Raw genomic sequence first — 60,948 nt, forward strand, 5'->3', positions numbered from 1 at the left:
TACATATGGACAGAAATTGAGGCTTATGGCCGCGATATTTAAAGCATTATACAATTATACAATATAGAGCATTATACAATGTTTCCTTTCTCCATACAAGTGCGCCGTAGCGTCACTGCACTATCTCCTCAGTCTTATTATAATCGATAGTTAGCAACCAGTCACAAATAACTCGCTTTGCCTGTGAAACAGGGAGGTCCTTGATGTAACAGTGTTTTAGTATTGAATTGTACACTGATGTTTTTCCATAGCTGCCAAATCTCTTTGCAAATTTAGTTTTAGTAGGGGGTTTTTTTAGTATGAAAGTGCGCTTTTTTAGCATTTCTCTGTGCAATTCCGAGCCGATCAAGTTTTTATGGGTAAGTATACATGTTCGGAGTATAAAGAGCTGTCGAATGTTCAAGACCCGGGCTTCTTTGTATAATTGAGACGTGGGGAAGAGAAAGGGTTTTCTAAGCATGACTTTTAGTACAGATCTTTGAGCCCGTTCTGCTACTATGAGCGCGGTTTTTGCTGCGTTGCCCCAGATACTAACGCAGTAGCTAGCCACGGATTGACAAATAGCTGTGTAGACCATTTTCAGGACTCTCCGGTCTGCTGCGTTTCTAACTCGTTTTATTATAGCGATTGTTTTTCTTAACCGTTTTGACAGGCCTTCAATATGTAGTTTAAAGTTTAGATTTTCATCCAGCATAATTCCAAGGTATTTTATCACGTTGCACCGCGCGATAGCATCACAGTTGCATACTCGTGATTCAGAGAGAGGGTACCCACATTTATGTATTTTAACTTGTAGATCCTCTGGGGGTTTAGATGCAGCAGTTTTATGAAAGCAGACGTGATTTGTTTTCTTATGGTTAAGAGTCAATAAGTTACTCTCCAGCCAGGTGTAAATCGACAGCATTCCCAGCTCAGCCGCACGGGACGTCTCCTTCCACGTGTCACCTGTGAACAGAACAGCAGTGTCGTCGGCGTAACATATCACCTGTGCGCCTTGGAGTCCCACATCATGTATGTCATTTATATAAATATTGAAAAGGGTCGGACCCAGCAAGCTGCCCTGAGGGACGCCGAAGCGCACCGGCAAGGGGTCACTTGTATTGGAATCAACCTTAACCAGCTGGCTACGATTTCTGAGGTAACTTCTGAACCAGTCCAAAGAAACGCCTCTTACGCCAAATTGTTCCAGCTTGCTCAGAAGTATTTTTGACGACACCGTATCGAACGCTTTGGCCAAATCCAAAAAAACTCCAATGCAATATCGATTCTTATCTAGATTGTCAGAGATCAGCTCCGTCAAAAGTGCAACTGCGTCTTCGGTGGATCGGTTGGACCTAAAGCCAAGCTGTCTGGGCGATAACAAGTCATGCGCTTCGATAAATTTTGCCAGACGTACGTTAACTGTCTTCTCGAGAAGTTTCGAGAATGTGCTTAATAGCGAAATGGGCCTGTAGTTTGCAGGGACATCTTTGGGGCCATCCTTATAGATTGGCGTGACTGAGGCCACTTTCCAGAGTTTGGGAAAGCAGCCAGTGGTTAAACTAAGGTTAAAAATGTATGTTAACGGATCACATAATATGTGTTTGAAGCGCTGAATAAAGCTAGGACCCACCCCGTCCAGGCCAGGGGCACTGTCTGATTTCAGTTGCGTTATAAATTTAAGGATTTCAAGTCGGTCAGTAGGTTCCAGAAAGAGGGAGTGCGGTGGACTGTTCTTTAGTTTTACATTCAGCGCAAGACTTTCCTCTGACACATTCAGGCGATGCAGGATATTATTAGCAAGATTTTGGCCAACCGTTGAGAAGTAGTTATTCGCTATGCTAAGGGAGTTTCTTGTGTTATCTGCTATAGTCAACAGTTCAGCGGCTGAGTTTCCTTTAGATTTGATATTACAAAATCTTTTAAGTGTTTTCCATAACTCTTTGGAGTTTTTACAGTGCGTCTGAATCTGATCGCTCTCATACTGAGTTTTTAATTTTCGTAAGAGGTTGTTATAGTAGTTCCGGTACCGGATGTAGATAAGTTTAGCAAGTTCATCATTCGGGTTTTGACTTGATTTAGCGTGTAGTCTGTCACGGTGGCGGGCACACCTCACCAGTCCCGGCGTCATCCACGGTTGTATCGTACGTTTTGATCTGCTTACTTTTAAGGTGCTCTCATTTGTCTTGATAGTTTTATCTATAACGCCCATAAACAGCTCTACCGCGTCATCTACGTCGGGCAGTGAAGTGACTTTATTCCAGTCATATGTGGTTAGGTCAGCCTCTATCCCTTCATAGTCGATGACTTTACGAGTTCTGCAAACAGGTCTACGTGGCTTTTCATTGATAGCAAGACCCATAATGGCAATTTTGTGGTCGGTGATGTCAGAGTCACAAACCATTGCGACAGCTGAAAGTTTTGATTTTACAAAAATATGGTCCAGGCAGGCCTTCAGACGTGTGGGCTTACTGATAGCCGGTTCAAGGCCGTGTTCTGCATTTAGGCACAGGTATGCCATAGAGTCTGGTTCGGAGATGTCGATGTTGATGTCACCTGCGACTATTAAGTTACTTCTTTGTTTATAAGATTGTAAAATATTGTCTAACGAGTTTATGAAGTTATCCGTGTTCCGAAAGGAGGGAGATCGGTAAATTCCAATAACGGTAGCAGTATTAGGAATATCAATAATTAAACTGCATGCTTCGGCTAGACTTGGCTCAGAAACCGTGGCAGTCCACTCACTTTTGATGTAGACCACCACTCCACCATTTTGATTGATGTTGATCTTTGTGTAGAAAGAATTATATCCCGGGATTTCGTTTATCGTCGTGGAATCACTAAGTCTGCACTCTGTAAGAATGATAATGTCCAGTTTTAATTTTAATCTATGTAGAAATACAAGAAACAGGTCAAGGTTTTTACTGATACTTCTTATATTGAGAGTCAGAACCCTAAAGTTGAATTTATGTGACAGTATTAGAGAGCATGACTCCGGATCTTGAACTTCTAGGCACTTAATTTCGTTAATTAAATCGAGATCATTGTTTAAAGCTAAATCCCCCATTTAGCAGTGTTACATTTAAAATTCAGAGTTACAAGCGCAATAATTTTTTTGATTACGTTAAGAACTGTATATATATTAAAGTTTACACAGGGCACTGTAATCGATAGCAGAATTATTGTGATCAGATTATTTATAATTAAAGTTGAGCACACAGCTATTTGCAGGGTAATGGATAATAGTTTTGGGAGCGAGTAATTCGAGTTAGGATTTTTATATTTACCGTAATTATTTGTATCAAATGTGAGTTGGGCAAATGTCGTATTCGAGTTGAAGTGTGACCGGTTTTCTGTCTTATGAATTTTTTTGGATAACTTAAAGCTAAGTAACAGCATTATACAGGAGATTGTTTTCAATGGCGAAGTGTATATTAAAACAAAGGTAACCATAATACAATGGAGTGGAAAATTAGCAGTACCTATTATCATATAATTCACAGTAATACTTGTTAATACAATATTTTTATGGCACTCATATTTATGGCAAGGAGTACATGCACTTAACATTACAAAATTATGGAAAGATTTATAATTGCAGCGCAAGAGGAAATAGCTTACCATAATTAAGGCCTTCAAGAGATACAACCCTATTTTAATTAGTACCGTAGCGTTAGGAGCAAGTAAGTTCGCTGGCTGGGTTTGTGGCAGCGCGGGGGTCCTCCGCGGGGCGACGCTGCTGGCTCAGTTTTTCGAGTAGTGCCTCTGATGTCACATGTGTCACTGAGCTGGTGTCCGTGCGACGCATGAATATATTGCCATTTGATGTCCAAGTATATTTAAATCGGAGCTCGGCGCCGAGTTTCCTGGCTTTGCTGAAGAGAATGCGGTTTGGTTTGCTGAGGTGTTCGTTCAGGTAGACTCGAGTAGCCGGCCCTGGGATCTCGAGTTCAGCAGAAGTCAGACCTCGTCGAACTCTTGATGCTTTTAGTAGCTGATCTCGGGGTGCACGGCGTATAAAGGTAAGGACCACGGGGCGCGCCCGCTGCTGGTCCCCATCGCGCCGGGCCCCCACTCTCTTGACATCGTCCACCTCTAGGGGGTCCAAGTGCATGCCTAGCTTGTTCGAGATGACATGGACTATTTGCCGAAGGTCTTCTGATTTGGATTCCGGTAGACCGGAGATTTCTACATCCTTTAGGAGTTGACGCTGGTCCTTGGCTGCAATGATATCTCGCAGCTCGGCCACTTCAGCTCGTAGGTTCACTACTTCTGTTTTAATTCTTGCGGTTTCCTTTTGCTGTTCTTTTAAAGATGATAGTTCTTCCCTAAAATTTGAGAGGTCCGCAGAGAAATGGTTTACGGACTTCGTGAATTCTGACATTTGATTTTTCATTGAGGTGAAAGTGTCACTAAGTTCCTTAATAGCTGCCGTAAAGGCGGTCATAGCCTCTGTGGGGATTGACAAATTCGCTAACTGTCTGGCCGATGTTAAAAAGTCACTTTCTGGTTCTTCCTCGGGTTCTGAGTTCTTTGCTCTTAGGGGGGTGCTATCAGATTTGATATTTCTTGCTTTTGACTTGCATGTGGGGCAGAGAAACTGTTTATTTAATCTTAGGTTCCTGTTCTCCTCCCGTGTTAAGTTGGGAAGGCAAAGTGTGTGAGTATACACACTACATTTGTGGCATTGAACGCTGTCCGAGTTCGTGCACGGTTCACTACACCCGCTACAATCCATTTTTATATTTATAGTATGCACCAAAGTATCTCTAGACGATTGGCACTCTGTCACTGTCACTGTGACGTTTGACAGGCGCTGTTTGAGTCACTGTTCTAATCGTGTGAACGAGCCACTAAGTTGCCGACACTGAGCGCGCCCTCTATGGAATACCTAAGGCGGTAATGCGTCAACGTCAATGAACGGCGTGGGTTAAAGGTTATCTTTCGAAGATTAAATGTTAATTTGTATTGTTTATACACTGTTATGGCTCGAGAACACGGCACTGACACTGTACGAAAGGTTTTTGGTGATAGTTTTAAATATAAGATCTTGGTCCGGAGGGAATTTCGCTCTAGTCACTGGCTTAATTTTGTAGGTTTTTAGACTAAACACTGGATAGAACGCGCAGAAAACGTTTGTGCGCTTGATTTGGAGTAATATTAGTCAAAACACACTATTTCCACTAGTCCGCGAACAACAAACACATTTTAACTCATTTTTAATTACGACACGACATTTTTCTCGATGTTGGTATGGCGAGCGCCATCTGGCGAAAAAAAGATAAAATTATAAATTCAATATACGCGATATAATCCGTTTTCATAGTTTTATTTCAATATTCTCTAGTTTATTCTAATATTCCCGCTGTATTGACTCTGTGTGCCAGGTCGAGTACTAATGAAGCTGCCATAGCAGATTGGCGTTCGGTTGAACCCACTTAGAGCGAGCGAATTAGCTGCCGCTTCAAAGAAATTGTATAGACTCTCGAAAAAAACAGTGCAAAGTGCATCAGAGTAAAACGAGTTTTTAATTTGTTAAATATGATGCAATCAATTGCAGTATATTTCAATACTTGCAAACACAAAAGACGAATTGTATATTTATTATAACTCTTAAAGGGAAAACCAGTAGAAATTTTAAAGTATCTAATTTAAACTGTTGTGACACATACTAACATTAAATAATTTCACGGTTTAGACTCACTTGTTTTAGTCACTCAATACACAATACGATACGCAACACACACGCGGTGTGAGTACGCAATACACGGTCGTCGTGAACGCTGCTTGCACTATTAGTGCTTGAGAAAGGAGACCTAGGCTCTCCGAAACATGTCGCGCGAGTGACTAAAACAAGTGAGTCTAAACCGTGAAATTATTTAGTTTTACAGTATCATTGAAATATCAAAAATATTCCAAATTTTTCATAGATGTCTAAGGTGCCTACCAAAATATATAACCTATCTATCGTAATACAATATCATTGTTGGAGACAAAACAAATTCCTCTTAGCCTTTGTTTCGAAGTAGATTAGTGAGTCTCCCCTTAAGCTCATACAGGGTGGATTCTCTAATTGGGTCAGTGAGGGCAGCTACCAAATCCCGTGCTGCTATGCTACGCCAAAATGGTCTTAGAAGACCTTCCCTCAATTTCAAATTAATGAAGATTGGCGTTTACAGATTTTGGAAAAAACATACATGATGCGAGAAAAAGGTAATTTTTGACAAACTTTTTTTTTATGCCAATCGATCCCATTACTATCCAGAATCAAAAGCTTGTATGAGCACCAAAAAAATTAACGGCTAGAAAAGCCACAAATCGAAAAAAAACTTTTTCATACAATTTGTATGAAAATGAAAACTTTCTTCTTTTCACATGCTATGTTTATGCCAATCGATTCCATTCCTATCCAGTATCAATAGTTTCACTACTTTAGGTAATGTACTAAAAAGTACAAATTAAAGAAAAGTTTTGCATAAGTACATTCATTATGGAGAAAAAGTGAATTTTTATTCACATTTTCTATCTCGCCCATCAGTCCTACAGTATATAATGTCTTCATACAGTATTATGGTCCTTAAACGTAACAGTTAGGACTGATTGGCGAGATAGAAAAATGTGTATAAAGGAAAAAGTTAACTGATACTGGTCTACTGGATAGGAATGAAATCGATTGGCATAAAAAATGGCATGTGAAATTAAGTTTTCATTTTCATACAAATTGTATGGAAAAAGTTTTCCTCATTTTGTGGCTTTCTTGCCGTAATTTTTTTTTGGTCCCATACAAGCTTTTGTTCCTGAATAGTAATGGGATCGATTGGCATTATAAAAAAGTTTGTCAAAAATGACCTATTTCTCGCACCCTGTATGTTTTCTCCAAAATCTGTAAACGCCAATCCTCATTAATTTGAAATCGAGGGAAGGCCTTCTAAAACCGTTTTCGTGTAGCAGCACGGGATCTGGTAGCTGCCCTGATAAAAATATGAAAATCCACCCTGTATATTACACATTTGACCGCGCTTTGTGGATCCTTTTAATCTCATGCTTTAGCGGCTTATTTTATTATAAAAGACAAGGGTTTTTCGATACGTATTTTGACGGTAACAGAAAGTTAAATTATGTACGTAGGTTGAGCATACCTATTTATAGAACAGTTTGTAATAATAGGGTAGAGTGAAGTCCGGATTCGTCCTGGGGTTACGAAGTTGGAATCTCGACACAATACGAATTTTAACTATTTTGTGGTGAGCATTCCGACTAAATAAACCGTCTAGTGACCTTCACCAACGAGGAGTTTTGGCCGTAGGGTGTCAAATTCCGGGTTGCGCGGCCGGCGCCTTTGATTTTGTTATGATATGACCTTGACACGACTCGTAGTTCATTTCACGGCCACCAGTCAACGTGAGCGATCGTCGAGGTCGTATCATAACAAGATCAAAATATTAAGTCCCCGGCAAGCTCGGTTCTCCATACAATGCAACTATTGCGAGGATTTGAGAGTCCTATTACTGTCATAGTAAAACATAACACACCATATATTTCTCACATCCTACGCAATCTAAATAGGTAGGTAGATACAGTGGTACTACGTAAACGAAATTAATAACTAGCTTAAATCTAAAATAGGCCCTTGAGGCATTGTACCAAGGATGCTGGCGGCATTTCCCCGCTGTATCGCAATGCTGATACGTTGTGCGAGGAAGCCGCCAGCTCTTCGGTCACCAGTTACGTCAACCAGACGCTTCGCGATTTCTGCAAACAACTTATGCGCGCTGGGACCCCATGGACCTAGAGTTTCAACTCCAACTTCGGGGACACGGAACGCGGTCGTAAAAAGGTAGGTAGATACTTATCAACTATATTATCACGTCTTTGTGTAACATTTCAGCAACCGGAAAACTATTTTGTCAGTTATTTCGCAGCCTTATGAGAGGAACAGTTAATTTAATGCTTTCAACTTCCTAAAGCAACTTTCCATGCTCCTGCTTCAAGACATTGAAAAGCAGCTGCTAGTTTTGCCGCCAACATAATAAGATCTACTTGATCCCCTCCCATGCTTCTCTCCTAGGTGTTTCAAGAGTCGGTTAATGCATATTCGGGGGTCTTCGTAAAATGGACCAGATTTAAAGGTACTATCAGGTCGGGGACACGGAACGCGGTCGTAAAAAGGCAATTTTGCATAAAATTCGAGCGAACTGCATTTCATGGCTATTGCTTATTGGTAGTTTTCCAATATATTACAACTAATTGCGTATCGAAATAGCTTTTATGTCAATGATATACGCAATTACCTTATGGTTCAATGATGCGCTTAGCATTCTCGGTAAATAAATGTGTAAGATGTATGCCAGTGCTGCTTTCAAGCTTATGTGCTCCTATTTTAAAGAAAATGTTTTAAACGTCAAAAGGTCGTTTTCTTTTAAAATCGTCGGCATTTGTCTTCAGTTCTGCGTTGAAATGTTAGCTGATATTTTCCTACATTTATCATGTAAAGCGGATTAACCACTCATAAACGAATCCCGTCGGCTCGAGGGTTGTCACCTCATTTTTTATGTAGATTGACTTGAGGAAGTTTTAATAACGGTAGCTTAGAGCGTTAACTAACTTAGCAGTTCGGGCATCCATGTTTAAATTTACCGAGGAACTTCCTCACTTTTTTTATTTCACCGCCTCTTTTTACTGGTGGAGTAATTTTACAATATCTTATTATGTTTTAATTAAATTGGTGATAACTAACTTTAGTCAGCATTAATAGTAGCGGATAAAGCAACGCGCCAAAAGTATCTGCCACCCTAGAATACTTTTCCAAATAGAGATATTACCTATCATAGATTAGTATATGTTACCTATCTCTAAAGGGGCCCACTGACTATCAGTCCGCCGGACGATATCGGCCTGTCAGTTGTTCGGAACTGTCAAATTTTTGTTCTAACTGACAGGCCGATATCATCCGGCGGACTGATAGTCAGTGACCCCCTTAACATTTCGCGTTCAAAAGATAGATAGATAGATAAATTATTTATTGCCACAACAAGGGTTTTTTTTAAAGTATCTGTAACTGTCAAATTGTTCTACGTTAAGAGAAATACCTACTTCTTATATATACCTACTCATTTTGTTATTAGAGAAAAGACTTGATGCTGACTGTGCCTGTGGTGAAATGTGTTTGCAAAATGCAAACGGGAAGTTAATTTCTATGTTCCCATGCGCAAAATAAACTAGATTTGCAAATCGAATTTGTACAAACTGACAAATTGATGGATCTAATCATTTATTAAAACCATTCCGGGAACTATTCCATATCCGAATAAATTGCTGAAAACACATGACAAATAAGTGAAATAATTAATGAATTCGCTGACAGCCCTCGTGAATCCGGAATGTTCCCGAACATGGGATCGGCTTGCCTTATAAGTTATTCAACCACTATTTACTGTAACTGAAAAGCTGATCTTTCTACCTCCTGACGTTTGCGAGTTGACATCAAAGTTAATCAGGGGTAATGTGCGTTAGTTTGTCTTTCTATACGAATATTATGGTCGCACTTGTATGTGCCTGCGTTATAAGATCAGTGGAACGTATTCATATTGATTAGATTAGATTTGACGTATACATTTGCTATTCGTAGCAAACGTCTGAACTCGCACTTAACACTAATCAATGTGTAAACAGACTAACGAAGTGGGCCAATTGAATTGATGACTCCTCCCTTTTTTTAAAGTCGGTAAAAATTTGTATTTGTGACACTAATGCGATCCAGTCGTGAACCACACTGTGCGGTGTAAATTTGTAACGAAGTGCCATCATTTTTACTTTTTTTAAATGCCTTAATACCTACTAGTGTCCTGAAAGAGTGTAAAAACTATTACAGTAAAAAAATATTGATAATCAAAAATATTGATTTTATCTCGTATATTTCTTGCTTAAAATGTCTATCATACTGTCGCTGGTCTGCCGTCGAATGGTAGAACGCTGCAAGTCAGAAAAATTTATTAGTTTAAACCCACCGGCCTTTGTAAAACCTATATATTTATGAACTTATTATGTTGAAATTTAATCAATGTATACCTAATAGGGCATTTTATATAGCAGTCTAAAGAAAGTTTTATAAATTATTGTATTAGTTATAAAGTGTGTTGTCAATAGGATCCTACAAAAGTTGCATCGTTTTGGTCATTAGGTTAGGTATATATAACTCATAAACTGATTCATTGTGAAGTTGCAGCGTTTTACCATTTAACGGCAGTGGTCTCATATTCCATATGGTCCTTTGTAAAGTAATAGAATATTTACCGACTAGTATTTTAATGCGTTTTTTGTATGAAATATTAAATTTAGTTTACCCCTTGTCTATCCTTCTGTTTGTTAATAATAAATACAATTATGTTTTTTTTTTTTTCTTGATGGACTTGAGGGCGGTGTTGCCCGTAGCCAATGTCACGTAAAAGGGTAGGAACAAAATAAATGCTCTTAGAGCACGACGCTGTTCGGTGGTTGTTGTAGTTGTCTCGTAAAACCGATAGCTGGATTTTACGAGAAGCACGTGGACTACCGGCCGTTGACTCCAAAATGGTGGTTAAACACGCTTTGAGATTAATTCTCCATCCACTGCACACTACCACATTAGATTATTGTATAATAAAGCTATCGATATTACACTTTAAACAATATTAATGAGCAAAAAAGAAAGGAATTAATCACGAGGCTACTATCAAGATGGCGTTCGAACCGGATGTCCCTACAATTATGTTAATAATGTTGCTGAGGAATAATATATTCGTGTTAAGAATAATGACTAAATAATGAGAGTAGAAAAGAACCTTACAAATTAATTCATGATTATTAAAATAGGTACAACTTTCTCTCGAGCTCCGCAAATAAATTTCTTATCAGAAATTCAAAGGCAAAAGCAAAATCTTTATCTAAATGCATGGGTCAACAGTCAAAAGGAAAGTTCATCTCACGTTCAGTCTCGCCAAGGAATTCGAAATAAGCAAAGTCCTGCGCCCGCGTAAGTTTTCAATACAACATAAAATAGTGAAAAGCTTACTAGTATTTTTTTAGAACCCTCTCCTCTTTGAAGTCTTCAGGTTTTCAAATTGTATGTACTTATTTGCCACAATATTTATACTACTTTGGAAATTTAAAAAAATGGTTTTTGTAGGAAATTGTATTTATAATAAGCACCTAAATACTTCGACATTGATCCCATTGTAATAGGGTCTAATTTGATTCACACTGCACCAGTGTTACTACTCACTACTGCAGTATTGCACTACAATGTTGAAAGAAATGTCAAAAATCAGGGCAGTAATGCAGTCAGGAGTAATGTTATGCTCCAATACTGCTCCAACAATGTTGCCGACTTTATTATTGCAAGAATCCTCAAATTTACATCATACAAATTTCTCGTTAAAAGTACCTTTTTGATGTTTTTTGCAGCAATGCAGATCACAATATTAATAACAACGATCTCGAAAAGTTCGTCGAAATCATTTTTTTATTACATAAAACGAGTTACTCCAAGAACAAATTAAATTATTTTCTATGAAAATATTTTAATTTGTTTTTTCACAAATATTTATTAATATTTCAGTTTAAAGTATAAAACGAGTTCTTTTTGGGGGGTTGAAAAGTTGTAGATGTTATTATATCCTAATAAGGAATCATTTGGCTATAGTTTTAAACTAAGCTTTTTGCTGAAGCCAACTACCGGGTGTTTTTGAAGCTGTTTGCCCAAACACACCTTTGACAAATCTAGAGACACGTACGGTAAATCTATTTGCGTAAACTACATAAATCAATAAATTACTTACGCCCGAAAGGCTTCGTATATCGCGAACCCAATATCTTCAAGTCTCTAGGGACACCCTTCCGATTCAATTTACTTCACAACCAATAACGAATAAGCACTGAATTTCATATGAACAAACATTAATCAGACATGGTTGATTGTGCACACTTAATTAGACTAATTAAATAAAAATTAACTAATACTTATTCTTATCATTATAGCTGCAGAGCTTCACACGAAATTTAATTCACATCGTACCAATATGTAAGCGTTAGCGCAATGATTGCCGAGGTATGATATTAAATCTCATTTTTAAAACTCGCAGCATGATAAATTTAGATATGCGCAATGACGTGCCAAAACGGTTGTGAACTAGGATGACAATAATGATTTGTACGAAAGAGTTACCATTTTTTTCCAAAATAATTGTAAATATTTTAAGTTGGTCGGATGCTAAATGTGGTTAAAAGATACGTGCATGTTTTATGAAACAGATGCCTCGCTTAAAATCGTTTATCGGCGGAATAAAATTTGTTAGTTCAAATGGAATTAATACCAGCGGAATTCGATTTTTTACGAGAGCTCGTTATTACAGTCGCCATCAGATATATCGGAGCGGCCGAGGTGCTCAAAAATATCTGAACACGCACTCTAACGCCTTGACAATAGAGGCGTGTTCAGATATTTGTGAGCACCTTGGCCGCTCCGATATATCTGATGGCGACTGTACATGTGGTCATGCAGCGAGCACGGATTGCGCGCGCACTCAAACAACCTTGTGCTGTGTTGGCTGTCAACTTTTTTTTCTTGTTCGGGAGTCCGGCTGAGTTAACTTTAGAGGGGGCCACTGACTATCAGTCCACCGAACGATATCGGCCTATCAGTTACAACAAAAATTTGACCGATATCGTCCGGCGGACTGATAGTCAGTGGGCCCCTTTACAGATTTTACAGTGGCGAAGTGTGAAGGTAGGTACAAATTGATTACAACGTAACGTATGACCCTGAAATTTGTATGCTTAGAAACATACTTGTCATACGCAACGAAACGCATGACAAGTATGTTTCTAAGCATACAAATTTTAGGGTCCAGATTTCATAATGCATTGCATACGTTGCGTTGAGTACTTGCGTGGGCTCAGTTTGTCCCTCCCTTAAGTACCTAATTAAATTATTAGAATTACCAGTTAGCTTAAGTAATACCTTCCTCATCATCATCATCATAATGTCAGCCGATAGACGTCCACTGCTGGACATAGGCCTCCCCCAAGGCTCGCCACTCCGACCGATCCTGTGCCGCTCGCAACCACCGAATTCCCGAGACCTTCACCAGGTCGTCGCTCCATCTCCTCGTCGTCTCGTCTTCCTATCTCAATCTAATTCGAGTAACGATTTACTTACAAATGAAGTCACCCACACTCGAACGCCGCTGAACATTAAATCAACCTACGTTCTGTAAATTCGCTACCAACTACAACTGTAACCGTCCGTTACAGTTTACGCTTCAATTTGTACTGGTTAATGGTTAATTGCAATTAACGTTCGGCCAACACTGCTCGCTACGCAATCGCAAGTTCAACGCGTATTAACAGCATTTATTTTCTTACTAAGTATACAACAAAAAAAACGTTAGAACTATCAATTCTTGTAATGTTTAGTTTTAGTTTATAATACTTATAATATTGTCAAACCTATTTTTTTAATTTTTTTTCGCACCTTTGTATGAAAGAGCGAATAACCTCCTAACACAAGTTTCAAACTTAAAAAGAGGATTCGACACCCAGGATAAACCTTGTTAAAAAATAAACGAATTTTGAATTTTTGACAACGTAATATACGATGGAGGGATTTGATTATGGATGGTATAGAAAGGATCGCAATCTTTATGGCAGAATTGTTGTAAAAGTGACCGCGTTAAGCTTTAAATAATAGTTCCTAATCTCTCCGGTGGCGCTAGTTAGGCTCTGGGACATGAGTATAACATGAACCATATAAGGCAACAAATAACCCGACCAAATTACGTAGGTTGTTTTTGGTAGTATTTCGGTGTATGGTGGCGCCGCCTAATTATTGTTTTTTGATGGACACTTTTCATACATAGAGATTTGGCTCCTTTATACAGTTTCCATGGATTTGATGTCTAAACTATGTCATTATGACCCATTAAAAGCAATGTATGAACTGGTACAGAAATCTTTTTCCTTAACTAGCGTTTAAAGGCTTGTAAGTAAATACTTATCGCTTAAAGTTTCATTACAATATTTCCTTGCTAAAGTTGTTAAAGTTAACGCGATGCGGGCCGTTAAATATCCGAATAAATGCCTAGTTATAGGCTCAAAGGCTCTTTGAAGCCCGTTCTAGGTGTTTATATAATCGCGCGGGTGCACAGCCAAGAGCGGAAGCGTTGGCACCTTCAAACAATTAAGACCAATTTTGGCAAAGGATCAAACAGCATTTGATCAAATATACGGATGTGTAGTCACAGAATGTTTTTTTAATTAGGAGCTACATCGTGTCAAGTTTATATGGAGTTTTAAACAGTGCATGTATTGTATTAGTATAGTTTCATATGTTCTAAGGTTCATGAATAGTTTGAGTAAATTCTTATTCTTCTTTTAGCTCTTCAAAATTGTTCTAGGGAACGAATGTTCATTTATTTAGGATGTCCTGTTGAACTGAACCTAATTGGTGGAAATAAAGATGTGTTTTTGTAGAATAGGTAATTATTTTTAAATAAGCATACATTAATCTTAGCAAAGATAGATATAACTCAGTAATAGATGGATACAGTCTAAGGAAAAAACGTGCCTCGAAAATCACGAAAATTTGTTTCTCGATCAGATGGCGCCACTACCTTTGGCCTACTCTCGTATAGAGGGCGCTGACGGTTTCGTTTGTTATTTAACAATTTTAACGCATATCAGTGAAAGAACGTGGGTCGAAATCATAAAAATAATTAATGCAAATAAAAAATCATTTATCCATATTTAAATATATTTTATCGTATTTTTATAAATCTTCATTTTTAGTTTTAAAGTGTGTCGATAGATGGCAGTGAATTTACTGTGGTTACAAAATTTACTATGACAGTACCGCTCTATCTTATTATATCCTCTTTAATCTTAGTAATTTACTTGAAACATTTATCTTTTTACTGAAAGTATCTAACCATTCACTAATAGGTTAACCAAATAACATGCTTAAGTCCTGTATATGGAACAGTTAGACTGTGACAGATACCTACCTACTTTAGATAGCGAATTCTTCAGATTCTTTTGAAGCATTGTTTTATCAGCAACTATACTGTACAGCATCAAGCTAACGAAACTTCAGTGTAAATTTCATTCGACAGCGTGACGAGCGTTCGCATTTGCGTTATATCTGCGACAACATTACCATCCTCACCACTTAGATGGTTGGCAGTCCTCAACTGTGCGTTTCTCTAGAAACTTCCTGCCTCGCACAGCTAAACTGTGGAATGAACTGTCGCCTGCGGTATTTCCGGACCGATATGACCTTCAAACCTTCAAGAAAAGAGCGTACTCCCATCTTAAAGGCCGGCAACGCACTTACAACCCCTCTGGTGTTGCGGGTGTCCATGGGCGGCGGTAATCGCTTACCATCAGGTGATCCGTCTGCTCGTTTGCCTCCTATTTCATTAAAAAAAACTATTTTTGTATGGGATTTTGAACAGCGCACCAAGCGGGACGTTTGGGAAACTCACAATCCCATACAAAATGACACAACGCAAACGCCGTCACGTCACGCTATCTGATACAGAATTCATTACTCTAATATAATAATAGCATTTAATCTCTTAAGTTAAAGTTAAAAGCAATTTGAAGAAGATAGATAGATAGATAAGATAGATAAACCATTTATTTGATTCGATTAAGATGAATCAATCCTAGTATTTGGATCCCAAGGCTATCCGAAAATAGTATATTTGTCCGTAGTGGTCACAATCAAAATATAATTGAATTTGCTCAGTAAATGACATACAAACACCACCAATTGCGTTTGTTCCTTTCGGATTAAGCGGTGGCGAACGAAAATATTTGTAGAGGTAATTGAGAACTGTAGATACCTATTGCGATGTGTACGTAGGCGCTCAAATTAAAAAGATTAAATAACCTGTAGATTTATTTAAAAATAAATAAGGTTTTTTCACTGATTATCTTCGTGAAGATTTTTTACATCAAACCTAAAACATTCAAGTTTTTCACGCGTTTTTACTTTCGATCTACAGCCTAACTGCATTAAATAACATAAACTGAAACAGATCATATATTAAAGAAAAAGTGACGAAGCCCACCAGTGGTGAAAGCCGGATTCGAATTTAGCAATCCGGGCTAACGCCTTGAACCCCTAGGCCACCCCGCCGCGGCGGAACTCGTCCCAATTTCTCGACTATATGCCATCTTATTAAGACTAGGCGTCTTTGACCAACTCTAATAATTTGATTTGTTCCCAAAGTTGTTAAATAACAATTAAAATTTATTTATAACGATTTAGTTGCAACTGTTGTTTTTATTACATCGTTGACTGTAAATGAGGGCTATCGTTTTTTTGCTCACCAGTTGGCGCCTCTGTTTTTTTTTTTATCCTATCTGGCTTTTACTCCCGGCGCCTCTGTTGATGGTGGTCCAAAAGACTAAAGAACAGCTGTCAGTCATTGAAGTGACAAGTGACATTTGACATTTCGAACTATGGAAAAGACCACAATCTACACTAGCGCCCCTAGCGGCGAATTTATACGCGTTAGCCCTCATTGGAAGCACCTCGATAATAATATAACAGTGACAACAGACGCAGTGACGTAACGTAACAGTACAATGATAACAGGAAGTCCTCGTGAAACTTACCTAGCTAGGGGGGCGTTCAAATATTACGTAACGCAATTTGGGGAGAGGGGGGGGGTGTCTTGTAAAACGTTACGATGCGTTACAGAGGTAAGTGGGGGGGAGGGGGGGTTGGAACAAGGCGTTACGTAACAATGTATTTTTTTTAATTAAATAAAATACTTAATCACGCCTATTTCCCGGAGTGGCAGGCAGAGACCACGGATTTCCACTCGCTACGATCTTGACATACCTCTTTCGCATAACATTTCTCATACACGCTCGGTCATTTCTTATATGATTATTCTTTGCTGAACATTATTGTGACTTACAGGTAAAAATAGTCACTACGATGTTACCTAACTTTTAGGTAGGGGGAGGGGGTACACAAAAACGTTACGGCGCGTTACACGGGGGGGACAAAAATCTTCGAAAATTGCGTTACGTAATATTTAAACGCTCCCTAGCTACAACCACCGCAAGTTATTCTTGCTAATTAACAACTGCACACAGCGAACAATGTTTAGAGAAGCGAATAAACTCACTAGAGACTTTGACAAGGGACCAAGGATCAAATCTTGTTAACAAATTGTAAATTACTTAATTATTTCGTTTATTTGAGGCAACGGTTCGAGATTGAAGTTATGTTTTGACAACTTGGCTGAATAATTCGGTCTTTATAGGACTTGAGCAATTAATAAAGTATTTATTTGATTATTGTTTCAATTTAATTCGCAGTCAGCGTTTAAGTTTAATAAGTAATTACTAGATAACTAAGTTAACGAACTTGTTAAAACAGTATGGGCAGTCGACTGCGAAACGGAGTACTTAACCACTTGTATAGAAACTTTTGCGAGGGTGCATCCCGTAATCTTCTCCTGACTTAATATAGTATAACTTAACTTTATATTTAAGTAAGATTGTGGACTGCAAAATAAACTATAAGATCATTACGCAAATAACTTTCGTTTCATTTTGTATGCAAACAAAATTAACAGTTCAAAAGACTCTCATTTACCAGCGGGTCACCACGAACCCTCAGCTCATTTTTTATGTAGATTGCGGCGAAGAAAAGTTTTACAATATCAGTCTGCGACGCGCGAGGTCCTGTCAGGGCCTTCGGGACCTACGCTGTATTAAATTCGGCTATTTTCTTCTGTCTGCCGCCATTCGAACACTTCACAGGCTGCTTAAGTGCCACGAGGACCTTTTTACGAGGGCGAATAGAACGAAACGCTCGGAAAATATTAAAACGGTTACGTATGAATCTGTAACGCTGATGGCGCACTCGAGTGATCAAACATTGTTTAAACTGTGCAAATTCGCAAATGGAAAAGAAAGAAGTGGAATCTTTAAATGTACTCGGCTTAAATAAATCTCGGCTCTCTTGTGTGGTGAAAGGAACATTTTTGAAACAGATTTTGTGAAAGTAGAGATAGAGATAGTGAAACAAATTTCAAACTGAATTAATCAAATCAAAAAATATGTTATTTTAAAGTTATTTTTTATAATGTTGTTAAATGACCTCGTCAAACAATACCTACTCGAATTAAGTAACCAAACACGTCAGACGAATTGATGTGATCTGCGAAAAAAACTACAATAGCTATTTATAGTATATTTTTTTACTAATCGAAGGACTGATATTTTGATTCCATCAAGAAGCAAAATTTGGGTTAATACAAACCTCTAAAATCTATACACAAATAGTGACTACTTTGTAAAAAACTCGTACCTTGTTCAGTCAATCAAAAGAAAAATGTGGTAACTATGTATACAGAGTTAATAATTGGGATGCATACAGAGTTAATGCGTTTCAATTTTGAGTAGCAGTGTGAGATATGAGGTTTTTTCAAAGTAGTGACGATATGTTTATTTTACCCAAAATGTAAACATACCCATTACCTATACAGGATGATTCTTAAGATGTGAGCAGGATCAACCCTACGCATTCAGTAGTAGATAAATGACCTACTGTATCGTACCAGCATTAGTGATATTAAAGTTTTTTTTGTTGAAAACAAAGTTTCAAATTATTTACGACATACATGGTGACCCTGCAATTAGAATACTTCCGTCAAATACCGATACTACTTGCTTTATCCGTGACAATTCTCAAATTGCATGTAACTAGTCGGGTTACTTTTGAAAAATTGTATCTCACTAGGTAACAATTTACTTTCTTCATAATCAGTGCTGCTGTCATAACGGTTAAAGAGGTTTTATCTTCATTAATTAGCAGACATATAGATTTTTCTAGCACGAACGAGGCAACGTTAGTGACTCCCTTCCGAGATTTAGTTCATCGATATCTTATAACTGTCATAATAATGTTATATAAACATTATTTGACCTGTTTGGTAATAAATTAATAAGAAAAACGAAATTATCACAGTTTATTCATACAATACTACATACTTCATACTTAAAAAAAACCTCCATGACACACAAACACCAAGATGGTTTTCCAAATCGCAATCACCAAAAAAACCATCCCATAGGTTTTCTTACATGATTCTCGAAGTACTTAAACTGCCAATTTTTTTCTATAATTTTGCTGGGTGTAAAACTTCTTTGCCTTTATGAAAAAGTCCGCATAAATTGAATAAAAGAAATACAAAATCCACTGATGTAATAGGTGCATGGCACTTATCGATAATAGGATTGTCGATGTTTTTATTTTGTCAAGCACTAACAACATGACATTCGTGCTAGAAAAATCTCTGTCTGTTAATTAGGTGTTGTAGGCTGACCAATTAAACTTTTACTTAACAAAAAGTAAAAAAAAGCAAGAAAAAGGTGTGATGAACGTCCATTAACATATACACAGAGTGTATGGTTGGTCGTGCTCGCGTCTCGTGAATCCTCCTATATATAGACAAAATTTTCTCTACTGAGCTCGTTCACTTACCTGTACTAACAATGGCATTCTGTTAAACAAAAGCCATTATTTCTTTTGTATGCGCGCGTGACCATTGTACCTGAGTGCGTGGCCATTGTGTGTGAGCCTATTTTTTATAAGGCTTCTACACGCCCACATCAAGCATAAATACCTCCCGTCTGCTGAGGAAAGTTATAGTAATATGAACATTTCAGCTAAACAATGTTCCTTCGCATTTTACATCGAGAATGTAAGGGAATATATTCCTGAAGACTGTTCAGGCATGCATAGAACTGGCAAGAACGTAGATTCACACACAAACAGCCGACGTTATTATTTTATTATACAAATGATGAAAAATATGCTAACCAAAGATAGCAAAGCTCGTTTTGATTCCACCAAAGGTTTAAAGTCGCTTCTATGTAAATAAATATAAACAACGGAGTTATGGTACGGAACGAAATGTCAGCGATTTTTATGCATGTTTCATTTTAAATGGAATAAACGAAGTGAAAAGGAGAAAAAACATCTCGAAAGCAAATTACAGGAAGCGAACGAAACTAAAATGCGGGACGGCTCGCTCTGGCTTGAACCAAATAGAGATAAGTAGACATAGAGAGCTCACTCCATACATCAGTTTTGTTACCAAAACGACTATTATTATCAGTACTGTTACTCGACACTAGATGCCACTTGTGTCGCGACTGATGAAAACTGTATTACTCAACAATTTACAACTAATATTATAAGCAGAAGGAGTTGAAAATAGAGTTCCGCTTAATCCGGTTATAATATTAGCTGAAAATCATTGAGCATTATACTTTCCGTTCGTCGCGACATCTATTGTCGAGTAGCAGTAATGATAATTCCGCTACTTGACGCTAGATGTCGACTACGAAAATAGTAGTTGTTTTAAAACTAACAAGGGACTTAACCGCGTACAAGCTTATTTCAAGAAGATGTTGATACAATTCATCGCCAGTCTGCCTGTGACCACGAACGTAACATCACGTTCGAAACGTCAGGCCATAAATAAACGTAAGTTTGTACGCGATTAAGTCCCGTGTTGGTTTTAAAATTATGAGTGAAAATCGTGTTAGTTTAAATCAGTATATAGTAGTCGTTTTGGTAACAAAACTCATGTATGGAGTGAGCACTCTGTCTACCTAATTCTCTTTGCTTGAGCTATACAATATTTGCATCCAAACGAGGCCAGCTACAATAAGATGGAAATGCAAAACGCGCTGCAGAGTAATACATATTGTCCTCTCACGCTTATAGAAGAGGGCTTTTTATTAAAAAGAAAAGCTCGTTATATGTAAGTGTTATGGGAATTAGCCAGTATAATGGCTGTTCCATTATATTTTTTGTAACGTTTTGGTTTGTTTTCACGGTTTGATTAGATTTTTAATTTCTCTGCGTTTTCGACCCGCGTCCTACACGTACCTCGTAGTAAATAGAGTTAGATCAAGAATATTCTGCAGAGATTTTGACAGAACACGCAGTGCAGCGGCGTAATCACGCTCGCATTTTTATCACTTGTCATGTCATGCGTCACTTTCGCCCTTACATACTTGTTAGAACATGACAGGCATGATGACAGATGATAAAAAACCGACCATCCCTACAGGTGTTATTTTAAACCTCAAACATCTATGAAATTATGACGTATAAATAACACTAGCTCTGCGTGTGCTGTCAAAATCTCTGCTGACTTTCCTTGGTCTAACTCTAGGTACAATTAACTTTTGACTCTTTGACAACTTGGGAGTCAGGAGGTTAGAGTAATGTCGGCATCTAAATTCTAAGAAAAAAACGATGTTAATTATTATAGCGAAACTAACTTTCTTAAACAAAGATTTTCGAAAAATAAGTAGATAATATGTACAACGTAAGTACATTAAATACGCTTCAAATGTTTTTGTTATATGCGAACTTGCTGTTAGCTGTGGTTGCGAACAAATGTACTTCTCAGTAGAACCAACGTAAGGTGACCTCCAGATTCATAACAACTGTATGCAATTGAAGAACGCACTTATACTAGTCCGTCTGAACCTTCAAATTGCGCGTACTCGGTTAGTTTATTAGAATCGTGTACGTTGAGCGTTGAGCTTTTGTTCTGCCACGAGCATGTTGGTAATTAAATTGCGAAATGGCCTAATAATTAATCTCGGATTCTCTCAAATGCTGTGAAGATATACAGGAGAGATTATTTAACAAACACATTATAGGAATTAATGGGACGTGATCTCTCATTATCGTGATGGAGTATCTTAATACTTAGGGTTTTTTATATTGCAAACTGTGCGATAATCACAAATCTTGGTGTCATCAAATAAGATGTCAATAAGTGTCTATAAAAATATATAAAATGGAGCCCATTTACTCTTGGTTTAGATAGATCTATAGATATATAATAGAGAACTTCTTATAGTAAGCGTGTTATTAGGGTTCCGTACCCAAAGGGTAAAACAGGGACCCTATTACTAAGACTCCACGGTCCGTTTGTCTGTCTGTCTGTGACCAGGCTGTATCTCATGAACCGTGATAGCTAGACAGTTGAAATTCTCACAGATGATGTATTTCTGTTGCCGCTATAAGAACAAATACAATTAAATTAATATTAAACTGGGGCTCCAATACAACAAAACGTGATTTTTTTGCCATTTTTGCGTAATGGTATGGAACCCTTCGCGGGCGAGTCCGACTCGCACTTGGCCGGTTTTTAAGTTACATGTCCCCAGGTCGAAGACTGCTTTTGCAACATATATATAATAAAGTACCGAAAAATGTAACCTTGAAACCCCCCTCTCCCCACCGACTCAAAGGGCTACGGCCGGGGACTTTTGATATGTTCACCTCAAACAAAGTTACCGAGTCAAAAATTGTGTTCCAAGCATTTCCCTCTATACCTTCTTGTTGCTTGGCCTAATATTAAGAACTGTACCGCTAGTAAAGCTAAAATAATAGTTACTTCTTGAATAAAAAATCTTAGTTATAATGAAACAGAACAACTAATGAAGACAAATGGTTGGTAAAATCAATGGTTTAACTTCTCGGTAGGCTTTTAATAACGGAAAAACCTTCAATTTCGCTCAGTCATATAACACACACTTAAACTCACACACACACCACAAACACACCTCAAACAATTGCTGTCTACAATAGTTAATAAATAGTATTAATTAATGTAAACTTTATACTCTACCTAAATTGAGATTGTTTCTGTTTAGATTAAGCCTGTTATTCTTATTAAAAATATTATTTAGTAAACCAAAACTTCAGCGTAGGATGTAATTCAAAATAGTCTTATTTTTAAACCTGACTACAAGACAGGCATAGCCTAGTGTGGCAGTCATAGGTTAAGAAAAACTTGTATACCTATCCTTTTTGGCCAATAAACTATTTTTTTATGTTTTTTTACGAAACACAGACGACGGGAGCAAAATAATATGTCACATTTTTACGTATGATACTCTATCACTTTTATTGATATTAAAGATCGAGATTGCGTAAAGTTATGCGATATTACACGGGGCTAAAACAACGCCGAATTCTGAACGCCACTTGCTCATCGTGTATAACCTTTTTATTTCACCGCCTTAGCAATAATTTGATAAAATCTCTTGAATATGGGGCTCGTTGTCAACCCGCCAGGCTGGCCGGTCGCCAGGCGGTACACGCGGCTTTTTATACACGCACGAACTCGCTGTGGTATACTCCGTTTTAATTTAGCCATTTTGGCACGTCCCTGCGGAACTGCGGATCATTTGTATTAGAAATACGGATAATATGATCCGAGAGGCGACGACGACTAAATTACTCTCCTCCCCGAGGGGAGTTGGTCGTTTGCGTTATTATGAGTCGTCTCGAAAGCCTCTAGTTGTTCCCCTCCGTAAACATAAATCGGCGTATTTTGGAAAAATAATAGGGATGTTGACAATTTTTTAGAATAGTTTTCATTTTATAGATAGACACGTAATTATTACAAAAAAAAATGAAAAATTTGTATTCATTCATTTTAAATAAAAAATCGGGTTTAATTAGTTTAGTGTTTAAATTTCGCGCCTAAACGCTCCAAGCTGTCGCGTGATCTTGATGACGTCACGATGTGATAAATAAATAAACTGCTGTCAAACTGTCAGTCATAGCGTAGATCAAAAGTTGTATTATCTATTTTTTCTCTCTTTCTAAAATAATTATATTACGTAAATAGCTAAAATAATGAATAACATGTTTTACAAGTGTTATGCAGTGCCTATGTGTAAAAGAACAACAATCAAGACACAAAGTAGGTTAGACACAATATTCGCCTTTTGATTAAAATAGTACATTTCATGGCGAGTGCGAAGTGTGTCATTACTTACGAGTCACGAGATGTCTTTTATAAGCCGTAGGAGAATATGAACGACGTTTTTTAATTCATTTGCGAAAAAAATCAAAATATAACAAATATTTGTTACATGAGTATTAAACTTAGAGCTACGAATTTTACCTTGAACTTGAATGATATTGTTAATTAAACACCATACATATCACGTTCAGCGATAATAAATACATTGCAAAAATTTATCACAATAATTTCTTCATTAATAACTCGTTCTTTCACTGATGATGTGTTAAAATTGTTAAATAACAAACGAAACCGTCAACGCCATCTAGCCGAGAATAGGCCAAAGGTGTAGGCGCAATCTATTCGAGAATGAAATTTTCTTGATTTCCGAGGCACGTTCTTTCCTTAGACTGTATTCATCGTATACGGAGTTACATGGTCTTTGCTATTACTCTGTGCATACACATTACTTTTATCACCAATTCGCCCTGTCGTTTTATTTGCCCTCGTGATGTTATATTGTTTGTTTAGATGTTTAGATGTGTGTGTGTCATTGTGTGTGTGTTTTGTGTGTTCTTACAGCATAATTATAACGAAATTTTTTAATATAGCCTATTATAATTATTTAAACTTTTACTAAACTTCTTCCTCGCATTATCCCGGCATTTGCCACTGCTCATGGGAGCCTGGGGTCCGCTTGACAACTAATCTCAAGAATTGACCTATATCAAACTAGTGCCTACCTATAAACTAGGTTTTGCGAAAGCGACTGCCATCTGACTTTCCAAACCAGAGGGGAAACTAGGCCTTATTGGGATTAGACCGGTTTCCTCACGATGTTTTGCTTCACCAAAAATTTGTACTAAACTATGTAAAAAAATAAAATGTCAAATAAAAAATGAAACCAAATACTTGATAGGTATCTTATGTGTACTACCTACATATTGGGATACAGCCTGACGCAACTAGGTAAATATTTTGTTTTATTACATAAAGCCAATGTCATTAGGTACTTACGCTACGCCCTCGGACATTAATAAAATGGTTAACATTTGTATATTCACACCTTAAGTCGGATTTAGATGACTTTTAATACTTAATGTTTGTATCTATGTAATGTCTCTATCGTGTACTCTTGCCTAAGTGTTTAAAATCAAGATATTTCTAGCTCAAAATAGACGAAACATTTACAGTTGTATCGATTCTCGATGGAAAAAGTTGACAAAACCCGCGTTACCCGCGTAGCTGCTACACTGCTACGTGCGCAACGTCGAAACTCGTAGCAGATACTCGTATTACTCGCTACGTGGAAACTGTCCCAGACGTCCCAGTGCAGTGGCAGGCGGTCTGTGAGAAACGAGTAGTGATAAGAGAGTTTTTCTTTCTCACGGCCCGAATCGAACTTTAAGATACGTCTAATATTAGGTATCTAGAAACGATATACTTAGATTAGATGTGTGACAGACTCTTTCTCGTTTCTAACTTGACCGTGACGTCATTGTGGAAGTTACGTTTTAGGGTTCCGTACCCAAAGGGTAAAAACGGGACAATATTACTAAGACTCCGCTGTCTGTATGTCTGTCTGTCCGTCTGTCACCAGGCTGTATCTCATGAACCATGATAGCTAGACAGTTGAAATTTTCACAGATGATGTATATAATCTGCTGCCGCTATAACACGAAAGACTAAAAACAGAATAAAATAAATATCCACTTAAATATTTATGGGCATATTTGTTGTATGAACAACAAACGCGATTTTTTTGCCGTATTTTGCGTAATAGTACGGAACCCTTCGAGCGCGAGTCCGTCTCGCACTTGGCCAGTTTTTTGTTAAGAAACATCACTATTGACACTGACATATCTAATCCATATCGTTTCTAGACCTAATATTTGACGTATCCTAAGGTTCGAATCGGTCCGTCAAACAAGTTTTTTTCTTTATCAAATCATCATTCACCGCTCAGCTACGGTTGTAGCGCTATTTCATAGCCGATTTCCAGGTATCTAGCGGAAATGCCTCGTAGAGGAAAAACGACAACGTATCTTGATTAGTGCTGAATGGGTTAAAACAATACTGTGTCGCCATTCTGAAGACTAGCGATTAATAGCCGCTCCGTGCTCGCTAATTATCGTTAGAAAATATTAGTGGCTAATACATTGATATTCTGATTGAAAAAAATATATCATACCAATTCTATTTTAATGACAGTTTGTCTTTCTCACATCAATAGGGTATTTGAAGGGTATTTGATTGTATTTAATAGTTATTTACGTTACAAGTGCGGAAAAGAGGAAATTCGAAACGAGTGGCGATAAATTAAAACACGACCACACGAAACAGGGAGTGTATTAATTCGACACGAGTTGCAAATTACCTATTCGCACGTGTATCGTACAACGTTTTACAGTACATATGGCCCTTTAAACTTTCGACATATGCACGAAAAGTGCTCTTTACGCACTAGTGCCAGAAAGTAGCACCATATGTACTGTAAAATAAATTAATTTATACCTGGCATGAAATATAGCACCAGAAGATTAATAGAGAAACGTAGACAGCAGTTATTTTTAAACAGAATTCCTATTTTAAAGAGTAGGTAACTTGACCGTGACGTCATTGTGTAATGTTTCATATAAATTATAAAAGGTGGTGAGTTGACCGTGACGTCATTGTGTAATGTTCCATATAAATTATAAAAGGTGGTGAGTTGACCGTGACGTCATTGTGTAATGTTCCATATAAATTATAAAAGGTGGTGAGTTGACCGTGACGTCATTGTGTAATGTTCCATATAAATTATAAAAGGTGGTGAGTTGACCGTGACGTCATTGTGTAATGTTCCATATAAATTATAAAAGGTGGTGAGTTGACCGTGACGTCATTGTGTAATGTTTCATATAAATTATAAAAGGTGGATAGTGACGTGGCGTCATTGTGTAATGTTCCTTATAAATTAGAAAAGGTGGTGAGTTGACCGTGACGTGATTGTGTAATGTTTCATATAAATTCCATGGTAGCAAAACGTTTTGACAGTTCGGAAAAAAAACCGATTTGACTAGTAGTTAAATACCCTATTTACCTTTTCAATGTGACGCATTCTAAGACGGCGGGCGAAAATTGGTTCCTATAGATTATTCACTAGTCCACCTCATTACTGTTAAGCTGCGTCTTACGTCGAACAACTCGCAAACGCGAAGCGAAGCGGCGCGGCGGGCCCACGGCGTTCGCGTTCGCAACGGGATCGACCACGTGACACTTCTATAGGTATCAAAGGATTGATTCACCCCGCGCCGCGCGCCGCAACGCTTCGCTTCGCGTTCGTGTGTTGTTCGCCTACGTAGTGCGCTGCGTTAGGATTAGCTAATACACAGTTAATGCCCTTTGAACCCAAATTCAATATGCTTGTGTTGGGATTCGTTTGTAGGTGGGCATAAATTAACATGATAACTCGTTTATTTTCAGTAAATTTCAGTTTTAGGTCAGGAGAACTCTTTCAGTTTACTTTTTACGAAATAGGAAACATTTTTTAAAGGAACTGTATTTTTTTGTTATTAATTAACGTAGCTGTTCCGATCCTAAAATGTTTTATACCTAAATATTTTTATATTTTATACACTTCAGAAGGCTAAATATAAAAATAAGTATTAGAACCGAAAATTTTAAAACATTGGAGATATTAAATGGACGACTTTACAAAAGATAGTAGGAGTTATGGTTTCAATGTTTGCTCCTATTACCCCACTGTGTATAGAATTCTGTATTTTGTATATTTCAATTAATTACTACTTACACACCGATAAACATTAAACATAAAAAAATATGTTAACAATGACAGAGGACACAACGCATTATTCACGCGTAAAATCAGTTTTAAATTTACCTCCCAAGGTTTCGAGGACGGCGTTGTCCCCTTGGTCTCGGAGAAGACTGACTAAAGTTGACATCAACATCTTCTAGACGCGCGAGTTTTTCGAACTACCCGCACTTGGTCTTGTTTATTAACTTAAAACCTCCTCCGTCCTCGAAACGTCGGGAGGTAAATTTAAAACTTATTTTACGCGATTAAGTCTCGTCGTTGTGAATAATAATGAGTAAAAATCGTGAAAGTTTTAATCAGTATAAAAAATATGATAATATGTAAGAGAATAACATACGTACCTACCTACCTATGTTAAAACCATCTGTCATTTATAAAAATGCATAAAATGAGATATCTCAAGCGACCACAAAATAATAAAAATACACACACATACACATTTATAAAATATAAATATACCGCTATAAATATTTTACACTAAATTACTTAAAGCTATTTTGTATTTTATGGTCGACCATAAATTCTTACTGCTCGACTCGCAGGTCCTTCAAAACAGCCAAGCGTAACATTTTTTATATGTTCACAATTTAACGATTCCTATTTTATCGTTTCTTGTAACTTATGATGACGTTGAATCTTTCATCCGATGCATTGTTACTTTTCAATTGGTGATGCTTTCTGTAGAAAACGAAGTCTCGGACATCTCGGGCCGGACCATTAATTTATTGTCGTAGTGATTTATATTTAATTAGGTACTTACCAACTTTTCAGACTGTATCTGCAAGATGGCTACTAGAGCCTACTCACTCAGAGAAAGCAGCTTCCGAACGAGCTCGAAGATCAACCATAGTTACATCATTATTTACAAACCACTTACACTAGCACTGTAACAAGAAAGTGGTGAAAAAGTAGAGCGCCTGAATCTCTGGCGATTACGAAGACATCGAGCAAAATTAAGTCACAAGAATGTAGCCGCCGATATGATATTCTGAATTAACAATCAAGTAACATAATCATCATCATCATGTCAGCCGATAGACGTCCACTGCTGGACATAGGCCTCCCCCAAGGCTCGCCACTCCGACCGATCCTGTGCCGCTCGCAACCACCGAATTCCCTCGACCTTCACCAGGTCGTCGCTCCATCTCGTTGGAGGCCTACCTGCAGTTCGTCTTCCGGTACGCGGACGCCACTCCAGAACCTTCCGGCCCCACCGGCCATCGGTTCTGCGAGCAATGTGCCCCGCCCACTGCCACTTAAGGTTTGCAATTCTGCGAGCTATGTCGGTAACCCTAGTTCTACTGCGGATATCATCATTTCTGACTCTATAACGCGGAGAAACCCCGAGCATAGCTCTCTCCATTGCCCTTTGCGTGACCTTGAGCCTTCTTATGAGGCCCATTGTTAGCACCCACGTCTCAGATCCGTATGTCATCACTGGCAACACACACTGGTCAAAGACTTTTGACTTAAGTAACATAATACAGGATGGGAAAATAAGAAATACACACTGTATTTTTTTTATTTTACTCTATGGAATATGGAATATATTTTAAGGCCAATTATGTAAATTTACTAGACTTATATTGACCGGGATATAGACCGTGATTAACTTTTGTATTCATTTTGAGTTTTTTTTTTTTTATGTGATGTTCAGCAAACGAGCAGACGAGCCGCCTGATGGAATAGTTGTTTTTGTTTTTGCATGTAACTGCGTCGAAATATCGGGGGCTCAAAAACAATACAAAAGGTAATCACGGTATATATCCCCGTCAATATAAGTCTAGTGAAACTAACCGTGAATCATTCAAGGCTCTTATGTAAATTTAGCTTAGTGTTTTAGATTTTTTAATTTAATTTGCGGTTTCATTTCACTGATCAAGATGATAGATCAACAACGTGAACGTGACAAATGCTCCCTCTTTTTGACCAATTATTCTCGTTCAAAATCTACATAAAAATTGCTTTCTATCATAATATTCCCAGCAAACACGAGGACGTATCAGAGTTCCCGTGGGAGGCATCTCGTCTGTTGATTAATCCGATGAGTTATTCGCCGCCTTAAATATAATAATTTTACGGTGTTGTTAAAACCTCGCTATAAAAGTGAAATATCCCTGTGCCAGCTACAGGTTGAATACGAACAGAATATTAAGTTACTTTGAAATAAATACTTTCACTTTTAATTGACTGTATTCAGGGGTGTAAAATTCTCCGCAGCTTTTTCAGTCGAGCTTTTCAATATGGTTAGTTTTATCTCGATGTAGATAGTTACAGCATTTAGTTTCAGACAGAAATCTAATTTTGTTGGGCGAGACCAGAATATTGACTTGCAGCCCGTTCGATTAGGTTAATAATAGTTGGCTTTGATTGTATTTAGGTGAATGCTACTAGGTATCCAATTTTCAAACGTAGTAGCGGAATATTTCATGATCACTTGAGGAATTTGATTGGTAAACGAGTATATATTGTACAGTACATCCAGCGGCAAATTTAATTGCAAATTCAAATAATTTTAGAACCGCGAAGTGCGAGGTAGACGCGGAAGGGGAGGGAGTAGGGTCGGGGGGTGTTTTAGTTTCGTGAGTGTTGCAATGGATCGCTGGCCAGCAGAGCAGTGTGCATAATTATGCTATTGAGGCGTCTCTAACCAAAGGATTTTCACTATGTAGCTACGCCTTGCTACGTTTTGCATTAATTTCGGAATATGCGGAAAACAGGGAAGGTCGACATGAAAAAGATACCTATTGTTAAAAAAGCCTGCTTCATAAAAATAAAAACTTTTTTCAAATAAAGAAAACCGACTTCAAAAAGGATGAAATAAAATATAATCATGTGCGTAACTTACTTTCTGTGCATCTCGCTCGTACTGGCATATTAGTTACGAAGACGTTAGCGAATATGTACCTACTAGTGGTAAGGCTACAGTTGCACTACATGGTGATCTTCGGGAGGAAATTCTTGAGTTACTTTAGAAAACACCAAAATCACCATACACGTGCCTTTAAAAATTGAGTTCCCTCAATTCCTCATGGATTCCATCACCAGATCATAACTAAAAATATTACGGAAACACATTGAGTCCTTCAAATAAAAAAAAATATTACTCAAATCGGATCACGGGTGCCGGAGTAATCGCTGAACATACTACATTTAAAAAATCGTCATCATTATCATCAAAACAATCATCATCATCTCGTCCACTTCATCGAATTGGTGGTTTTCGAAAGAAAATGCTCGAGTTGAAGAAAACACCAAATACATGCCCTTAAAAATTGAAGAGTTCCCTCAATTCCTCATGGATCCCATCATCAGATCAGAACCAGATTAATATGGGACCACCTTGGAGGTACTTACCTCCTTAATTTGAACGAAAAAGAATTACTCATATCGGACCACGAGTCTCGGAGTAATCGGTGAACATACATAAAAACAAACATAGCGTCAAATACAGAACCTCCTCCTTCTGGGTAAAGAGTCGGTTATTAATAGATTTGGTTAACATGTTGTTTTTAATTATATTTTGAAATCTTTAAACTCGGCTTTGGACATTCTGTTACCCCACTACGCATACCAGACGTAACACGTAACGTGACGTAACGGGATTTAGCAATGGTCATTGAGGCTAACATGCATTATGTAGGGTAGGACAGAAATGGCGGAATATCGTTCATAAGAAAATAAGAAGAACACGATTAGGTTTTATACTTTTATTTACGTATCCCATTTATATGTTACGATAATTTGAACAAAAACAACAATTTTGTGTAACTGTACAATAGTTTAAAAGATGTGCAAAGAATTGACGTTACCTTAAGTAAAACACAGCCATTAGATTAATGCCTACTTATGTCTATAATAATATAAGGACGTACCATTTCCGCTCTCTATCGCACACTCGTACCTAATTATACTGTTGTCCCGCCCATGATGCCGGCGGCCAATGCTACTGTGCACGCGAGACAGCAATATAATTATGCGCGTGCGATAGAGATAGGACGTTGCTGGTCGATGTACAAATTTTTTCGTGCTTAACGCCCTTACTTCAGTAAAACTAATTAACGCTCAGAGAAGCTACAAAACATTACATCTTTGAGAAATAAATGCTTTATTCTACTAAGATTAAACTACACACTTTGGGTACCTATAATTTAAATGTGCTTTATACATTTTAAGTTTATTTTTGTTAGCATTGTGTTATAATTTACAATATACAAAAAATATTTTCCCGTTTGATAAGCATTGACGAGGGTATATATGATCTTCATTTGTCTTCTTAAGTTAATGAGCAGAGGACACCGGCTGCGCGTGCGTAAACGAGCACGTGCGCGTAGTTACGCTTAGATGTTGGAGCCGTGCACGCACGCATCACGCAAGCTGTGTGCCATCTCCAATAAAGATCTGTATATTAACGAGCACAGTGCACGTGTACGGATACGCATCCGATGTGCAGAGGCCTTAAATGTAACTAACTGATCATCTGATTTAGGTATTTTTTTTCTATGGACATTTCATTAACATTGAACTAAATTTTAATTTTGAAACGTAGGCCGAGGAAAAAAGATGTATCTACACTTACATCTAATATCACTTGACATGATTAAATCGATCCTCATAAGCTCATAAACCTTGATATTATAGCGAAGACCCAAACTGCAACTACCGTATTTGCGTTCACGAAGGCTTTTCCACCTGCGAACAAAAACAACATAGGTAGTACTTATTTACAATTTTACAAGCTTTATTTAAGGCCCAGTAAGTTCGTGTTCCCACTGAGCGTAAGCGAGATGGCAGTGGGTGCCCGGGAGCGCAGATATCATGTTTCTTTTTTATTTGAATTTTTGTACCTACGTTTAAATAAAAAGTAATCGATACGTTCCTTCAAACATGTTATTGCCGATTTTTAGAAGCAATTTTCATATTTTTAGCTTTTGTGCATAATTTGTTACAAATTTTAAAGTGCATTTTAGACAGTAAAAAAATAAAATGACAAAAATGTACAAAAACAGCTGTTATTGCGTAATGGGATTTATGGGGGACTAATCATATGTCACTTAAAATGGAAATTTATGGCAAGGTAACTATTATTTTGAGAATACCATTGGTCCAACGGACGAGAGTGTGAAATATGTCGAGCATACGAAGTTTCCTAAAAAAGTTTTCCTAAGGAAGATAAAATTTTAACAAAAAAATGCCAACTTTTGTGTTTTCGACACCAATGGCTTTAAAGTACCACAACCTCCGTTAAAAATCGCGAATTTTAGTATAATATCTTGCATTTAACGTTGTTAAATACATTATTAATATACATGAAAATTTATAAAAAAATACCACGTTGTTTTTATTTAATACGACATTGAATTTTGTCTGTTTTGGTCAGAAGTTTCTACTTAATACAAATAATTTAGTATCAAAATGAATCCCTAAACACAAACAGTAAAGTTCTACGAACCTAAATAAATATTAGCTTCATATTCCCTAGTTGAGAGTTACATAACGAGGTCGCAGCGCTGACAGCGCCCCGCCTGGCGGTTATGACTCATAGTTGGTCACTATTTCCGAATAAACGATGTTAAACTAACTCGCCATGTCAGTTCATTTCATAATTAACCTTTTATATAATAAGTTAGCTTAAAGTTATATTTCATTTTCCATAATAAGTACCTACGTCAAAGAAAATTGTCTCTTTTGAGAGACTTGGTGCATTTAAACCAGATTTATTTTGAATTGTGAATCGTTTTGACAATTGTTTTTTTTTGAATAATTTCTTGAGAAGACACATTCACACACGTTTAATAAAACCCAAGCGATAAACGCAATGATTAAAGTTTATTTAAACTGCAACGAGACTAAAATTGGAGAAGTTAGGACGCAATAGGTAGCTAGTAGATACCCCACAAAACTTCATTATTGACATTAACGCTGTAGCCGTTTGTAGACGCAATACATTATACTAAAAAAAAAAAAACGTTTATTCAAAGGTCTTACTTACAACTAAATACATATTTTCTTCTGCCAAACCACACAGTGGTTTGTTGGCAGACGAGGCTCCTTTGCGTTTGTGTTAGCTGTTGATATGTAACTTAACTTTATCTTAAACCTAAACTTACCTACTTAACCCTTTACTGCATGCGCAGCCTTAACATTTACCTAATTTAACATTTAACCAACCTTTATTAGAAACGTATTTAGAGAGCTGCGTCCTCGAGTAGACGGTGACGGTGGCGCTAGCATCGCGCAGCACGGGCGGGTCGACTTGCAGCACGGACTCGCATCGCACGCGCAGCGCGCCGCTGGCGGCGGCGGGCACGCGCACGCGCAGCACGCGCCACGACGCGCGCAGCCCGCCCGCCAGCGGCGCGCTCAGCTCCGTGTGCTGCCACGCCTCGGGCTGTAATAATACGTCTATTACCATCTCTGACTCTTATCCACACTTCATGTAATATTCGTATAAACAATACAAATAGATACATTTTTATCGATATGACTTAACGAACAGCATTATAAACTATTTAAAACGTTCACGTTTTGCTAATATAGTACAATCCGCTTATAATAACATCGAAGGGAAGTGACAAACACGTCATACTAAGCAGATGTCATATAAAGCATAGTTGATTAATATTTTTGTTATTTTTTCCAAATTAATCTCAAATTCCTTTGTGAGAGATGAGTTTTATTAACCTTGTACCAATTATCAATTTGTCCCACAGAATCAAAACTAAGACAACAAGAAGTCAGAGTCAAGTTCAATATTAAGAATATGCGTCGTTGTGGACTTGGCCGGAAAAAGAATTGAGACCTATGGGTGCCAAGTTCTAGTTCGCTTGAGATGTAATTAAAGTTCAGGATTTGTCTTAGCTAGTTTTTATACCAACAAACAAAATTTTAGAAAAGTAACAAACAAATATTATTATAGCGTGTACGTAAAAACTAGCCAAGTCAACTCCTGAACTTTAGTTACATCCCAAGCGAACTAGAACTTGGCACCCATATAAATCTCAATTATTTATCCAGCGAAGTCAACAACGACGCATATTCCTAATATTGAACTCGGCTCTCATTTCACATTTATGTTTTTGATGGTAAAGTTTTACAAGATTCCTTTAAGTAGTGACATTTTCATTTTTTTTTTCTTAGAATATCATTATGTATAATCTTAATTACCTAGACTTATATTGACCGGGATATAGACTGTGATTACCTTTTGTATAAGTCAATATAAGTCTAGTGAAACTAACCATGAATCATTCAAATACCTAATTTTAATTATGCTAACTTAAACTAGGAGTAGTTAAACAGGAATAAAGAAGATAATGAAATGTTAAAATAATTCTGTAATTAATTCCCCGAGTCCCGATTTCCAGTGAAATTTAATTAACCTAAATGGAATAGCAATCTCAATTATTTCAAGTCCCCGCAATCCTATTATGTAGGTGAATCTCCCGATAAGCTAATTAGTCAATCACAGCTCACAGCCTAGATTTTACTCGCACTCTCTTTATTAACCTCCCAAGGCCCAATGTGCATTACATTGTACACTGTTTCAATCTAATTCGAACTTTTCAAAAACTAAATAAGATAGCATCTCTTTTGTTTCATTGTTTTCTAAAACAAACGAAAGTCACCCTAATCTACTATACATTTCAAATGTGGGGTGGGTCTTACGAGGGGGAACAATCGTTTGTAGGTAATATTTGTCAGATACATTTATCGGAATAATACATAGAACATATAATCTGTTAGAATTAACTTTTGTAGGAACGACTTGCGCATAATTACAATCCATGTGGCCATAGTGGAAGTGGACTTGATGTATCTCTATTGTGTGATTTGTAATCGTCAAATAACCAAACCTACCACCAACCTCGTGTAATTAATTTAATAACGAAATGGAATAAGTATTCTATGTACTCGTATACAGCGTGCATATTTGGTGAAAATAAATATAATTTCAAGTGGTATAAAATAAATATAATTCCAAGAGTGGTATAAAATAATATTAGGGTTAAATTTAACTTGAAAAATGTTTTAACTTGGAACGCTTTACGTTATAAACAAAAACGTCACTGACACGCCAAGGTCCCGGGCGCAAGCGAGCTAATGTAAACCTTACTTGAAAGTGTGAAGGTTAGTTTCAGCGTCCGCCATAACACTGTCCATGGCGCGGTGGGCACGAGTGTTCTTGGCTTTTAAAAGGTCAATGCATTGAAACTCTATCTCTGTAGTCTATATGTAGTCTCGTAACTTGTATTCCAAATTTCATTAATAGAATAGTCTGTTAACAGGGTCAACGCGTCCTCTGGGCGCGTTCATCGCCCTTATTGTGTAGGCTTGATATTGCCACCAACCTTTTGTATTTCGTTGTCGATGTACCAATTAATGTCTGAGGGCGGCAGCGAATAGTCCGTCGAACAGTTCAGCAGCATCTGCTCTCCCGGCCGCACCAGATTCGGAGCTCCACTTATAACTGGGTCCTTGTCCGGCATCGCTGCAGGTAAAATAATTTGAATAAATCATAAAGTTGTAGTAAGCTTATTAAGTTAGCCATGAAGTTGAAGAAAAATAAATAAGTCTGAAGAGAATTGAGTCATTTATTTTTTTTAAGACAAAAAGTTTAGACAAAGGATTGAAGTGCAATTAAATCTAAGTGTAGAAGCGCTAGAAGTGGCGGTGCGACGTCTCGTTACAGCAGAATCAAAGAAATCTCTCGGCAAATTTACAAGTACCGTATTTTTACTAAATAGGTAGGTATTAAATTAAGTCGGCCCTTAAATCTGGTAATATTATTTAATTATTTGAATTTTATTTTACGAAAATTGAGAAAATCTTTATTAACGTTTCGGCGTTTCGGAATCTAAAATAATTATTTGTAAAATTAGAAACAAATGTCACATAAAAGCGTATTTCATAAATACACGCAATTCGCTCTCGGAAAATTGCTTGCCGCAGCACAAGTGTCTGAGTAAAGATAAGCTTTGTTATTTCTCGCTTTCATTTAGATAAGCCATCTCCGTGAAATGAATATCTTGCTGAAGAAAGCAATACAAAACGATATACCTACCCGACATGTCGTGTAGGTTACCTGCGCTTTTACTCCAGTCAAATTTTATCAGTTTAGATTGATTTGCATTTTCGAATCTGCGAACGTTGTCAATAGTCATCATGTATCCGGAACCAGCGAAGTTGTCAATAGGACTATTTACAGTTAGGATAAGTTTTTAACCGTAGCATACTTATTAAAGAAACAAATGTAGCGACCACGGGGACGTCTTCGGGGACCGCCTTAGCCTTTCCGTAACCCACAAAGAAATAAAACCAGTCAGGTTGAAAAAAGGATAAACCAATGCTAATTCTCACCAACAACAGTCATGTGTTTGGTCTGCCTGGCGATCTGGAACATGGGTCCCTCGGTGGAGACCTCGCAGGTGTAGGCCGCCCTCGTGGCCTGCGGCAGCGGCATGACGCGCACCACGCACGACTCCTGCTCGCATGACCCGCCTTGCACCATGACGCCGGTCACGTTGAACAAGCGGATCTGCGTCTGTAGAAAGAAACAGGTGGTTAAAAATAAGCCGCTTGACGGTAAACTATTTGTTGATCAACTTTTGTCAAAGAAACGGACGATTTTTCTAAGTGTACAGTCAGTAGCAATAGTAGGTAGCGGATGAAACAAAAGTATTTCGTATTCGTCGGTGCAATGTGCAATATACAATCATAATTTCATTTTTAAAAGGATACTTAAAATGTCAGTAAGAATTTATATTTCATGCTTATTGGAGAACATTAGCATAGGTAACCATTAAGAACAGAAAGTGAATAGGCTGTTGTTACTGAACCGGTGAGCTCCATCTTAGGCCCTGTCTTCACTTTCCATCAGGTATGTCTAGGGCCAATCGCCGATCAGTTTATAATAAAATAAAATAACAGAACATGGCACTAGCAAGATACAGACTACTTAGGTACTTCAAAATCCTTATAGCATTCATGCAAAACCTTTGCTAGATTCTACTTAAAATGTAGGTAGGTATTTATGAAGGTAAAATGGGTCAAATAAGCCTTGGTATATTATTTTTGAACGACGACAGGCGCTCAATTATTAATGAGATGTGCTTCACGAGGAAGACCCTGTAATAAATTACAAATTTATATCCTTCCGTGACGAACAAAGCCTCAAAATTACGTCTTTGGTTTCACTTAAAACACTGAAAATAAATACTTTGATAGTATTGCCTTAAGTTTTTCTAAACTTTGCTCAAAACAAGTCGTGTTTTATTACAAAATTATATTTTGGCAAACTACTACGTTAAAAAAATATTGTTTTTGGACAAGTACAGACGTTCTTAGTTATGTAGGTACCTACATTTCATACAGGGTAGATTCTAACGTACCTACATGGTACCTCCCTATTACAAATAAGTTTTCTTATTGGCGAATATCTACGAACATGTGAATATCGTTTATCTAGTAAACAAAAGATACATTTCAAAACATACATGCTGGAAATGTCTATTAATGTCAATAAATGTATATATTTCCTGCGGCAATATCGAAGGCAGCAATGTTAATCTCAATAGAAAATGCCAAGGTCCTTGATAAATGGAATTTTCCATTTGAGTTTAAGTTTTAACCTTACAGAAGTACAAGTTTGGGAACAAATCAAATTATTTTGTTAAATATTACTAAGATGGCATATAGTCGAGAAATTGGGACGGGTACCGCCGTGGCGAGGTGGCCTAGGTGTTCGTGGCGTTAGCCGCGATAGCTAAAGACGCCGGTTCGAATCCGGCCTTCACCACTGGAGGGCTTCGTCACTTTTTCTTTGATATATGACATCTAATTACAGTTTTTAACTTACGGAAGTACTTGAGTCTTCAAAATTCATATTGTCGTCACGATAGTAATATAAACTTATAAACTGTTTAACCTTTTGCGAGGGATTGTATCGGAAGATCTCGTGCAGGTCGCGGTACCACTTGACGGAGTGCAGTTTCTGGTCGTCCATGTGGAAGTGGCAGCTAAGCTCCGCCGCGCGCCGCGGGTCCGCGTGCAGGGGCACCTTCAGCTGCGTTATCTCGTGGCCCGACGTTAGGGCTGTCAACAAGGAAACAACGTTATTAAAACAATACCTATGGGTCAATCTGGCACGTATATCGTCGCAGACTATAAGTAAATGCATACTGTGTAGTTTTAGATGATTCATCTACAATAATCATTCTTATTATGGAATTAACTCCTTTCCGAGGTTTTCTTAAGGGGAGCGAATTTAAGTAAGATTAAAAAGGGAAAGTAGGGTTAGGGTATAACGTATGGTCGGGTAAGGGTATAAAGGGTAAAAGGGTAAGGGTAAACGGTAAAGGGTTATCGTTAAATAACGAATGTATTTCAAATTTAAACTAGTGCATTATAATAAGTAAAATCTTTCATATCCCTATCACTTCATAGTATAAAACAAAGTCGCTTTCCGCTGTCTGTCCGTCCGTCTGTCTCTATGTATGCTTAGATCTTTAAAACTACAGAACGGATTTTGATGCGGTTTTTTTATATAGATAGAGTGATTCAAGAGGAAAGTTTATTTGTATAATTTGTAAAGGTTTTGTGTAAATTAGTTGAACTACCCGTTCGAAGCCGGGGCGGGTCGCTAGTATAATATATAATCTTAATTAGTACTGAACGTTTAACACAAATTGCAATGTGCCCACAGAAATTTAACGTTAGCAAAATAGGTTTTAAATTATGACAAATTGTATACTGGGCAAACTTGGTAAACGCACGGGCAAATGTTTGTTCGCTAGGGGCACGCCCGTAAACATGCGGTTAATGCAGCCAATTTTGAGCCAGCGACCTGCAGCGTATGGCCCATGAATTCACATCGCGCAATTCGGGCATAGCGATGTTTGCGGAAATGTACAGTCGGTGCCCTTACATAATAAGTATCCACTTTTCTATACACAGTTAGTATGGCGACGTGTGTACTAGGTATACTCGTATGGTACAATTTTTAGTATTTCTTGAAACTGTATTAAAGGTTTCGAGGCCAACTCTAGTGTAATTAAGTACCTTTAATTATATCCAGTAACTGAAATAGAGACCAACGACATTTGGACGTAAATAAGGTTGCATTCGACTCTCAATCTAATGATTAGAGTATTTTCGTAAGCTTTCCAATACAATCTAGAGTGGTATATTTTTAGCCAATTCAACAGCGATTCGGGAGTGACAGCGATGGACATTCGGAATGTCTCGTGCCATTACCGGTTAAGGTTAGTTTAGGATCAGCAAGTACTTATTAAAAACTCAAGACTGTTGACAAAGCTGACGAGCACCAACTTTGCAAATTAAATGAAAGCATTTAAGTAATTTTCGAATAGTTGTTCTTATACTATAGTGTAGTCCCATGGAATATTTTTTGCTAAAACCGATGTCCATAAAGAATATCAGTCTATGACGGCTTCATTTAAATTTTTCTCGAACTTTTTGCTTTTGACCTTTTATTGGAACTTCTTTTTTACGCTTTTGGTGTCATACTAATCCCACCAAAAACATTTTCATGTTAAATGTTGCCAAGACGGAACCATAAGGCTCGCACTGTCAAAAAGTTATCAGATGTCATGTGAGATACGCTTCTAACTCTACAAGCCCTAACTTCACAATATACCTTAGTCAAAATATGTGGCTTGGCCGTTTCGCTACTACAAGAACTATTGTACCTATTTATAACAAAAAACTAATGAACAGTGAATACATTTTTCATCGATGTGAGTGAGTGAGTGACCTAATCTGGATTTTTAAGATATTAATGAAATCTAAAGAATAAGAGATATGCAATCGAAACTTTTTATGTTTAATTATTCCACTATCTCCGACATATCCCGAGAATTTAGTTTATCTGATTTATCCAAACCCAAGTTATAAGGGTTCAATAAAACGACAAAGCGCTTTAAGTGAAGGTAAGTAAGCTTAAGCGTACCTAAGCTTCGCTTGGCTTGTCTTGGCGTAGTTTAGGAATTGCAAAAATAATAAATTATTTCAGTTACGTTTAAAAACACAACACACGAAGCAGTACGACAATGACCAAAACCTAACTCAAAAACAAGAAGAAATAAAATTTATTTCAAGCTATTTTTGTTCTTTGATTACCTAGTGTGGTTTGATGCTGCGCTGGACAAAAGCACACATAAGTTTTCTCCAAATTGTTTTTCTCTATATTGCGCCCTAGATATGAACTTAGTTTCAATAATTGTGTGCAACCTAAAACCCACTCAAATCTTGCAGCAGGTGATATCGGAAAATTGTATTGGAATAAGAGCCCTCGTCTCCGGGTGATGCAGTCAGCGAAGTGCACAGTAACGGTATAACAGCCGCATCCTCTCCCAACGATCAAATGCCATCGAATCAAAATGTTTGCACGCCAAATATTTAACCGATATTTGCAACGATGGTAAACGTCTTTTAAAGAGTAATTTACTGTAATATTCCTAGATAATTTATTCTCCAAACGGAAATTCCAGTCCATTTACTCTACTTTAGCACTTTGGTTCGGCGGAGGGAAAGAAATGCTTTTAATAAAAGTAATTTCGGAACAAATTTACTCGGATCGGCTTGGATAAAGGTTGAATAATAATTATGGTGGAGGGTTCCCGTAATTTGTTTAAGTACTACAGATATTTAGACGAAGTGGCAGAATTGGAATTATTATTCAAAATTTTTGCTCGAATTGTTACTTTTGAATATTCATTGTTCTAACAATATTTCACAATTTCGGCATACATTTTTAGTTAAAAATTGTTTACCAATTTGTTTTTAACGTTCTTAATTTAATCTTTTTCATGTGAATTTGCTTTCATGTTGGAAGAAATGCATGATAAAGCCGATAAAGGTTTTTTCATCTCTTTCTCTATCTTGTTAATAAATGTACTTACTACTTTGTAGTTACTTATATCGTTTTCACCTCAGCAGCTCGAACAAGTCTACTTTCGTCACTCCCTGGAGTGAGGAAAGTGCGACTTTCCTCACTCCAGGGAGTGAAACAATGTAGCTTTTTAATTTAGTGAAGGCCATGAACTTCATACTTTTATTACATTTTTTTTTATGGTATGGTACGGTACGGTACGGTACGGTACGGTACGGTACGGTACGGCACGGTCCGGTCCGGTCCGGTCCGGTCTCGTATCGTATCGTATCTTATCGCATCGTACATATTATAATACTTTTTTTTTTCTGTTTATTCTGTGTAATTCGAAATACTTACATTTTAACCTTTAATATGTTCTCACTACTGAGGTGAAAAATTATGTGTGCAACACGAGAGCAAAGTTATTTTACATCTCGTGTTTTTGAGAACTCTCGCAAGAACTCGCGAAACATAAACACTCGCAAGAAAAACCAACTTTCCTCTCTTGTTGCACAAATAACTATTGTTGCGTTTTTATGTTAAAAAAATAAGGTAAGTGAGTATCATTTAACCCAAAGTACCTACTAGTTAAGTATGAACAGCATTCAATAACAGTGCCTACTAGTGTGAATAAATAACCGAAAAATAACGATCCTCACTTTAAGTGAAAACGTGAAGTGACTAGATAATTCATCACGAACTTATTGTACGGCCTACATTAACAATGATATACGCCGCTCTGTGCTCGGAAGTCAGTAAGCCAGACCGTGGCAGGCGCGTGAGGAATTGCCTCTTCCTCGCCGCATGAGACTTGTACTAATAATAAACATTTCTGCAATAACTAAGCCTGATCACAATACGTGTTAATAGTTATATGCCGTGGATTCATTACCGCCCTTGGGAATATTACCTTGCTCTCTAGAATATTGTTCAAACAAAGGAGAAATTGATGTAATGAATAATAAAGTGTTTTCTATTAATAATAAACGATTATTAATATGTGACGTTTTCAAACAAAAGGTACCACATTGTCGCTTGTTGATAAGGTTGATTTCTAATTGAAGCTATATGGAAATAGCGCCTTACTGACAAGCGACAATAAGTACCCTTTTGGTTGAAAATGGCACATATGTTTAATGAAACTCGTTATGTACCGAGCATTTATTAAACAGTATTGGTCAAACTTCCTCCTTACGAATTCACCACAATATTCACGATTACCGACTTTTGGAAATGATATTAATCAGTAAAAAGTTCGTATCTTTTAGTTCGTTAATATGTTATGTCAATAATGTATGGAAAATCTGAATTCCCCAAAGAATTGAATTGTAATTTATTATTAATAACAGAGTTACAGGACAATCAATACATTATATGACAATTATTAATAAAATTTATGTTATATTAATTAATATTACTATGTGTCCTAAATTCTTATTTAAAAAAGTAATATGCGGGAATATGCATATTCTCGCACTATGTTTCTAATTGAAAAGATAGGCTGATTCAAAAATCTTCATATGCATAAAATTCTAAGCGGCAACCACTTTTTCAGTCCAACCTAAACACACGATGCCAACAGGAATATTTCTGGTAATATTCCCGGGAAAGGACATCCTAACGTACCTATTACTCTAATTAAGTATTCCCATGTACCGCCCTCGCCCTAATTTACAGCTTCAACTTCACTTATAAATAAAAGTAAGTTTATTCAAACAAAGCCCAAGGGCTTATCCTTATCTTTTGCGATAATAAAAACAAAGGCTCTTGAAGTTATGATTGTACCCGTCATTAATATCGTGGGCGATCCACGAGCCAAACTTTTCTCGTTTTATTCGTACTTCCGTTTCGTTGATAGGTACTTTATTACTCATCTAAATATCCTTAACTTTATTTCATAACTGGCAACTTTTGAAATTTTATTAACATTTTTCACACATTTCAGTGCTGGAAAATACGTTGCTCTTGAAATGGTATCAATGGCAAAAAAGAATTGTCGCCTGTTCTGTCCACAATATTATATTGGGAGCAGCCATTTTCTCTAGAAACGGACAAAACAAATGATATCCGCAATTTACTAGACCCTACGAGTTATATCTATCTTTGACCATACTCATAGTGTTGTGTGGGGTTGTGTTCCTGCCGGTGAGTAAGGTTGCCAGAGCTCAACGAGAGTGCGGAGTGTTAGGGTCGGCTACGCGCATGTAACTTCTCTGGAGTTGCAAGCGTACATGGGCTAGGGAGACTGCATAACATCAGGCGGGCCGTATGCTTGTTTGCCACCGACGTAGTATAATTTATTTTATAGACGATATACAGTCAAACAGATAGAGAGGGTCAAATATATTCTAGCACCCATTTGTTAGCATGGAAAGAAGGATTTATTTCTATATATTTAGCCCCGTCACTAATCTATATATATATATTACGCGAGGCCGATTTTTGTTCATCCCATCAGATCTACAGTTATGGTCCGATTTTAATAAATTATATGTCATTTGATTCGTCTCATGCTACAGATTTGCAATAAGCTCTTAGTTTTTTGATTTTTCCCGAAAAAGTACTAAAAAGTTAATTTGAAAAAATGTACCACGTGACCTTTGTTCTGACTTGAGATTGAATTGAACTCAAACCTATATATGTAAGGTATCCAATCCATTCAAATATTTGTTTTGAGACTGTAACATGCATAGACCACACTAAAAATTATATTAAAACACCATAAAATTTTATTATTGTGTTTAACAACATGTCAGACATGTGTCATCCACATCGTACTCATCAAGATGATTCGGTTGTGTTTTTTTTTTTTTAAATGTTTGTTACTCCATAACTCCGTCATTTCTGGACCGATTTTGAAAATTCTTTTTTTAATTGTAAGTATACATACAGATTGGTCCCGTTTTTGTCAAAAAGCAGCTCTGATGATGGGATTCATGAGGAATCGAGGGAACTCCTCAAATGCTAAAGGCATAATATAGTGATTTTAGTATTTTCATCAACAAATCAAGCACTTACATTTAAAAAAGTGACATTTGATGAAGTGGAACTGCTGATGATGATCAGAACGGAACTCTTCAATGACGCATAGTTCACGTTTGGCGATTTGTCCTCTTCGTTATGTTTGTTAAGCAAGTTAGGTTTTCAAGAAACATTTTTGTCAAGCTCGAGTTCTGATGATGAAACCCACGAGGAACCGAGGGAACTCCTCAAATGTGAAAGGCATACATATAGTGATTTTTGTATTTTCATCAACAAATCCAGCATTTACATTTAAAAAAGTGACATTTAATGAAGTGGAACTGCTGATGATGATCAGAATGGAACTCTTCAATGACACATAGTTCACGTTTGGCGATTTGTTCTCTTCCTTATGGACCCAAACCCAAACTTGGACCCGGACTCGGACCCGGACCCGGGTCTGAACATGGACCCCAACTCGGACCCGGACCCGGACCGAACTGACCCAAACCTGGACCCGGACAGCCGGACACGGACACGGACTCGGATCCGGACCCAGACCCGGACCCGGAAATGCTACTAGAAAAGTGGGTTAGGTGGGTGGTGGGTAGCTTTTGAACTGCGATTCTCACAGAACAGAACTGCTATCAGAAAAGTAGGTTAGGTTAGGTTTGAGCTGCGACCCTTACAAAAACGAAATGCTACTAGAAAAGTGGGTCGGTTTACCTCCTTTTCTACATAATTAGGCAAAAGATGCTGTCTTTTTCATTTTATTGTCTGGAATCTAAGAATGCTTTCAGCGGCATCCCCCATTGAAGTCGGTTTTTTTTCTTAAAAATTATTTTATTGTTGCTTTGGCACATAGAAGGTAGGATCCTATAGAAGTGGCTTACCGCGTGCGCCCGTGAGGGACAGAATTTGTAGCCCACCAGCCCACCATAAACCATACAAAACGGTGGGGAAAAGCATCTATATTTACTTCAAAAAGCACGTATGGCGAGGTTTGTTCTTATGAGGATGTTAAATGATGTCGGATCTTTAAGGTAAACGGTCAGCCAATGGAGTTGGCAACTGTCAAAGGTTTGCAGAGATGGCGCCACCATAGCTTGCCCCTTTTTCTATGAGATTTGGCTTAAAGGGCTGGCATCCAGGGAATTAGAAAAACAAAAATTTGACTCAATTGTAGGGATTGACAGGGCAAGCTATGCTGGCGCCCTCTGCTAATTATGTCGACCGGCCAACCCCATTTTCCGCATCGGTCCGCGCCCTTGGTGCGGTGCGGCGTATGTGCGATCGTATGTAAAATGTGCGAGGTGTGGTAGTCTCTAACGGCTTTTACGATAGTCTGTTAAATACGGCTATAATATTCCTTTCTCGCTCTAACTTAAAGCTGCGTCCTTAACGTACGTACGGTGACCACCTTGCGTACTATCGATACGTGCGCCGCATCGCACCAAGGTCGCGGTGAGGTATGGTAGTCTCTAACGGCTTTTACGATAGTCTATTAAATACGGCTATAAAGCGGCTAACACATTACCGCACTGTGGCTTACTTATGGGTAAGTAAGAGCGAGAAAGCAATATCTCTTTCTCGCTCTTACTTATAGGTGCATTGCACAATGACCGGTGCGGTGCGGTAATGTGTTAGGCGCTTAAGGTGGGGGCCGTACACCGAGAGCGAGAAAGAGATATTTTGACGGTACCAAGGTCGCGGTCCAGTCCTTGTACAGACTTTAAAAAAAGTAAATTTAAAAAAAACTAAATGAGGTTCAAGGGCCAGACACTCTTTGATAGAGAAAGATAGTCTTATTGCGATTCCTATAAGAGGAGAGAGAAAATAGTGCCATGCTTTATTTTTATCACCGACCGGGCATTTTTTCATGGTCGGGTTTGCTATGATGGCTAACCCGACCATGAAAAAATGCCGAATGAAATGGAGGCGATGGTGAAATACCGAAATTTATAAGAGTGAAAGAGAAAAAACCGGCCAAGTGCGAGTCGGACTCGCCCACCGAGGGTTCCGTACTTTTTAGTATTTGTTGTTGTAGCGGCAACATAAATACATCATCTGTGAAAATTTCAACTGTCTAGCTATCACGGTTCGTGAGATACAGCCTGGTGACAGACAGACGGACAGCGGAGTCTTAGTAATAGGGTCCCGATTTTACCCTTTGGGTACGGAACCCTAAAAAGGATTGTGCTGCCATACATGTAACTGTCAATACATGAATATGTCTTTCTCTTAACCCTGGTCCATGGAGACTATATAAAGGAGCCAAATCTCTATGTACGAAAAGTGTCCATCAAAAAACAGTAATTAGGCGGCGCCACCATACACCGAAATACTACTAAAAACAACCTACGTAATTTGGTCGGGCTATTTGTTGCCTTATATGGTTCATGTTATACACATGTCCCAGAGCCTAACTAGCGCCACCGGAGAGATTAGGAACTATTATTTAAAGCTGAAAGCGGTCACTTTTGCAACAATTCTGCTTCTTCTTTCTATACCATCCATACCCTGGTCGCTCGGTTTCATGTCTATAACTACGTGTATATATACTATGTCTATTATTAGGTCAGAGGGTCTACCGCGAAAACCGAAATTCGCAAATTGCGGGGATCTTTCTCTTTTACTCCAATGAAGGCGTAATTAGAGTGACAGAGAAAGATGCCCGCAATTTGAACTTCGATTTTCGCGGTATAGCCCAGACACGGAATGTCACGGAATGTTTGTAAACTTCAGTCTCATGAATAATAGGAAAAAGAGAATTAAATATAAATTATACTCTAGCCCTATGAAATTTTAGGCATGAGAGCCAAATGACAAGAAGGAATCCTATTCACGAAATCTTGATTTACCGTATCATATCGCGGTCGCGTATCATGATTTTTAGTTTAGAAAGATGCGAAAAGATAGACAATAATTATGTCTTTTTTGCATCAAAACTAACGATCACAAAACATGCTGGTAGGTGCTACGCGACCGAAATATAATACGCTAAAATTATACAAACGTGTCGCCATTTTATAAGAAATAATTATGTGTAAGATTTCATATTCTGTGGGTATAGTCAGCATCAAATAGATAGTGACAGCCAGTGATACATCTGAAGACGTCACATTTCCTGATTTCATTAAGCGTTCAGTCTTAGGCTGCCTGTCCACAGAAGCGGAGCGAGGTGGCGGAGCGATGAGCGAGGAAAAAATCCACCGACTGAATGGCATAAAATCTCCGTTCTGAAATTTTAATGAAATTCTATTGCTGGATATTTTCCCCGCTTACCGCTCCGCTTCAGTGGACAGGCAACCTAACTTTTAGAACCATACTCTAGCGGCGTTTTGACGCCGCAACAGGTCTCTAGTATCTATTTGATACTGGTGTGCTGGTGTGTTTGCAAAATGTGTTTATTTGTTTAATACGAAGTTTCAATATATCATACTAAAACGATGCTTATATTTGATATTTGACTCGACTATACATTAATGAACAAATATTAAATACGTAGTTTAGTTACTTTACTACTGAACAATTTCATAGTTCAGGATTAGCTCCATTTATTCGATATACGCGTTGTAAAATCTGAAACTATCGGTGGTCATGGTCCAGCTCGGCTATACAATAGTAATTTACCAAAATCTGTTGGCCGTCTCCGTGCACTTATCGTTCCATTAGATAAAATTGTCAATTCGTATCCGGCAGTGACCTCAATCGAGTCACATAATGGCGCGGTCGGCGTTTTGGAAGGACCACAGTAATTGCGACGGAGCAATGGATGGGATCATCACGGTACCCGAATGAATTGACGTATCTAACCACTTTCTCTTAAGATTGACGTTTAATCCTAGCTGTCACTAGGAAAACAAGAAACAAGTAAAGTTAATCTTTCATTCGGATTGTGAGAGCAGCAGCGTGAAATGGGAGATGTCACTGTCAATTTACTTGATAAATTATGTTGCAATCGTGGTCGCATTGCTCTCGCGATTGGAAAGTACAAGTCCATTAAAACGAAAGTGGACGACCCGCGCGAAATTGTTTTTTTCATACAAACGTAGTCCTCATTTTCCTCTATGAATATTAACTTTATTAAAAATATTTTGATACAATTTGTTCTATATCAACCCAAGCTATTCTAAAAAAATCAAAGTCCCGTTTTTACCTTTTGGGTACGGAACCCTATAAAAGGCATAGCTATGGTTAATATACATCAAGTTATGCAAAAATATTTTGCATTACCTCTTTCGTAGGTAGGTATATGCAATAAAGACGAAAACACAAGAATTCCGAAAATGCTGGCAATCCCTATAAGTGGATACCCCTCATGTGGATTTTGTGGAACGAACGCGGCCCCTTTTTGCTCAATATCGCCACATTCCGCGCCATGCCAATCCGTTGAGATTTTGGCAACAATAAGTCAATACCGTAAAATGTACCTTCTTTGCTCCCCACTGGGTAATTGTGCTCCAACTAAAGATAAAGATAATTTATTATTCAAGTAGGCATATTACAATACACTTATGAACGTCAAATAAAGCTACGCCGGCTCTAACCCTACACCTCTGCCCCGAGAAGCTGCTGCCTCTGCCTTGCTCTTTTTTATATATACAATAAAACTATATTATGACCTAACTTAATTGTTACAACATGAACTACTATCACGTCTGAACAGAAAAAAACACCCTTTTAGAGCCCTTGACGATCAAAATATAATAAAGTATTATCCAACTAAATGTTACTTCAAACTTTTCAACATAAAATGCATTAAACTAACATTATTGGATCGTATAAAATGATGGGACCTCGTAAACGTATTTCCGAACGACAATATCCATGTTTCACGATTTATGCTCAATGTAGACAATGTCAGCACCGCACCGTTTGCATATTAACACCGACCCTTTAGCGTCCCTAAACATAAAAAAGGGAGTAAATATTTTTTCACAGGAACACCGTTTTAAACCCGCGAACTTCCCTAGCTTTCAAAGAATAAACGTCCATCATTAAGGTCGGTCGCTGCACACGAAAATTCTTTCATGTCCATTCAGTCGGGTTCCGAAGCAGTTTGAATAGTGCACCAGTGAAATAATCGCCATAGTAAAGCACAATCGTTGGCTGGAAGGGTGCCAAGCCATTGGCGACGTACGAGCGACGCTAGGACGTGGTTTCCTATGTGTTTCGTTTCGATAGAATTAACAATTACCCTTGCCATCGACAGTCACGGTCCGTAGAGCAATGCTTGTCGATAACCGTTTAAACTATGTTACGTACAGGGAGGCTCGGCGAAAAACTCATTCCGGTTCGGATTAGTTTTTGTCTTATAATTATATTATACTACTCTTTGGTACTACCGTACAGAAATGACACTTCCTACCGCCACCATACACCGAAATACTACCAAAAACAACCTACGTAATTTGGTCGGGTTATTTGTTGCCTTATATGGTTCATGTTATACTCATGTCCCAGAGCCTAACTAGCGCCACCGGAGAGATTAGGAACTATTATTTGAAGCTTAACGCGGTCACTTTTACAATAATTCTGCCATAAGAGATTGCGATCCTTTCTATACCATCCATACTTCCTATAAAACCGAAGTTTGACAGCGATTCAGGGGCGAATTATGTAGTCCCTTTCTAAGGCACTACACTATCCCTTTCGGCTATTTAGGGTTGTCAAATTTCAAGTAATTATCTTATCTGTGGTTGTTCGCTTCTATAGTTTCATGTCAAGACAACATCAACTCATGGCGCAAAATACTGGTTATCTGTGCCGGTTCTATACGTTAGTAATAATTTCAATAAGAATACCGGATGGGCTGCCGGATTGAGCCGTGTGTGCGATACGCGTTACGTAGCCAGAGATATGTGTAAGGATTTAGCTGATCACTAGAGTAATTACGGCGACCATTATGAGCGTTTAACAGTCTCATAAGCTTATCACAGTATTATATGTAAATGATATTAGTATGTACTCGTATCTCGTATGTAATATTATCGCAATTTAAAAGGAATTAGTATATACGTAGTCACATGAAACCAGAAGACAATAAAATAAAAATGTGGTCTTTTAAGAAACGTTTTTAGCTCTCTATCTTTAGCAAAAATCGTTTGCATTAATGTAAGTACCGATTTGTGAGCAAACAGTATGCAAGCTCCATCCTTTTTTATGGCCTAAGTAAGGCCAGCTTTCGCAGAACACTGAATATTAACTTTGTAACAGCTGTTTACATTCTGCCAAAAAAAGGTTTTTTTCAAACTTGAGATATTTGTACGACCACGACCTTAACTTTTTTGTAAATGGCTGGTCGGATAAAAAATCGAGTGAAAATTTCACCCGCGGGTCTAACAAGTACAAAATTAAAGGTGTCACTGGCGTAGTGAGAACCTTGGATACGTTTGATTCGCTAAATATATAAATAAATATGTATATCCGTTGCCACTTCAGAAACTTCTAACATTTGAAAAAGTCTCGTACGAATGTTGCTATATGGAAACTGATGTTTTACCATTGTTGCCAAAAATTCGCCTGTTGTTCTTAAAAACGAACATAAAAACCGGCCAAGTGCGAGTCGGACTCGCGCACGAAGGGTTCCGTACCATTAAGGAAAAACAGCAAAAAAATCAAGTTTGTTGTATGGGAGCCCCATTTAAATATTTATATTATTCTGTTTTTAGTATTTGTTGTTATAGCGGCAACAGAAATACATCATCTGTGAAAATTACAACTCTCTAGCTATCACGGTTCATGAGATACAGCCTGGTGACAGACGGACAGACGGACAGCGGAGTCTTAGTAATAGGGTCCCGTTTTTACCCTTTGGGTACGGAACCCTAAAAAATCAGTAAAGTGATTGCAAGTTTACCTAAGTATTATAATAAATAACGACAACGTAAGCGAAACTTCCCCACACATCTATTTACAGAGAAACATAGTCCTACATGATTTTGAGTCTTTTGACTGAATGTTCAATTGCCACCTTCGAATAGCGTCAGAGCGGAGCAAGCTAACTCTTCTCTTTGGTCCGTTTTCATAGCTATGGTTTTAGTAACTGGCTGCCAAAGAAGATTTATTTTTCCTGTTTCATAATTAATTATCAAACAAGAATTCACTTTCTGCTTTCGTAATCGAGTATTTTTTTCCTTGCATGGTATTTGCAACGACAATGTTTTCATTATAAACTGAAATAGATATCATACAGTAACGAAAATGTGACCAAATTTACCGGTGGCCGAGGCAGGAATCGAACCCGCATCTTCAGCTTACGCGGCTAACGTCCTGAGTCCTGACTACTAGACCACCCGGCCACGGCGATACCCGTCCCAAATTCCCTGGTGGTGGTTAAATATAGTAGTGTGACTACTTAAATAAACAAATATTTTCATATAATAATTTGATTTGTTCCCCAGTTGAATATCTTCATTCATGTCAAATTTCTATGAAAATACACTCCCTCACTTTATTCTGTTTAACCATAGGAGGATAAAACCAGACGGAGTAGCCATTAACAGCGTTCCCCTTTGTCGAAAATAGCCGGCCAATGGTCATACACAATGTATGGACTGACGTTTATCTGACATGGCTATTTTGACGTTACGTATACATTTGACGTTCCCCTCCCTCGCAAAAATCGGCAGACTTTTTTGTACAGAAAATTACAGACTTAGCGTCTCCATTTAAAATTAAATTAAATTAAATTTATTTAAGACCAACAAAGTATCGATTTGGTTAGTAACACATTTGGTTATATCCTCCTAGGTTAAACTCGATGCAAATTAACTAAGCGTAGATGGATTCTGGTGCAGTGATTGATTTTCCATAAGCCTCTTAATCCCAGTTTGTTAAAAAAAAACGCTAATTTCCGCAAGCTAATGAATATAATATTGTCCCCCCAGGGATGAAGGCAAGCTTATCCGCGGCACGACGGAGATCCACGATTTATTACATTTTTTCATTTAGCTTCGTCACCGGCACATTTTGCGCAAATTGTACCAGTAAATAAACAATACTACGGCTGGCCACGAGCCAACCGTCTCACGTCGTCAAGACACGGCAAACTTAATTTAATTCCGCAGACAATTGGCAAAATTAAAATGAAAATTAATTAAAAGACGTTGACGAACTCGACAAAGGATGTTGTTTCGAGTCGCTGCTGCTGGGACTTTAGCAGGATTAAAATACCACGCCTATGTAAATTACGTCTAAGATAATCCCTTTACAATAATCCCACTCAAACCCAACCATTAGTAAAGGGAGACACTTGAGCCCCGTCAAATTATCTCAAATTCGGTTAATTCCTTAAAAGAGGTTCGCTTTATGTCGTACAGATTGTTAGATACGTGCTTAAGCTAAAGTAATCTTGGATTTGCTACTGCTAATAGAGAAATATTTTCATGTGGCTTTGATGTTTACTAGGTATTGCTTAATCGTAATACAATGTTGCGATAGATCATAAGCAACAGTTACAGTTTAACGTTACAGTTAGATACAGCTAAACCTAACCACTTTTAGGTAAGTGATTATGAGGTGGCTCCTGGGGCCCATTTCTCGAGCGGTATTAGACTAATATTATTAGTCCATGAACTGTCAAATCGTATGGGTTGTCATGACAATACACTAATAATATTAGACTAATACCGTTCGAGAAATGGGCCCCTGGACGCATATTAACAGTGCTTGGCTTAAGTGAATATTCGACTTACCTACTACATAGCAATTATAGCAATCCAGGTACCGACACCGAAGGTTCGGTTTTTCTCTAGTTATAGAACCTTCGGCCGAACCGTGGTTTTTTATGCCGAAGCTTGCGGAACTGAAACTTCGGCTGGACTCTACCTACAGTTTCAACGGCGCCGAAATGTTCACCAGTTTTGTGGCCGAAACCGAACCTTCGGCCGAAGCATTATTTTTATGCTGTAACCTGACAAAATCGAAACCTAAATCGAAACTTCGGTCCGGCCTAAAGAATTTTCCATTGAAGTTAACGGAATCCAATAAAAACCTCCCTCAGGCTTGCCTGCTCGGAAAGGTCGTATGTAACAAAATTGTTATGAAAATTAAAATGATTGACTGGAATTTACAACGACATACTTAGTGACCAAAAATTGACATAAGTACCTTTGCCAATTTGCTATATACCTAACACTAAAGGCACATAATTGAAAGAACTTCAAACTGATACATTATAAATATCAAACACACTACACAGACACCCACACACGTTTTTGTACACTTAACAAAAAGAAGCTTTTGAGCTTCTTATTAATACATTTAAACAAACTGCCTAGCTGGGGGCCTAGCTGCCTAGACAAGTCTTATAATAAAAAATATAACTTTCTCGTATCACTATTTTTTTAAGCCAAGGATGTAATGGATCCAAGGATTTATGATAAATCAATTTTAATTAAATTAAAATTAAATTAAATTAAATTAAATTGTCATTTATTTCAGGCCTAATACACCCATATGTGTTAGTAACTTACATAGCTAATAAAAATAATGTTAGTGCTATTAAAAAACAAATTAACATGCAAATTAACTAATGACTAGGAGCTAACTTAGGGCTAGGACACACCGGATGAGCCTTATAAATCTAACATATCACCACAAATTATCATCATTTTAATATATCTCTGTATTTCATCGTCGTTTAAATATTATATAACATCATACGGTGCTACTAAAGCTTTGCTTGTAATCCTAGAAATGCTGAAAAAGGAAACAGGCAGAAATAATTAAACATAGGTAGGTACGTTAATTAAAAAACTTGTTACTCACGTAACAAACATGTTAAACTTAGCGTTGTTTTGAAACTTGCTACTGAATTTCTCATTTATATTAAAATTTACTGAAATTAAATATTAACTTGTGTATACACATTTGTATGTTAAACTAAATAATTTTCACCTCAGCAGCTCGAACAAAGGTACTTTGTTGCTTATAAACAGTGAGCAAAATCGCATTTTGCTCACTGAGTGAGACTAAATGACATTCATGTGACCTTTATATTCGAATGTCATTTCAACGTTCGAGGCCTATACAAGTTCGAAATACTTGGATTCTATTCCCTCTGTCCCTTTTACGTCACTAGCAAAAAGAAAGAGACAAAAAAGTTCAAACGTTATAATAGACCCGAAATAAGTCAGAACGCATCGTTCCAAAACACACGCGTATGAATTCGTAAAAACTAATTAAGGCGGTTCCCTGAGCCAGAAGGTGAAAAATCTCCTTATATGATCATGTATTTCTAAAAGGCGTTGATATTCGTAGACGTGGAAAAAATATATGTAGTTCTTGACTATATTATCTTTAATATCATAGCTTCCGATACACGAATTATGACACTTCGCTCGACACAATTAATTCCCAAAGTAACCTCTAACTCGGACTTTTAATCCAGCTTTCCTCGGTTATTTATTATGTGATACTATAAACAAAAAAAGAAGAAAAAACAATCTTAACTTAAATAGTAATTTCATAGCTTTCGAATTTCGATATTGTAGGGTAACGTTTTTAAAATAAATAAAAATCGACAAAATTCGATCAAAATGGACACTTGGCGCACATGCTCTTTCCCGTTTTTTCTTGCGAAATGTGACAGAGACAGCGGCAAACCGATGGAACGGCCTTAATAAAAATAAAGTTTTAAATTCGATAAAATAGTACATTGTGCAATATGGGGCATGGGGGAAAATATTGCATACGAGAGTATAGTTACATCGCGACGGCTTGCCAGAGCGATCTATAGACTCGAGTTTGCAATATTATTACGCCCCGAGTTACACACAACGTTTTTCATCACACTTGCGATACAAAAATGAAGTATAAAGACAAAAAACTGTTAATTATAATACTAGAAACTTCATAGCTCCCTAGGGAAAAATTTAAATAATAAACTTAAAAAAATACAAAGATTATCACGAAAAATTCATAATTTAACTTTTAACAATCTCTACTATAATTGACCATGACAAATAGGTGCCGTCCGCAATTTGGGCCGTATCTTATAGTTTTTTTTACAAAAAAAAGTTGTCGATGGAATTGTCAATTATTCGTTTTTTCCATATTATTTCAAAGAAGCTTCTTTCGTTTTGTTATATTTTACGGCAGTAATTAAACTTAATACCTTACCTTAGAATACCTTGTGAAAACATGAGTGAAAAAGTGATGAAGGATTAAATTTTTTCAGGTTGTATTTTTCTTTCGAAATATGTTCTCACTGGTGAGGTGAAAAATCTTGTGTACTACTCGCTACGCTCGCGAATCTATTATAGAATCTTTCGCTTGCACTCAAAATAAGCACTCGAATCCATGTCTCTGTATCAATTTCCACTTAAGTTATTTCAAGTTATTTACATATAAATTTGATAGATGTTATTAAACTGTGCTTTAACCTCGTGAGTCTAAATGTATATTAAAATGTACATATTCATTGCAATCTAATTTGAACCTTTTGATGAAATAAATAGAGTAGCATCTCTTTTGTTTCACTGCGTTGTAAAACAAACGAAATTCGTTCCAATTTACTTATAGAACAAGGTTCAAATTAAATATTGAAAAACTTTATGTGGTGGGTCTTACGAGGTTAATCTACGACTGATCAATAAACTTAGTGCTGATAATATTTCCTTAAAACTGTACACCAATGGGATCACCCACTGTCAAGCCCTATAAAGGCTTTTCTTTTAATAATTTGTATGATGTATGGAGTAACAAAACCTACTGAAGACACCTTTTGTTTATTAGTGTATACAATAATTATGTGCTCTATGAGAACTAGTATGACTAAATAAAGTAAAACAATTCCTGAGTAATATTTATCTTTGTATTCATGTTTGTATATGTCAAAAGTTATCTAATTTGTAAGAGAAGCTTCTTGGCAACATGTCAATGGCTTTGTTCCACACAAAGTAAAAGTATCTCCTCAGAATGTAGTTCTTGTAACTCCACCATTTTCACGCGTTACGTTACTCCCTCTATTTATTGGACAAGCGAAACGGTCGTAAAAATGTTTATGAGCAATATCTAAACTCGAGCTCACCCGCCGTTTATCATCTGTCATTGGCTAAACGATGTTTTAATTTAAATATAAAACCGTTAGCGCGGACGTTAAAATGGCCGCGGATTAACACTTAATATTGCGTTATTGTTGAAATGGTATTAAGTGTGGTATATTTGAACTGAACAATATGATTAGTCTCGTGATTTATTGGAATACAATTTTTTAAATAGGTACTTACGCGTAACTGAGAATATTGTCACTTGTACATGGGATATCATTGTACATGTCATTGCATATTATCACAATGAAAAAATTAACTGTGATCAACTCTAGCCAACGTGGGATTCGAACCCACAACTTGCCGGTCCAACGTACTTTTTATTAAGCCAAGTGACTGATACTTTGATTAAAAGCCTGACAACCTTAAATTGGTATCAAGTCGTGTCGTGGTCTGTGGTAAACCTCGTCATCATCAGCCTACTCTCGTCCACTGTCCGCCTTGCAAAAGTCATCGCTCCATCTAGTTTGAGGGCGTCCTACGCTACGTTTGCCGATACGCGGTCTCCACTTGAGAACTCATCTACCCCAACGGTTATCGGTTCTACTGCTAATATGACCGGGCCACTGCCACTTCAGTTTGTTAATCCGGTGGTCTACGACATTAGTTCTCTGACGGATGACTTCATTACGAATACGATTCCTCAGAGAGACTCCGAGCATAGCCCTTTCCATGAGCGACTTTGAATGTATGGACCAGTCCTATACCGTGAGTGTCCACGTTTAAGCTACGTATTTTTTTAAATGATATAGCAGGCAAACGAGCAGACGGATCACCGATGGTAAGCGATTACCGCCGCACCGCCCATGGACACCCGCAACCCGTAAGTGCGTTGCCGGCATTTAAGATGGAAGTATGCTCTTTTCTTGAAGGTCGTATCGGTTCGGAAATACCGCAAGCTACAGTTCATTCCACAGTTTAGCAATGCGAGGCAGGAAGTTTCTGGAGAAACGCACAGTTGAGGACTGCCAACTATCTAAATGGTGAGGATGGTAATGTTGTCGCGAAGGCGATTGCTATAAGAAGCGGCAGGGATTAATCCGAACAATTCCTCGGAGCACTATACATGCGATAGAAAATGCAGAGCGAGGCCACATCTCTACGCAGCGCCAAGGGTATGTCATCTAAGCTGTGGTAATAGAAGAGTGTTATACTTATATAGGTTATAGGTTTAGGTTTACGCGGGCTTGGTTTCCGCAACTCGACGTCATTTTTTTGCGTAAAGGAGAGTGTAATCTTTCAAGTGAATGCATCTTGATGCAGCTGCCATGTACAAATTCATACATTGCTTTGGTCACACGAAACCTACCATCAAGATGTTTCATTACAAAAGGTGGTGCCTAAATTGTTTTGTTCTGCCTGTCTCTTATTATAACGGACGATTATAAAACACTTCACATTGGTATCAAAATTTTAATCAGTTATTGTTTATATAATTAATTAAATTAAATCTGTCTTCTATTTACCAAAAACGTACATACAACATATACCTACCTAACCTACTTTTAATTAAAGCTCAAAACCGGTACCTGTATTTAAAATTGCAATTTCATTTACCGACGGCTCTGCTGTATGAAATAATTATTTTAAAAGCTTTATATAATTAATATAATTATAAACCCCAAATATTATTTTAAACAAAATGTCCATCGTAAATCAACGCAGGAAACTTTAATCATAAATAACATAGGCAACAATAGGCAGTGCATCCATTATTCGGGTCAGATCATAGATAGCAAACAAATTTAAATTAACAAACATACAAAATAAAATATACCTACCTATATACCTAACACCTATAAATACTACCGCAATTGAGCCGAATACAGCAACAAATAAAATCATCGGAACCATTCGTTGCGGAGCTACTGATATTATAAATACGAAATTAACTCTATCAGTCTGTCTGTATGTCTGTTACCAGATACTCTTCTCTTCACGCTCAAACCGCGGCACGGATTTAGATGGAGATAGTTTAAGGTCCGACAAACTACATAGGATAGTTTTATCAATCATCATCATTCCACTCAGACAGTAGTGGCAGGCAGAAGCTACATACACTTATTAGAAGTTTACCCTTCGTAAATCGCGTAAATAAACGCAGGTTCGAATTATGAACGCAGGAAACTCGAAATATTAAAATTCCCCAAAAAAGTCTTAATGTCTAGAAACGAGCCAATCAATGCAGTTTCTGAAAGCTAGTTAAAATAATGTCCTGCACTTAGGTATTTTAGGAGCGAAAACTTCTCGGGCTATCGACTGTTTTATGACGGCGCCATATTTATTAGGCCTTTAATTTATTCGAATCTCGAAGGTTTTAAACGAGCAGACCGAGAGCCTGTGCATTATTTATTAAAAGAAAAAAATACAGGCTGTAAAATACCGCTGGGAAATTCGTATTTAGAATCAAAGTCGGGATGAGAGGTTTTATGAGAGTTGTAGACAATTCGCATTAGTTGTACTAAAGGGTGTAACATTTTGATGTGATGATGGGTGATTATGATAGCCTTTGTTCCTTTTCAATTAAAAGTTTTGGATAGGCTCTCTCTCAGCCGTCTAGCGATATAGACAGAAGTTCTTAGCATTAGTCTAAGGAAAATGGGCATAGTTTTCTTTATTATCTGTTCAAATTAACTATGTATTGAATAAAAGTATCCCAGTCCTTTAGGTAATTATAGAATATGTAATCAGTAGCTGGAGAGATGATCTTAAAGAATATAAATAAAATATTAAATAAAATAAAACAGAAACACTGATTATGGTACACTTTACTCACCACATAACGTTATTAGCAGCAAAAGCATCATTTTAACATTTCTATACAGCGTTTCGTTTAATAATGGCATAAGTTTATTCACACGTGCACTTCAAATAATTACAATCTAGTAATTACTAAGTCACATCATACGTTTGTAATTCACTCGTCTTATCGACTTCTTCTCTTCTTTCACCATTAAATACCCATTCAATTTTTTTAATAGATTTCGGTCGAATCTCTTTCTAAATTTAAAAACTTCCGTCCGATAGAAGGCGCTGTTTACAATTTACAAATGACGGAGCGCGATCGTAGGCCATGTCAGCGCGAGGTGATGGTGGCGCGAGCGTGCCGGCCGAGTGCGCGCCGCGAGCCGAGTGTCCGTGCTCGCTACCCTAGCGACATGCGCACTCTCCACTACCCCTAAAGGGTCCTTAAGTGGATTAAGTTTTAAAACTTTGACAACTGATGAAATGACGTAAACTTTGCTAAGTGAAAAGTTGGAAATTAAACAATGTTTTGATTACTGTTGTAGAATCTGTAACATGCCGGAACGAATCTGGAGCCAGATTTTAGATTTCCTCGCGTACATTTTTCCAACGTCAAACCCTTGTCATATTATCGTTTTTTTATAGAGTTGATATGTTTAAGGGGAATGTTATATTTTGTTCGTTCGAAAACATCAGTCTTTTTTATTATTATGTCATGAAGAAAGGTTTTCTTTGTTTTTTTTTTCGATCACCAGTCTAGCGTTCCACAGCCTCTATTATTTTAGTCAGTAATTATAAATGAGTTCGTTTAAAACTGGAGAACAACTAAAGTGTTCTTACAACAACCACCTCAGTTCAAAATCGTATCCTGAATCTGATCTGAATCTTACCTAAATGATCTCTAGTTGAATCCATACTAATATTATAAATGCGAAAGTCTGTCTGTCTGTCTGTCTGTCTGTGTGTGTGTTCCCTCTTCACGCTTAAACCGCTGAATTGATTTAGATGAAATTTGGCATAGATATAGGTTGAGTCCCTGAGAAGGACATAGGATAGTTTTAATCCCGAAAATCATCCCTTACGAAAGTAAAAAGCGGGGTGGAATTGAGATAATTAATGAAGTGTCTGCTAATTTGTGTGCATAATATGCTCAAATTGAATAATTGCTATAAGATTTTCTCCAGGCGCTATTCTTACTCTAGCTGGGGTTACTAAGTCCACGCAGACGAAGTCGCGGGCAAAAGCTAGTATAAAAATATTTCTAGACACCGGTATATTCTTGAAAAGCGTATCGATACCAGTCTAGTAAATATTTACTAGTCCACACTAAATGACACTAATAAGTAATAAAATCAGGGTTTGAAGACATAATTAAATATTTGTACCTAACTGCGGACATGGAAATCATTGGAACATTTGGAACGTAGGTACCTATAGGTAGCATAATCAATCATTACGACTATCCTTAGGATAGGTTATAAATGTTATAATGGAGGCTATTATTCGTCGAAACGACGTCAGTCACTAATATGATATTGTTAAAGATGTTGCCTGATTTATCTTTTAAATTGCATTACACAATTCCACGTCTTAAAAAAGAAAGTACAAAAGCGAGCACACTACGTCTAGTCCTATTTTCTCCCG

At 37.5% G+C, this 60,948-nt stretch overlaps 2 protein-coding genes across 2 annotated transcripts; both read right to left on the bottom strand.

Moving 5' to 3' along the window:
- Positions 1-3,652: 3,652 nt before the first annotated feature.
- On the bottom strand, positions 3,653-4,426 carry LOC134743979 (uncharacterized). Its single transcript, XM_063677610.1, has one exon. The coding sequence runs from the start codon at positions 4,424-4,426 to the stop codon at positions 3,653-3,655; it is 774 nt and encodes a 257-aa protein (XP_063533680.1).
- A 26,917-nt stretch (positions 4,427-31,343) lies between these two features.
- On the bottom strand, positions 31,344-59,538 carry LOC134743867 (uncharacterized). Its single transcript, XM_063677494.1, has 7 exons — positions 59,336-59,538; positions 38,576-38,742; positions 37,009-37,192; positions 36,000-36,139; positions 33,820-34,039; positions 31,685-32,340; positions 31,344-31,501 (listed from the first exon to the last, which is right to left on the bottom strand). The coding sequence occupies exons 1-6, from the start codon at positions 59,403-59,405 to the stop codon at positions 32,261-32,263; spliced, it is 861 nt and encodes a 286-aa protein (XP_063533564.1). The 5' UTR covers positions 59,406-59,538; the 3' UTR covers positions 31,344-31,501; positions 31,685-32,260.
- Positions 59,539-60,948: the final 1,410 nt, after the last annotated feature.

Source organism: Cydia strobilella, chromosome 9, assembly GCF_947568885.1.
Source record: "Cydia strobilella chromosome 9, ilCydStro3.1, whole genome shotgun sequence".
Lineage (NCBI taxonomy): Eukaryota > Metazoa > Arthropoda > Insecta > Lepidoptera > Tortricidae > Cydia > Cydia strobilella.

Excerpts from the sequence above, each read along its gene's own strand:
- LOC134743979 (XM_063677610.1), bottom strand. The coding sequence starts at position 4,426 with ATGACCGCCTTTACGGCAGCTATTAAGGAACTTAGTGACACTTTCACC.
- LOC134743867 (XM_063677494.1), bottom strand. The coding sequence starts at position 59,405 with ATGCCATTATTAAACGAAACGCTGTATAGAAATGTTAAAATGATGCTT. Across the intron at positions 38,743-59,335 it reads GCTGCTAATAACGTTATGTG|CCCTAACGTCGGGCCACGAG; the intron begins GTGAGTAAAGTG and ends CCTTGTTGACAG. Across the intron at positions 32,341-33,819 it reads TAAATACGTTTCTAATAAAG|GTGGAAAAGCCTTCGTGAAC; the intron begins GTTGGTTAAATG and ends TTTTGTTCGCAG.